The 64,791-nt window shown below is 32.6% G+C and overlaps 1 protein-coding gene and 1 pseudogene across 1 annotated transcript; both read right to left on the bottom strand.

Annotated features, from left to right (window-relative positions):
* Nucleotides 1–5,058: 5,058 nt before the first annotated feature.
* Nucleotides 5,059–13,212, bottom strand: LOC120153000 (annotated as a pseudogene).
* A 13,575-nt stretch (nt 13,213–26,787) lies between these two features.
* Nucleotides 26,788–28,820, bottom strand: LOC120152979 (uncharacterized protein At1g03900-like). The gene is made up of 3 exons (XM_039165027.1): nt 28,117–28,820; nt 27,264–27,518; nt 26,788–26,920 (listed from the first exon to the last, which is right to left on the bottom strand). The coding sequence occupies exons 1-3, from the start codon at nt 28,600–28,602 to the stop codon at nt 26,855–26,857; spliced, it is 807 nt and encodes a 268-aa protein (XP_039020958.1). The 5' UTR covers nt 28,603–28,820; the 3' UTR covers nt 26,788–26,854.
* Nucleotides 28,821–64,791: the final 35,971 nt, after the last annotated feature.

Below are 64,791 nucleotides of genomic sequence, written 5' to 3'. Positions count from 1 at the left end.
ATGGGATATCTCACTAGTTATCACCAACTTGGTTCCATCGATGACTCTGAGCTTAAGTCGCCTAGTTTTCACCTCAAACTGACATCGTGCTCAGTTAACCAATACATTCGTAAGATCAAGTCGAACTCTCTGGAGGGTAACTCCATCAAGTCCGCTGTAAAGGTCTGATACTGAATCCTTACTGGGCATCGTGTGAAAATTTAGTCCACTAGGACGTATAAACCTAGTGGGATAGAGACTCGAACACCTATCTCTAAGTTATCTGCAGTGATTTCTATTTCTTGAACTAAGTCAGAGTAGATGTAAGAATGAGTGGAATCGGGGTCTATCAATGTGGTAACTGATAAAGAAACTGTAAAGGTACCTGATATGACATTTTTCGTATTGCAATCTTTCCTGGATCACACTTTATATTGTCGGGAGGCCACTATCGGCTTCATTCCAGCCTCTGATTTAGCCACCCTACGACTCTGTTTCCCAGACGTAATACTACCTCTTCTAGCTAGCCCTTGGCCTCTCTGTATTGATAGTACCGATAGTTGAATCGCCACCGATGCTACGCCCTGAGCTCCTGGACAGTCTCTGCTAAATGGCCCATAGAGCCGCAACTATAACAACCTCTATACCTCAGCTGACATGTCCCTGGGTGCATTTTTCCACACCTCAAACATTGGGTAAATGTGAACCCTCCAGTTGACTCACTAGCAACACCTCTAGACACTAAGTTCAATGGACTCCTCCTGGGATTGAACTTGCCTCCATGACTTGAACTTTGCCTAATCTTCCGGGACTGTGCTGCAGGGGGTCTCGATGAACCCTATTATCTCTGGCCCTCTTGGCCGGGGCCTACGATGGACTCACTAACTCAATGTCTCTCTTGACCTGTCCTGCAACATCACTAGACTGCCTAGTCTACCCATCTAGGGCTTTCTCAGCTATCTTCTTCTGGTGGGATAGCTGAGTAAAGACCCTAGGAGGATTTACTACAAGGTAGATCAAAATATCACCCGAAGGCCCTATCTGAATCGATAACAACAAAGCTCCTCATCGGGAAGAGCTTCATGACATACTAAGTCGAAGAAACTCTCGCTCGTACTCCACCACTGAGTGGTCACCTTGAGTCAGGTGTATGAACTGCTCCATCAGGTCATCGGTATGAATCTGCTCGATGTACTTCTCTCTGAGCTGGGTGAGAAACTGCTCTCAAGTAGGCCTCTCTGGCTCCATCGCCAACTCTACAGTCTTCCACCACTTTATCGTGTCACCCTTAATTAGGGAGGTGATGCACTCTCTAAGTTACTCGCTAGGGGTGAGATGTAACTGTTTGAGGGTATGGTGTGTCTCTCTGAGTCATTAATCTGTTACGATAGGGTTATCATCCTCAAAACCGACGAACTCAGTGGTTTTATAATGATAGAGTTACTCTACTGGGGATTCATGGGAAATGGGAGCTGAGGGTATTGGTAGGGGAGTCTGCCTAAGTACAGAGGCGAGGTCCTTGAAGAAGGTAGCCTCATCGACCCCTGCATCTGCTGGGTCCTGACGGTCATTGGTGTCTAGGATGAATCCCTCACTGATATTGGGTGGTCGTGAAACATGACTCTCGTCTCTACCACCCTGGCTATAATATGGGTCATCTTTCATAGGGTCTATATGAAATTAGAAAAATAAGGGGTTGTTATCGTTATTCTTGTCATTTAAGTACTTTGAACTCTCTCTAGAGGCATGTACAAATACAAACACTGGCTGATTCTAACCCGCAGATCCTAGACACTACTAAACATGGACGCTTGATACCATTAAATGAAACACCCTAATCTAGTTAGACTCGAAGATCCATAGATTACAATGTTACACGAGATTACCGAAATAATGACCCAAAATTTTCTTTTAAAATTTAGTCATTCATAATGTAATATAAAACATAGTAATAATTTTGGTTTACAATTAATGGAGAACTCCCAAAATACATTTACAAAATTAATACAGAATGCTGTGTTCCGAAAAGAGTTACGAATGAAAACATAATACGGGTCCATTATAGTACATACCCTCTAAAGATGACTCAAGACGTATACTGAAAGGTCTCTGAAATCTATGCTACACTGGAATATCTTATGACGATAGCTCCCTAAAATCTGCCCCTAGGAACCAACATACAAAAACATATTCCAAGCGCTGAGCTTACATGCTCAGTGCCTCACTGAAAACTGTATTATACTATATGCATTCACGAGATAAAATGACAAGTGGTACATGTCTAAACATGCTAAATACTGTACTACTAATATGTGGATGGCATCATGGTGCAACTGAGAGATTCTGCATCTCGGAGCTCACACACCCCTTTAGCACTGCTAAGCACCATCGGGTACTCCTGGGTGAGATCTAGAATTCTGCATCTGAACATACACCATCGAATTACTCCATCGAGTCTTAGGGTATCTAGAATCCGATCAGCTGCTGTAGTGCCGTGGCACCGACTTGGATTCCTTAACTGTCATATTTCTACTAAAAGGAACTCTGGTGTCCTGATTATTTCTCGAGCATCAAACAAGGCTAGTTTTATATAAACCTAACTATTTTTGTTTTAATTGTTTTGATATTAATTATTTTTCTTGTTTGAAGTCTTATTTGAGGATATACTAAATTTTGGGGTACCTCGAGTCTAATTCTCTTAAAGACTGGCCTTTTGTCCAAATAGATTGAAAGTATCGATACTAGCCCAAGAATATCGATACTCCTACAAAAGTTTTGATACTTTCTACAAGTATCGATTCTTTTAAACATTTTGAACCGCTTAGTTTTGATACTTTATGGGAGTTTCAAAACTATGACCCAAAATATCAATACTCTTGCCCAAAAACTCATGAGTTTGCCCGAGAAGAAGAACAACTTTATATATTATCCCTAGTATCGAAACTCAACCTGCATAGAGCATAAAATAGGTGCAAAAGCTTATTCTACTATCCCAAAGGCCTTAGTTAGGTCTCTAAACATTATTAATGTTTTATGAAGATACAAGGGAGCATAAATAGGGCTTTAAACATGTTTATAACTCTAAAACATGAAAACCATCTAGTTCCTAAAACCTTTCTAAACTCGTTTCTTCCAACTATGGTGAAATGGGTGTCTGGAGAGCTTGATACAAAGATTAAGATACAAGGATCATGATTCTTACCTTTAGGTTACTGAACTAAGGTTGCAAGAATACTGAGTTTCTACCTTTACTTGTTTCTTATAGAGGAAGAAAGAGCTATGAAGATGAAGATTTGAAGAGAAAGAAGAGACAAAGAAGAGTTGAGAAAAAAGGTGTATCAGATATGATATCACCAAGCAATTAAGGATTTTAACCTTATTTTTGAACAATGGTATAATTGCTTCCTTGTCTTCCAATTTTAACTGCAGATTAAAAATACCCTTTTTATTCACTAGTGGGCTTACCTCAAGCACAAATCATCTTTAATTTGGGTCAAGGATTCCTACAAGCTAGATATTTAAACCAAGGCCCATCTTGGGTTAGCCCAATACTTCTAACTCAAGATTCAGGGTGTTACAGTATTAGTACCCTAGCTTGGAAGTATCGATACTAGACAATAAAGTATCAATACTATCATCTTCAAAGCATGTAATAATAGGGTAGAGTATCGATACCTAAGGCAAAATATCGATACTTAGATATCAGTACCGATACTAAAAGGCTAGTATCGATACTAGCGTACATATTAAGTTGAGGAGTTTTAGGGATTGTAATGAGGAAATAAGGTTCCCAAGAACTCTATAATTACTCTCAAATAATGTTACAAGTGAAAACAATAATAATGCCAAATCAAATGTAGAAATGAGAAAATAGGGATAAATAAGACTTGTTTGATGCTCAGGAAATGAATCGGACACCCGAGTTCCTTTAGTTTAGGGTGTCGAAGTATATAATCATTCTATATATTTAAAGAGTACTTAAGGCACTTTAAACTAACTAGCTCAGGAGCAAGGTCCGACACTTGCAACGGGTGGGCTAGTCGGGGGTGTGGTGTTCGATGTAGAAATTTCAAGGGGGCACATCCTCGGTAGACTAGAAGGGTGTGTGAGCTCCAAGATGTAGAGATCCCTCAACCGCACCATGATGTCTACCATAGAGTAGAGAGTGAGTATCACAAGGATACTCGCTAATGATTGAGATTAAATAGATTCATTATACATTTTTATCAGATGTATGAGCATGTTATAAATGAACCCCTGTTAGTATGATTTAGTTGTTAAGGTGTCACTAGGCTAGTTAGCTTAGTGTTTGGAATTTGTTTCCTTACATATATTCTTAGGTGGAGCACTTGAAGAACTTTTGTATTAGTAGATCCATACCCAATTTTGGAGCAGAATATGTCTCGATTTCTTTTTAGAGGGCATATATATTTGTAACCCTTATTTTATATAATCGAGTCATAACTTGTTTTAAATTCAAGGTTTGTACATTTGATTTTGTATCCATGGGAGCTCCTGACTGTAAACTGTTTTGTATAAAAGTTATTGTCTATTTTATCATAAATAATTATTAATGAATGTTTTTCCATTGAATATGATAAAGAAAATTTTGGTTAGCCACTCCAGTGGTTCCGTGTGGTACTCTCATTGGACGATTGTGTATTGTACTGGTGTAGGGTGATACAAGTAGGTTATTGACCAACGATGAAAGATACAGAAGAGGCATCTCAGACTCGACCTGCTGCTAGTTTTGCTCGACTACGATTGAATCGACTCTTCATGCCTTTAGGGACTGCCCAAACACCTATTCTCTTTGGAATCAAATTGTTCCTCCTAATATGCTTAGCTCTTTCTTCTCTTTGAATTTTTATTCTTGGATTCATACGAATATTATTGCTAATTCTATTCACCCTATATGGGGTATTCCTTAGAAGTTTATTTTTGTAGCTCTCTCTTGGTCCTTTTGGAAAAGAAGAAACACTTTCATTTTCAATCCTAAGGCTCCATCGAATTCAAAAATCATGCGTTTTAGCATTATTTGGGCAAAGTATTTTAATGGTAACTTAACTAATTGTCCTTCTAATTCTGGTTTGCAACAGGGTCGCAAGAATTGGAAAGCTCTAAACTTGGGCTACTGCTTTCTCTCAACCTAGAAGCGAAGGCTTAATCGGTTGTCTCATTCGCGAAAATGATGGAAACTGGATTGTTGCCTTTCATAAGGCCGTGGGCATCCTTGAAGCTCTCCATTTGAGCTATGGGCTATCCACGACGGGTTATATTTCGCCTAACAGTAAGGCTTTGAAATCATCTAAGTTCAATATGACTACCAACAAGCAGTCCACCTGATCAACGATCCCAATGCTTCTTCTTCTCCGCTGTCCTTGATGTGGACTATTGATAAACTTCAAAGCAAAGCATGGAACGCAAAAATTAGGTGGATTCCTATAGAAGGGAACTACCCCGCAAACTTTATCGCCAAACTTCCTAATGCTCAGGTATATGTTTTAACTACCTTTGAAGACCCCCAGCTGTTATTCAGCTCTTGCTAGATCGTGACCGCATAGGTCCTTAGTCTTGCAAGCTTTTATTCCCTAGGCTTCTACTCTCTCTATTAAAAAAAAGAATGTTGAGTTGTCTTTGCTCAGAGTGTTGAGATACCTCATCCATTCACCGGAGGAGACTGGATGCTTTCAAATACAAGAAGTCTTCACCCGTTAATTACAGAAATGTTGAGATGCATCCGTATCCAAACAACGGTGAGTTACCCTCAAAGGGTATTGAATTGACTTTATACAGATTTATGACCACTGATCTGCTTGAGGGATTGAGATATCTCTGTTTTGGTGTCAAAATACATTTTTTTACCCTAGTAAGGATGTCTCAATTTCACCTGCAGTTTATAGTACACGTAGAGATGTCTCTATACCCATCGTAGTTTATTAGCACATACTGGAAAGTCTTCTTTACCTTACTGAATATCACTTTCTTAGCACATATTAAATCTGATTAGTAGAAATAGATACCATTTGGAAATATATGTATTTGTACTAAGTGAATATGTGTAATTTGATGTTGTTGGATGAATGGTATACATAAAGATGTTTCGGTACCATCGTAGTTTATTACCACAGAATGAAAAGTCCTTTTTACCTAATTGAATAGTACTAAATATGTGTATTATGTGCTAATATTTCTTAGCATATATAAAATCTTCTTGGTAAAAATAGATATCGTTTGAAAATATATGTATATGTGCTAAATGAGCATGTGAAATTTGATGTTGTTGGATCGTAATTTATGATATATATATATAAATATGTCGCTATACCTATCGTAGTTTGTTACCACATATTAAAGAGTCTTATTTATGTGACCGAATAGCATTAAATATATGTATTATGTGCTAAGATTTCTTAGTACATATAAAATTTGCTTAGTAAAAATAGATACCTCTTGAAAATATATGTATATGTGCGAAGTGAGTATGCGTAATTTGATGTTGTTGGATCATAGTTTATGGTGAAGACATGCTTGATGGCTAACTAAAAATATCTTTTAAAAATTTTATTGAGTGACTTCAGCGGTAACAAAAAATGTTAATCTTCCTAAAAGTTCTAAATTTGAGTAACGACATTTGCATGGTGTTTAACAGAGCTACAATATTTGCATGGTGTTTAAAAGAATTAGAGCAGTTTACTAAACATATCTCTTCACCATCAATCTTTCTTTATTCGTAAGAAATAAAAAAAGTATTTTTTTTAAAAAAAAATTGCTTGATAAAAATATGTGACTTCCTAAAAAAATATACTTGATAGACACATGTTAAAGAATCACAAACAAAACAATAAATGGATTCACATCCTAAAGCTCCATCCAGTATATTCGATATAAATGAAAGTAAATTGTTGAATATATAACATTTATAAAATAAGTATCTGATCAATATGGGGTACAAGTTACTTCTATGTATAACAATATTAGACAAGCATAGCCCTTATAAAAAAAATTGGGGCCTTTAATTTGATTCGACGTCCAAAAGAGTGTTACATGAGAAACTCACAGTAGATACCTCCTAGACCCCGATGATTGCATACAACACAACACACCAACACTGTCTTGTTATGTTGAATGCAAGATGCTTCATATACTGCACACACAACAACTCTTCTTTAGGTGCTTCAACAAAAATATGAGCGTATAAATACATTATATAAACTTACCACAATAGTAGAATCGCTAGTTAAGCTAGTAATGACAATGACAATTGGAGACTCATAATATTAGTTAAAGACTCATAATATTAAAATTGTATTATTCATTATGAGGGTCACGAAGAAAAAAAATATCCAGCATAGCCCCAACATTTATCTATAAATATAAATTGCTTAAAGAAGATTAAAATCACAGTTATTCAATAAACCATGGCTCTTATATTCAGTTTTACTCCTCAAAATTTCCTTTCTCGTTATGCTTCCGTTGTAAAACTCAACCAAAACAAGCAAGCGTATGCAACGCTCTGTACTCAATAATCAAGGCCAAAAGTGTTCACGTGGCTGCACCTAATTTAGGTTGCAAAGTTGAAAAAAGAAGAAAAATTCATATTCAACAACTTCGAAGTGAGGAGAGCTATTCCCGATGAAGAGTTTTGGATAAGTACTACATTTTATCTTACTTTCCATCTGTTTTTCTTTTCTTGATTACTTGTTAACCTTATTTGGTATTGTAGACCGCTGTATATATCAAACAAGAATCTTTCTTAGAGCAAGAACCAAGAAGAAAACACGTTCATATCTTAAAAAGAATTAAAAGATTTGTTGATGAGATGAGCACCTTCATCCAACAATGATTCTTCATATTAAATACATATATTAACATGGATTCTATCTTAATAAGTGAGAAAAATCATGATGACATAGCATTAGGATGGAGAAAGCATATGCCTGGTCGCAGTTAGGAAGAAAGCTAGCAACAGAGCTTACCACGTAGGCAAAAAAATTGTGGGGACATTGAGCTATCAAGACTGTCTGATGGGTGAAAACTCCAAGAAGAATATCTACAACAGCAACATTGTTGTCATTAAATCCATGCGTTAACAGAAGGTTGGGTCATATCTAGTGAAGTTCATAACAAGAGTTAAAAAATTATTGTATCTTCGTTTGGATTAAAAAAACATTCTCGGAGTGAAAATGTTTTAAAAATTAGGTTTCAAGGAAGGAGATGATGAAGAACATGAAATCAGTAGCGAATCTAGAAATATTTTTCAGGCTGGGCACACGCATATATTAATCACATGAAATTTTGATAAAAGGTGAACACAACTAAAATTTTAGGGTAGACAAAACTATTAAAATATATAATTATCCGAAGAGAATTCGAATTTCTAAGTATACACATGCTCACCCTATATCCTTAATGGATTCACCACCGGGTAGAATTGATCATATAATTAAATTAACACAATAGAAGTAATAACAAATTAAGGTTTAATCGGAAAACTTATAATTACAAGAGAATGTAACACTTTTATTAATACACAATACAATTGCAATATAACACACTTACCCCATTATTTTTTTTCTTCTCTAACCATAAGTTCTCTTACACTAACACACTTTTTACACTCTTTACTACTCTAGTAACAATGGTAAATCTCATATTATAGTTATAGATTTTAGTTTTCATTGGATTGTTAATACATGTCAACATTTTAGCTATTGACCTTATAAATATTGAGAATCTTTTATAGATAATTCTAGATATAATATCAAATATCTAGATTATATTATGAATATTATATATATATATATATATTATTTTTATATTATTTTAGAATATTCTCAAGATATATCTCGTAAATGATAATTATATATTTATATAGTGACTTTCCAACATTGACATTTTTAATGATTAAAAGAGAAATTCTTTTATTTTAAAATAAATAAATAAAAAATTAGTTAATTTATACAAATTACTTTTAATTTGATACTATTAATTCTTTTCCACCGTTGCCTGCAACTGCACGTCGATAAATCTTTTGTTTTCTTATTCATTAGATATCTGATATGACTTGACATTATATCTTGGTGCAGTCCCTCTATCTTAGCTTGAGTTTCTTGTCTTGCTTTCCCAATCGGATGAGGCAACAATGTCGACCTTGTAATGTATTCATAACTGGTTGGAGATACCTTATATAAAACAAGTTGTCTATAACGAGAAGTTCTGCTGTGAGACGCCTAAAATAAGGTCAATAATAAGGTGTAATTGGTGAAAAATGTAATAGGTTAAAAGCGGAGCATAAAATGTTATAGACCAGAATAAAAAAAGTTATTATTCGGAGTAACATAACAAGTTGCACTAAAATGTTATACAGGTTAAGAAAATGAGTTATAATCGATAAATGTTATGGATACTATTAACATTTTAGGTTTTGCCCAAAAAATTACCATAATTTAAGCTGATAGAGCCTTAGACATTCTCACAATAATAAAATAAGTTAAAAGCTAAAAATGTTAGGAATATATGGGTTCATTTGTTTCACTTAAATATTTTCCGAAAAATGTTTTCTGTAAAATGAAATATATTTTTGAATAAAATTTTCTGGAAAATATTTTACGGTGTTTGGAAGAATTTGTGTAAACCATTTTCCACTAGTTGTTGAATATTTTAGAAATTATTTATTACAAATATTAAATATAATAAATAATATTATTTATCATAAAATCTTAATATTATTATTTTTGAAATATTAGAATGATTTTTTATTATTAAAATATTTCTATAATTTTATTAATAAAAATATTAAGATTTAAACATTCTATTGAAATAAAAATATTTATTAATTATTTATCAAATTAAAAGCATTATATTATATTTTAAAAATATTAATTGATATATTTTTAATATTTTTAATAAAATATTATTAAATTATTATATTAATATTAAATACATAAATAATATTATTCATTAATAATAATTTAATAATACTATTTCTATGAAATTAATAAATAATATAATTTTTATTAATAATTTATTACATATTATTAAAATAAAATTATATTATTATAATATAATTGAGTATATTAATAGGTTGTGCCAAGCATGTCATGGTTCACTAACAAATACGTTGCAATATGTAATATTAACATTTTCATTAATTATTTAAAAATATTTATAGATTTTAATCCTTTGATTGATTCACACATATTATTTTAATTTTTGAAAATGTATTTATTAATTAAAGTTATGAAATATAGATTTAATTTAGTAATTTGATTATATGTTGATTTAGTTTTTGTAAATTTTAATTCTTTGATTTAGTATGCATAAAAAAATTTCTTCGATTTCATATATATGTGTATTACATATATTATTTTGATATTATGTTTGATATTTATAAATTTATGTTTGGTATATATTAGTTAATTTAAAAAATATTTTTTGATTTTTGGAAAGTTGCTCTGTTGTTTGATCTATGTGGTCTCAGAGAATCTTTGGCCACTCGTCCTCGTGAAGTTGCTCACCGTACGAATTCACGATCGGAGATATTTGCCGTCACTGGAAAATCTCAATAAAAGTTTGACATTTTCTTTAAACTTGCTCTATTTATTTTAGTTTCTTCTGTTAGTTTTTCTCTATTTCCCCCACTAAGTTTGTAAACTATTTTTTTTGTAGATTTTTAGGTTATGTTACAATTGTTTATTGTTTTTACAGGTTATAGTCTTATCATGTTATTGGAGTTTTCTAGATTAACCCGATGAAATATGGGAATTGGTAATGATTTTGTTGTTTTTTGGTATTGGGTGCAAAGTGAATTTGGAGAGGTTGGGGGTTGGGTTGATTGGTTATTAATTGCTATCGAGGTTAAGGGTATTGGATCTGAATTGTATATTAAATTTGAGTTGTCTATTGGGTTTGAGTTTTTACAAGATATATTTTTGGTTTTATTTTGATTCGGGCTTGATAAATGGATTTTTAAACCCAAACAAAAATAATGTTTATAATAGACATTTTTATTTATCTTTTGGGCATAAATAAATCCAGGATGGGCAGAAAAAATTTAGGGTGGTCATAAATTAATTTTAGGATTGGCACATATATAAATTGAATACTTAATACATTAATTTTAAATTCCACGATGGGCACGTGCCCACCCTGAAAAGCATATAGCTCCGTAACTGCATGGAATGCTATACAATTTGTAATTAAAAAAATCAGTGTATGCTTCGTTAAAGAAATCTTTTAATGTTTGATTGTTTTCTCAAATCAATTGGTACCATTTTTTTCTGTTTGCGCTAAAGAAAGTTTGTTTCCAAGTTGGTTTGTCCGGTTATAGTTTTCATGTGAAGATGTATTTTTTCTTCTTCTATGGCGTTGTCTTGTTGTCTCGTGCCTTCCTCAAGGTATATGAAAGATGTTTATTTGCGTCGTTTTAAACATGTTGACCAGTTTAGGTTTTGTATAGGTATTGGTTGTGGTGCTATAAATATGTATTCATCAGGTTGTTGTCTCCAAAGAAGGGTTGTCTTTATTTTAAGGTGAACAGGGCAATCTTGTTAGGAATGGGGGTGTGCTCATTTCCTGTCTATCTTGTTTGGCAAATTTAGAGTCTATTTGTTTGGTTTTTCGTACCTGCCAAAGCTTTAATTTAGGGTTTTCAAGGTCCAATTGGAATATGAATATAATCAAGATTGTAGTAGAATGATTGGTAGTTGGGGTTGTAATGTTGAGGGGAGCGGAGGCTTCTAGTTTTGACAAATTGTTTGCAAGATAAGGTTGTGCCACTAGAATTGATGTGCTGGCAAAGTTAGCACTGAGAGCAATGTGGATGTTGATGAAGGTGTCATGCAGATCAGCTATCACTTTTGCTTGTTCTTTGCCCTTGTGAGATCGGGTGTTGGTTTTGTTCTCAGCTTATGTTTTGGTTTTGGGTTAGGAGTAATTCTGTTGTCTTCATCTTTCCATAACCTATGGAACAGAGTGTTTTTTATGTTCTTTTTGTTTTCAAGGTTCGAGGGGTTCGTTAGAGTTTTTAGGAGCTTTGGTTTGTTATTTGAATGTGTTCGATGTGCTTTTTCGTTCGTTTTGAGGTTTTATTATTAATCTTTTGGTGTGTGAAAAAAGAAGAAAATATGGCAAAACATCAATGGGTTCCAAATCTACAGTCGGCAGGTCATTCTCAAGAAAACATACTATAAGTCTATAGCTTGAATAATGGTCGATGATTCAAAGAACACCCATTGCTTCCATTGGCATTGAGAACAACAATATTTCCATTGGAGTTTACATCCATGAGAACTAAATCATCCTCCTTGGTTTCCCTAGTAGCAAGCATCTTCTCAATGATGTAGTCTTTGACAACTGTCGTAATGGCTCCTTTCAATGGCCTTGCTCCATAGCTCGGGTCATATCCTTCATCCGCCACTCTATCCCGAAACCTTTGAGTGACATAAACTTGATTTTTTTTTGCTTTGAACTTGTCAAGCACCTCCTTAAGAATTATATCAGCACTCTCCTTCACCTCTAACTTGGTGAGCTGCCTAAAAACAATCACCTCATCCACTATATTCAACAACTCATGCCTAAATTTTTGTTTTAGTTCTTCCATTACTAGGCTCTTTATTATATTGTAATTGTAGTCCTTATCAAGATCAAATCGTCCACCCTTACTAATTACATTGCTTCCAGCATTAGATGTCATTATTAAAAGGACATTATACAATCCACAGCTCTTCCATCACCGACTGTCAATCGTCCATATTCAAGTATATGAAGCATCATGTTTAAGACATCAGGATGGGCCTTCTCAATCCCATTGAAAAGCACTACAGTGTATGGTCGTCTCTGAACAGCCTCAGTTAGCTGGCCCTGTATGTACCAAGGTGAACCAAAGAGCTTGGATATTGTGCGACTTTCCAGGAACTCACTCATATCAAGTTGGATTACAGCTTCTTCAGGACCAAAAATATTAGTAGCTAGTGCCTTAGCTAATTTCAACTTTTCTACACCACTTGGACCGAAAAAGATAAAGCCATATGGCTGACGGCAGCCCTCAATACCCAAAAGGTTACGACCAATGGCTATCACAGGGACACGACTGATGGCTTTCATAACTTTATCCTAACCTATGACTCGCTCATAAAGAGTCTCTTCTACCTTGAGGGAGATACTTTCATTTATTATTAAACTCTCAACAGGAATACCAGTCCATGAAGAGATTATATCTTCAATGTCCATAGTTTTCATAGTCTTCTCGTGCTTGCTTATCTCATAGAACATAAAGATCTGAAACCTGAGCTCCAATTCTCGATTATATACTTCCTTGTCCTTTAATAAAAGTATTATGATATGAACAAGAATAACATCCTAAACGTGAATGTGCCTAAAGTGCCACATTGGGCTACCGAGACAACCCCTGATTTTCAAAACATGTTCGTTTTCTTTTCAAACACACTGAATGATATCATAAATAAAACATTAATAATTGATATGAAAACATTTTATAAAATGGGAGCTCCGTGACACATAATTTAAAATCAAATAATACATCTCAATGTTTGATAAAACAAATACATAAGTAAGGTTCTTTGAATACACATGCCCACTAAAGCTACAATACAATACTCTAAAGGAGATGCTAGAAGTCCTACTGCGATGGTGCTTCATGAACGACCCAAGCTAGAAACCTGCCAATGAAAAACATCTGAAGGTTGAGCTTACAAAGCCCAACAGTATAATCACTAATATAGAGCAACATTAAGAGTTTCATAAACACAAGCATGCTAAAGACATGGTACTAAGCAGTAGGTACATGCATGACCTAGATCAAGTGCTACCTACTTGAGATTTAATGTTCTATCACTTAAGTAGGGGTCTTGTGTATCCCTTAATCCTCTACTGAGGGCTTCGACATGAGTACACCTCTAAAGGGTCTCTAACCATAATGATTGTAACTGCTACACATTCTATAAATGTGACACTGATACTCCGTGCATTATCTAAATGCAAACCTGACTGTACTGTGCATTATCTGAATGCAAATCTGATTGTTCTGTGCATTATTTGAATGCACCCTAACTAGTATATGGTCTTACAAAGCCATCAAACACTAGTTAATTGAGAGAACTCTGTGTCACATAGCATCGGTGTAATTCCCACTAAATTGTTGGATAATCTCCTTGTCCTCACATAGTTATCAAGTAGATCATGGAAGGGGAACCTGATATCACATAACATTGGTACAATTCCCCGCTCAACTGAAGCATTGGCTCGATCTCACATAGCCTTAAAGCCAAGCTTTAAGATATTTGTTGTACTAGACTGATGCAACTATATATACATGTCTAAGGCTCGAAGGCCACACAAAACTGACATCACTAACTCATTCCTCACGAGTGTTCGGGCCTCATGCCCTAGTTAGCCCCTGAAGTGCCTCGCGCACTGACAATGACCCATTAGGGAAACCAAGGTAACCTGGCTATACCCTAGCATAGCTGGACTCACTAAAGTGAGATCATCCTCTCACTAGCTGTTATCTCACTCATTCTCTCATTTAGAACATTATACGGAGGCTTATTAGTCTGTTACTGCTGTTATTTATTAAGTTGCTCTATCTTGGTCGTTCGTTACTTAATGGCATTTTAGTCATTCTCTACCTCTAGAGTAGTCTCTATGCGTTTCGAGATTCTGTGACGATTACTATGTTTGTTATCACTGACTGTATTAATTACTAACCTGATACCTGACTCGGGTTCATTACTGGTTAGTGATACTCTATTCGCTCTTACCACGTTTTCCCTCAATTCACCCTCGAATTTGAGGGACAACTGTACGTCCACTATTCTTTATCATTCTTACATTACATGATGCATCTATTTCATAATTTGATTATTTCGTCATACCGCTTGTCGGTACACTCGTTGCAACGATCCTTCATTTTTAGATATTCAATACAAGGCTTATAAGGGTAGTTTGGTAATTTTGGCTCCCAAGGGCATTTTAGTAACCTCTCGCACCCATGCTAGATGCTCGATCTCAATCGATATTAAAATTCTCACTTTTGAGTCTATTTGACATCTTGAAGTCACTCAAACACTTTAGGTATTAATATCAAGCCTTCGGTATGGAGACAATCCTTCGGTATAGAGACTAGCAGTCTCAAGATCGAGCATCTAGTCTCTATACCGAGCATCCGATATCAATACTATAACCCTCAGTATCGATACTCCCTGCCTAAAATCCCTAATTTTTGCCCCAATTCATCCAGTATCGATACTCGAACCCAAAAATATTTTATTTAAGCTCGGGAAACACCCAAAAATCATCCTAAATGACTTGGTTTGGTTCCTAATCTTGTACTTAAGCTTTAGAGAGTTAATTAGGGTCTTAAGGTGTCATAAAAACACTTTCGACACCTAAATTTGATTTGGTCATGAATTTAAGTTCGGGAAACACCCAAAAATATTAGTAATTTCTTTAAATTTATAAAAGCTTAACACTCCAATGGATTAGAAATATACTATCTTGATGTTTGAATCCCGAAATAAACCTTCTTTAGTTAGCAAACACTCTCTTTTTTAACTTGGTTTTCCACCCTTTTTCCTCTAACCAACAAAGATGCATGGATTCATCAACAAAAAAATGTTGTAGGGAGTATTAAAGACGGATTTTGAAGCTTAAGGAAGTAAGGAAGAAACCTCAACACATACCTTGGGCTAGGCAGTTGCTATGAAGAAGGAATATAAAAAAGGAAGGAAAGAAAGAAGAAGAGAAAACCAAGTGGGAGAACCCCAAGCCCAAACTTGGTATAAAAAACCAAAAATCAGCTTGTTTTCCTTCAACAATCTAATTGCACTTTTAGTCATTTGCATTTTGTCTAATATTTAAAAATCCCTTATTTATGAATAATTGAGCCCCAAATCCAACCCAAATTAAGCTCAACAACTTTAAATATGAAATTCATGGGTCCAGTTACCTCTCGGGTAAACCCAAAAATACTAACTCATAATTTGAGATGTTACAACAAGCTTAAATCAAATGTTGTCAAACAATGGTTGACATTTAATAGCCGACCATCAAACAATCTAACACCAAAAAGCTAGGACCTAGTGAAGGAGCATTATAAATATTCCAATCCATCTTCGATGGAAATCATCATAAAAATGGTCCATGAACCTCGTAAACCTTGGTACCTTATCAGAGTCCAGTCTGAGACCTGCATCCAGTGACTTTTTGATTTGCCTCAATTATGTTCAAAGCTCTTTAGCTACCTCAAGGAGCTGCAACAACAATGCCATGAAATCAACTCGTGAAAGAAAGACAAACAAGAGTAAGCTTAGATTAGATTGCAATAATAGCACACATGTGCATGACAGGAGGAAACACGAACTCCAGCTTCTTCCATCAAATCAATCACTCTATCAGGCAAAAAATGGTTGTCCCTTTTTTCCATATATATGGGATAAGGGGGAGGTAAGATAGTAGGCTACCCCCAACACCAGGTTGAGAGCAGCTTCCGTAAGAGACCTCCGAATTATGAAATACCCTCCGTGGGACTCTATCAGGCAAAAAACGATCACTAAAACATGCCGAAATCAAGGTGAGGAACAAAAGGGCAGAGAGTTCCATTTTGAGTGACTAACCAAATTATAACGATGCTTGAATAAAAATTGGGTAAATTACGCCAATAGTCACTAATATTTGGGTAAGTGTTCGTTTTTACCAATGATGTTTGAAAAGTCACAAATCGATCACTAACGTCCACGTTAACATGTGTTACTGTGTGTGATGAAAAGCTAATGTGGCATGTTAACTACTGTTTTTTTGTTATTATTTGATCATATTAGACCATTTTGATCGGCCCTTCTTCTTCTTCTTCAATCAAACCATCTTTGGCTGATTTTGCTCTTCTGCAATTGATGAGATGAAAGATGTTGTGAGTCGTGACTTTGAAGAGTGCGAACAAAATATAAGTTGGCAAAGAAATAAGTGAAACCTTCTTCCTAGCAGGTTCTAATGAATCATTTGAAACTCCGGTAGTAGAGCTCTCATTTTCCAAACTGGATCTTATTTGAAATGCAACTGACCTTGAGCTTGCTGTCATTTAAAACATTTGTATTGTTAAAGAAAGTAAGAAACTCCATAAATACAAAAACACATACATGCTTTGATAGCAAAAGGGGCAACAACACTTCAAACTCAAAGCTAACTGGAAAATCAACATGAATATAGATAAGCTTAATATTATGAAATTAAGTGAACTTCTAATCCAACTTTCTGTTACAAAAATAGAGCCATCTTTTATATCCACACTCAAAGCACTGAAAAAAGACCATCTGTACAACGAACTTTCCATAAATCCTTTTGAGAAAACTAACATAAAGGGACAAGAAATCTTCATGGAACAGACCTAGAATAACTACCAAAAAAATTCAGAATTAGTGTAAAATGGTTTTGTATGAATGTAGAAAACAAAACTACCCATGAATTTAAAATTATATGTGAAACTACCATCATACGTGAGATAAAGAAGGATTACAAAGGCCTAAAAGTTGAAATCCCATTTGAAAGATAAGCAATGCAGAGGTCTAAAAGTAATCCATAACTCCAATTCTTTACACATATACACAACTAAATATATAAAGACAATGAAAGAAAGGACTTACAGTGTGATAATGGAGAAAGAATTTTAAAGTGAAGGATGGAAGATGTGGAATTGAAGAGTAAGCCATAACTTAAACTCTTTCTTTTACCTGTGAACATTTAACCACCGAAAAGAATATTATCCATATCCAAAAATGCCCATTTCTCTCCAACCGAGAGCCCTTTTAAAAAAAAGAATAACGATTTTTTTAAGGTAATAAAAGAGGTTTACGATTTCACTTTCTGTAACACTATTAACCTGTATACGTACCCGAACACGTCAAAGATGTCACATAGCTTTACATACATTCTAAGGTTGAAAATTCAGTAAAATTTTAAACTTTTAAAAATATATCCAATTTAATCCTTTCAATAAATAATATAATTACGTAAAATTATATTATAGTATTCAAGCCTCCAAATCAGTATCAGTTTTAGGCAACAACGAGATAGCTTTATACTGTTCCATATCATAAGATAAACTGTCTAATTTAAAATATTTCTTTATTCTATCAAAATATAATTTTTATCTAAAACACAAAACTTAAATTCATATTGTATCTATAATAACATATCTTAAACCTTTCTTATTCGTATACATGTCATCTAGAAAATTTAAAATAGTAGGATGTCATTACTGATACCTGTAACTTTTTCTTTAATGATTGATGCCCACTAAGCTCCTTACGTCACTTGTTCTTCTTTACTTATGCGTGAAAATCATCACACGTTAAGTATACATTTATTAATGTATTATAAACAAACTAAAGTGATATAGTATCAAACAACTTAATAACATCTAAACAACATATTCACTTATATAAAACTTAATGATATCATAACAAATTTTAAAAATTAACTTAATTCCAATAAAATCAATAATATCCAAACCAATTTATTCAAGTTATTTTTCCTTATCAAGGACCTGAAAATCATCATCTCATATTTTATCAAAACCATGATAAACAATATCATACATAATAGTCATATCATATTCTTTTTCATTCATATACAATACAAAACTTTCATATCTCATCTTTCATCTTTCAATTTCATATTCATTTTCATATTTCATTTTCATAATCCGTATTTTCACATTTCAGAACTCATTCTCAAATTTATAACTTATTTATGGACTCATAACTTATTCAAGATTGATAAATTAATTTCAGATTCATAACTTATTTTCAAGTTCATAGCCCAATGCATATTTATGAGAATGTAAGATACGTGAGTCATACATAATGTGCGCACTAGGCACTTCATGGTGCCAATCATCATCATAAGATGCACTCCAAGTGCAAAACATATCATAAGCACCAGCGGTGCCTTACATAATGTACACGAATGTACCATAACTTGACTTATCTTGAACTTTACTCAACTTCCCGGCATGCCAATTGTACCTACGACTCTCAATGCAACATACAATGGGCTTTTCCATTAATTATTATACGTTATTGAATATCAAAGATATCAACATAAATGTAACACCCACAGACCAATGCAGGTGACTCGACCCGATCCGGGATGTCACATAAGGGCTACCAGAGCGACCCACCGTAAAAATCTATGAAAAATTAAAATTTTTGTTAAAATATGTAAAATCATAAAACAATTTATAATTAAAATACAAGTTCGAAAAACCATTCATATATTACAGACAGAATTAAAATCATACATGTTCATACTCAGTATAAAAAACCAAATGTGACCTATATGCCCCCTAGTTACACTTGTACCATACTCTGAAAGAAAAGTCGAATGAAACTCTCAATACCGAATATTTTAGTTTCACTAGATTAATTCTTTTAACTTGAAAAGAAAAGTAAATGAGTGAGCTTTAGGAAGCTTAGTAAACAAAACTACCAAATGATGCTGAAGGACATGCAGATAAAAGGAACATCATAAAGTTTCCTTACTGACTCACCCTTCTACAGGTTTTCATAATGAGCTAAAGTTCTACTGATATTTCATTGAGTAAAAGCCATGAAGATTACAGTTCATAGGAAACATTCAGAGTACCAAGTTTTCAGGAGATCTGAATAGAATGTCTAGTGTGTTCCAATAAAAACCAGTGAAAAGTTACAGATCTTTTAAAACAATAACAGTTTAAAACTTATTTTTAAAACCATAGTAGAACCCTTCAACCGATCACCTTTATGTAGTTCCCCCAGAACTGCATTCATAAAGACTTACCCTAAGCACACAACAAAGAAGCCACCCTAAGGGAATGCCTTGGGGCCTATGGGCCTACCTAAGGGTCTCATTAGGCCTGTAAGGATTTATCAGCTTGATCAGAGATGAATCTCCATACTCCAGAATACTGCCCATACAATATCAAGTAGAAATCAAATTTAACAGTAAACAATAATATATGGATTTTAATATAGTACAATCTCATAAGTGTGCCAATAAAATAAACCATATAACTTTCTTTCACCCGTACACCATATACAATCCCATGATTTACCCAAGGGAATGCCTTGGGGCCTGAGAGCCTACCCAAGAAAGTTTCTCGGGGCCTCGGAGCCTACCCAAGGGCCACCTTAGGTCTGTAAGGATTTACCATCTTGATTAGAGCTGAATCCCATACTTCAGCTACCCAGATAATGTCCCAATAAGACAGTTCAAGTAGTAACCAGTAAATTCCGTGATTCATAAATAAGGAATGATCATATTTTTCAATGAAAACAGGTAACCAGATAACACATTTCAGGTAACCATAGTTCATAAACTAGTAGATTTCATGATCCTTAAATCATGAATTATTATATTTTCCAGTGAAAACAGGTAATCAGAGAACATATACCATGTAGCCATAATTCATAAACCAATAAATTAGTGTTTTCGAAAAATCACATTTAAAACAAGTAAATCATTTACATGTCACATAAGGAACACACTAGAGGATCCATATATTTTTTGGAGGTACTTGGTATTTATCATGTAGGAGACTATGAAACTTTTGTAATTTAATAGGATTTCAAATTTAAGGTCCCTATAAAAAGGGTTTGATAGCTAACATAGTCATTAGTTATTCATGGAATGATTTATCAAGATCATATAGTATTGGGTATTTTTCAGAGACACTAAGTAATCGGGAAGGTACTAAAAATCTTTTGCATCAAGAGTTATTTGATATTTCAGGTATGACATGAGTAATTCCATTATTAAGGAAATCATGAGCATTTTGGGCACTTTGTTCTTGGAGAATTCTTAGCAATTTAATCTAAAATGAGTGAGACGATGATTCATGATAACTAAGATTCATATCGATTTATCAGGATACCGAGTTAACTCGAACTGAACAAATCCCAACACTAATAGATTTCAACTGGTCAAATTGATGCACCACAATGGTATTCACACTTTAATACTAACAACTCTTGTCAAACTGATCATCTTTAGAATCATCGTTGAATGGATCTTAGAGAGACGAACATGTATTCCAATGGTATTTATTTCATTTATGTAATGCAATGATAACAAGAAATGTCAACGTGCTTGATTCTTGGTTCAATACCCTTATAGACAGGACAATATATAGGTTCATAAGTGTTTCCAGACTTATCTAAGTCATTCCCTTAATTTTAGGTCTTTGAGGGTACTTAGGTCATTTATTAGTTAAGTCTATCCCAGTCACTTTGGAGTTTCCAGAGTAATTCGGTCATTTCCGTAAATTCGAATACATATAGTACTTCCATTCAGTTCAACTTGGTCGATTTATTCATTTCAGTGCTGAGGGTATTTAGTTATTCCAGAGCTTGGATGTACTTCAAATCATTTCACACTTCAGGGGCATTCCAAATAGATCAGGAATTTAATCGGTGATTCCAATATTCAAGTGGATCAAAATATAAGTTCTCATATTGTCTCCATTATCATAGTCATCCATAGTCCTTTTTACACTTTAAGGGTATTATTGTCATTTCATTCAATTCTGTAAGTGGCATTACTTTGATAACTTTGGCTTCAAGTGTTTATTCAAGAATCAAAGTTTAGAGGCCTTGTGCTTTCTCTGAGGTTTAAAACTGATTAAAATATATTTTCCAAATAAATTAGGAGTTAACAGGTGCGTCATAAATTTTATCGGGTCAAAATACAGATTCTCGGGGTAATTCCACTATCAGGATCAATATATACCATTTTTACAACTTAAGGGTATTTTGGCCATTTGAATATTTGAGGTTATTTCGTAGCTCGAGGACATTACGGTAATTCTTTTCAATCCAAACAATATGCATTTTTTCTGATAATTGATCAAGTATGTCATTTCTAGGTTATTCTTCACCATCAGGGAAAGTCTTGATCATTTACAATGAAATGACATTTTCGTAATTTTACCCCATAGGGATATTTTTGGTAATTTCTTATCCAAATATTCTCGGTATTTAACCTTTAAAGAAATTAATCAAAATTTACGAATTTTGAAGTCAATTCATTTATTAATGAGTTAATGAACTTATAATTATTTCTAATCGATCTTCCAATTTCTTATGCGAGCCATCTGAGTCTTATACAATTTTCTATCTTTTTACCGAAATTCTGTTCGAGTCCAAAAATAATTAATTTTACCCAATGGACTAATCATTTCATCAATGCATTTACCAATTATCAACAAGTTCCGAAAAAACATACAAAATGTAGTAAAGCATTACTTTAATTTTTGTGTTCCACCGATCGAACATTAAAACTCCATTCGATCACCCTCGAACTTTAATTCCACGTCCCATAATATCTCGGATATATAGCAAACGAATTTACATCAGAAACTGAACTTAATCGAAAAAACCAAATTGAATCCGAAGATAAAACACTGAAAAATGACTTACCGAGTGCGAATTTGGAAAAACGGACTTCGGATTCGGACTCAAGACATCGAAAAATATAAAATATGACTTTTCAGAAAATTTGACCTTTTCGGTTAAAGTCAACGGGTTGACTTGGACAAGTTGACTCAGTTTGGGTTAACTCAGTTTAGTCAAACCGATTCCAGCTGGTTCGGTCTGAATGGACCGATTCCAAAAACTTCCTGGACCGGTGGGGGAGCCTCATGCACACTGCTGGTGCGTGCGACGACGATGGGGCCTTTTTGAACGGTCGATTCTTCCCTGATCATCCACATACTCGAATTAATCAATATCAACCTAAAAATCACAATAAAATTATCCAAAATCACCGAAAACTTAAATACGAGCTTACCCACGCTGAAGAAAGAGGATTCGATGGCAACAAGAGACTGGAGGGGTCAAGTTCTGGTCGAAACTGAGTGGGAGAACTCAGTGACGATGGTGGTGAAGCACGACGGTGGCGAAATCGGCATAAAATTGTGATAAAGTTTACTGCGGCGATGGTTTTATTGAAGCATTTGAAGGTCTATTTATGATAACCAGGGGCTTTTACGATAGACGGTTTGAGGGGTTTTGGTTGCGGGTGGACGTCGGTCACAATGGTATCGGCGGTGCACGATACGATGGTCGGAGGATGATGGTTTGAGGCAGAGGCGACAACAACATGGGAGATATAATTTTGGGGATTTTGGTTCGATCCGAGGGGAATTTATTTTTTACTAACCAAGAAATGGTATAATTCCAAGTTTAGCCCCTGAACTCACTAAAAGTTTAAATCTATACTGCAAGGTTTCGAACCTTTCAATTTAGTCCCTAATTTCATTAAATGTGGGGTATTACAATAAATGACTTTTCATATCATAACATAATGGGGAGTTCATACCCAAAACATTTCATTTTCACATAACATTTATATATCATAATCATCATCAATTACTTTTCTTAAACATAAACACATCATATTCGTCATGAAATAAATAATCTTAACTATCATGCCAAATATTGACTCATTTCAAACATTTATAATAGCATATACCATAGGAGTAACATTAAAACATAATTTATGACAAATTTCATATGTTGGTAGTTTGCACTACCTTTAAAGAAATATTATTCTATATTAATCTACACACTTAAAAATCATTATGTTTATACCACTGGAAACTAGACTTAAATAAAAATCTCACCATATAAGGCACTTCTTCTAGTTCATCTTGTACAATTTATAGTGAATTTTCAAAGTTGATTTACAGAAGTTGTTTTGAGCTTAATTTGCTGCCATGTTTTCTGACCTATCATCGATTAAAAATTCATATCTTTATTTTTATAATTCTTTAAATCAATATCCATTTGATTTAAAAAAACTACAATGATATAAGAATCCAACGACATAAAAATAATTCCCTAATCATTTTTATAGAATTTATGATGATTTTCTAAACTTATTGTTCAGAACACAAATCTGTGTAGATTTCACTAACTTATATTTTCATATCAAAGATATCAATATATCAACATAAATGACTTTTCATATCATAACATAATGGGCAGTTCATACCCTTAACATTTCATTTATACATAACATTTAGATATCATAATCATTATCAATTACCTTTCTTGAACATAAACACATCATGAAATAAATAATATTAACTATCATGCCAAATGTAATAAAGTTGACTCATTTCTAACATTTATAATAGCATATAATATAGGAGTAACATGAAATATTTTATGACAAGTTTCATATGTTGGTTTTTCACTACCTTTAAAGAAATATTATTTTGTATTAATATACACACTTAAAAATTATTCCATTTATACCACTGGAAACAAGACTCGAATATAAATCTAACCATATAAAGTACTCCTTCTAGTTCATCTTGTACAATTTATAGTGAATTTTCAAAGTTGACTTACAGAAGTTGTTTTGAGCATAATCTACTGTCATGTTTTCTGACCTATCATCGATTAAAAATTCATATATTTTTGTATACTTCTTGAAATCATTAGCCGTCTATTCTCAACAAAACTATATTGATATAAGAATCCAATAACATAAAAATCATTACCTAATCATTTTATAGAATTTATGGTGATTTTCTAAACTTATTGTTCAGAATAAAAATCTTGGCAGATTTCACTAACTTATATTTTCAGCTTATTCATTAATTCTAGTAGCATACCAAATGAACATATATGCATGAATAACAAAATTTCATAACATTTAGGAGTCACTTCTTACCATAGCAACTCCGTCATTGGCTCATCGCAAGCCAATGTTTACACGATATCATAAATACAAATTAAATATGTCACTCGCTTGCAACTTTCCTTAGAAATTCACATTTCATCCTTAAGCACTCCTTAGCTTTAACATTTCTTGATCTTTCACACAATCTAAATGAACATCATTTACAAAACATGTGCATTTCAAACCACATGTTAAAATCTCACTAACATAAGCACACAATAGAAAATAAATTCCTAAAAATCTTTCGATGCTCATTCGATACTAATTCCATGTCACAACATAAATATTGACTTTAACAATTCAAGTTGATCATTCTGGTCCCTTTTTATCCAAATTAACCCAAACTTCACATGACCTTTTTCAACTTTCCATTTTAACTACTAATTATGAATTCTTTTAGAATTCATCTCAACTTTTCCATTTTATTCTAAATAGTCCTTTGCGATTCTGAATTTGTGTTTTCAAAGTTTGAAATGAAGGTTTAGGGGTTCATGTGGGTTTAGGGGTTGAAATGAAGGTTTTCAAAATTTTGGGTTTATTTCAAAATTTATGTTTTTTAATATATATATATATATAATTTTAATTTTTTAAAAATTTTAAATATTTTTTTAAATTACTAGGTTGTGACATGTGTCACTTAACGGAGGAATTAATATCGTTGACGGCCCGGGCACCTAAATGGTTAACGTTTGTAATGTTAAGCACTGGGATGAGTCAAAAAATAGTTTAGCCACCTATTTGGGAAAAGAGGTGTAGTTTGAGCAGTTATTTTGGTATTAAACCTTCATACTATAAAAAAATATTGCAATTAACACTTACTTACACTGGTGTAAGCATGTACATCTCCTAATATTTTGGTACTAGGGGTGTATAAATCTGGGTACCCACATTTTCGGGTTTTAGGTCAAAAAATCCGACCCGTAAGAGACAGGTACCTATAAGTTAGGTACGCGTAAAACTAGGGTACCCATATTTTCGAGTAACAAGTACCCGATTAATATTTATTTTATTTTATTTTTTCAATTTATATTATTTAAAAAAATATAATAATTTATAATATATACCATAAACATAAAATTTATAAATTCAAATCATATAATATAGAAATAAATAAAATAAAATAATAAAATTACAACTAAATTTAAAATAAGTTAAGATTAAAAGAAATAATTTAAATGTTAAAGTAAAATAATTTGAAGAAATAGATATTTAGAATGTTAGGGTAAAATAATTTTAAAATTAGAAAAGAAAAAATATAATTTAAAATACAAATAATAAAAAAATAAAAAAGAAGAATCAGGTCGACGAGTACGGATTAAGGGTAATTTTGTGATCCAGGTCCGATCCAAAAACCCGTCAAAAATAACGGGTCGAATACCCGAACCATAAAATTGGATATTTACCTCTAAAATACCCACTGATATTATATCGGGTTGAGTAGTTCAGGTCAGGTATTTTTGAACACCCCTACTTGATACCTACCAATAAACACATAACATAGTGTAAATATGTTTATGTATTTTCTAAGAAATAAAAAATTAAAATTCATGACCGTAACCTTAATTGTTACCATAGTGTATAACGGTTCGATTAATTAAAACCATTTAACATTAATAGTTCGATTAATTAACCTGTTAAATGTAACAATTATAACGGTTAACGTAATTTTTTTAACACCCCTAGCTTTTGGTATCCTTCAGATAGTTCTACTTCCTGGGAATTGGGTGCTAGTAGGGCCGAATGCATACCCAAAACGCACAATTGTTGTGAAACTTCACCAGATACTGCTGACAGACGGTCGTTGAAGGCATATGCAGATGTAAGAACACACTTCTTACATCCTTTGTCCTCAATAGAACAATTACTTAAGTGCATGCCGCATGTCAATTAACATGAAATTCAACAGAAAATTAATAGTTCTCTATTATATTCAAATTATATAATAAAAACACATAAGTTCATGTCAGACAAAGGAGGAAAACATGATCTTAGAAGAATTATTTTTTCGAAACATAAAAGTATATGATACCTTGTCCCTTTTTCTTTTTCTTCTTTCTCGTTTCATTTTTCAAATATCAAAAACATCACACAGTAGAGCTTTTACATATTCGAGAACAAATGGTCTCGCAATTCAGAAAGCTGCCCATCCTGATGCAGTGGTCTTCGAAGATCCTGATCCGGTAGCAGGAACATTCCTCTGTAAATGAAATGTCACCAATGTCGTCATTAAACGAAGAACCAAAAGCATCACCACTTGGGAACAAAAGGAATTGATTTAGCACAAAGCAATCACCAAAGTAAAATACGAAAGGAAGTTATAGCGGAAAAATATATACAATGTATAAAAACAATTAACACGTAGAATCATAAAGATGTAAGCACGATATTGCCTGCCGGGAGTATAACTTCTATCCGACGAGAAATTAGGCATGTGGAGTATATATAATGGTAGCCAATTCCCTAGCAATGCTATATTCAAAACTTTAAGCTATATAGAGCACATGAAACGTATATCCAATTGAGGGATCATAAAGCCATACCCCTAGTTGAGGAAAACATGTTGAAGGGTTGGTTTGTTTCATGTTTTCTATGGGTCCTTGACTAGAAGAGGTACGCCGAGCAGCAACAGGGTCATTGGGAGGAGGTGGAAGAGGAGACCTTATTTTTCCAGAGCCACTGGGAGGTGGAGCAAGGCTCAAAGGCTTAGGCTTTCCCCCGGACAATCCAGCGGCCGAAAGCATACCAGTTCCACTAGATGGCTTGTGCTTCACGTTAATCCGAATAGTCTCACCTTCCTGCAACCCAAAACACCATAAGATCAAAATCCACCTCAAACATAAACAAATGCCATATTTAAAACTCATCAATAATAAAATATGACTGCATTGTATTCTTTAGAGCAAAAAACTTAAACAACCAAGTGCAGATCACAACTGATGAATCCAATTGAAACCCTTAACTTATTCATCATAACAACAAAATCTGCAAAAAAAAAAAAACTTACATATAATTTATTCAGACACATTGACAAAAGGAACTTGCACAATCTCTCCACAACATGTAGATTCTTTTTATCGCATCACAAAAAACCAAAACCACGACAGATTCGTTACTTATCAAACCCAAAAACATACAGACTAAATTATACGTAGAACAATTGGATCAACAGGATTTCTTCCTTTGCTCACGGTCATAGAAAAAAAGGCGTCTTTCAAAATATTAAATCGATAAATTCACTAATCTTAAAGCCCAACATTCTCAAATCAATCAAAGTGTAGCACTGTAGCTTAAGAAAGCTAACTCAAAAATATGAAAATCAAGCAACATTGTAAAATCAGTAAAAATTTGAAGTATGGAACTACAAAAAAAGTATAAGACTTCAAAAGCTTCTACCTTCAATCTATGATTGACGGCGGGATGAATATCGATGTGAGAATCATTCTCACTCGTCTCACCAGTCTCTTTCTCGTTCTCCCATCTAACATGCTTCTCGTGATCGGACAACGCCACGTTGAAATCAAACGCCTCGTTCCGTTCATTGAACCCGAGCCCGATAAACGCGTGTTTACCATTCCCGTCCTCGATCTTGAGCACGAAGTATCGAGAGGAATCGAGAGCCGGCTCGACGGAACTCTCGCGCTGACCTGGGTGGATGAAGCAAGCGGCGAAGAGGTCACCCGAGTTGGGATCCTCTAACCGGATCTCGCAACGGTCCTTGCAGGAAACGACCCGGAGACGACCCGACCAGATCTTGTCAGATTGGAGCCACTCGCCGCATTTGTAACCGCCGGAGGTGGAGCGGGGCGGGATCTTGTAGACGGAGACTTCGCGAACTACGAGTAAGGTGTGTTCGATAGTGTCTTCTTCGTCGAACGACATTTCGGGAGAATGCGGCGGAGGCGATTGGGATTAGGGTTTCTGTTTGAAACAAAAAACCAAAAATTTTGAGGGGAAATTTGGGGGAGAAAGAGAGTACAAAGGTGGGAGGGAGTGATCGGATGTTGAGAGGGGTGGGTGCCAGAGACTTGGATTCTAAGAGACTGAATGAAATGTCAACTGCCTCCTGGGAAAGAGGTCAATATCCTAACTACTCTTTTACCCTTTCTATTTTCCAAAATATCAATTTGACTCTATTTTATCTATTGGATTTGATTTTCACATTTTTGGGTTTTTTCTCGGACCCAAATCTCCCTTTCTTTCTTCTTCCTCTTCTTTCATATCCATATTGGATTCGGATTATATGGAGTTGGATCAAATCTTAATTAAAATTTGATTTAAATTATATTACACTTTTAAATATAAATAAATTGTTTTAAAAATAATGGATAAATTATGCATGTAGTACCTAAACTATCGGTTTTGGTCCATTTTAGTACCTAAACTTTTAATTTTTTTAAAACCATACCTAAACTTTAGTTTTTATTTTATTTTAGTACCCTTCCGTTAAAATCTTTAGTTTTTGCTTCATTTTAGTACCTCATTCAAAATTTAATGCTAAGTTTTGAAAAGATTGAAATTTTAGGTACTAAAACATACCAAAACTAATAGTTTAGGTACTAAATGAATTGAGTTTTTAACGGTGGGGTACTAAAATAAAATGAAAGATAAATATTAGGTATGATTTTAAAAAAATTAAAAGTTTAAGTATTAAAACGAATCAAAATTGATAATTTAAGTATTAAATGTGTAGTTTATCTAAATATTTTTTATCTTTGAAATTTTATTTTAAACTTTTGACTTCATAGTCAACCTAATCATAAATGTTAGTGCCTTGTTTTCATTATATAAAATATTTGATATGATTTTATTAAAAAATAATAATAAATATTAATATAATTTTTTAATTGAAGGGACCATGGACGGATACACTAAGCCGGGCCAAGTGCATCCTATTATTTAAGAAAAAATGTAAAATTTAGTTTAATATGTTAAGAAAAATTGGGAAAAATTAAAAATTTTGCATACTCATTAGTTTAAAGAAAATATATTAAAATTTTAGCTTTTATTCTTAAATTTTTGGATCCACCGCCGAATGAGATTGAATTTATTGAACAAAGAATTATACATTGATTTCATTTCCGGAGATTGCTTTTGCTTATCCTTATATTGTTGAAGTTTCAGCCATTACCACGAGTCTTCTACTAATTGTTGATCTATTATCTTCACGAGTCATTCTTAAAAGTGATTCGATTAATCTTGTAAGTTAACTGTTGTTGCGTTATCTGAATTATTTATATTTATTTTTTATCTCGTTGAAATTACGTGACTCCTTCATGCGCATCCATATATCACGGTACATAATCCAGTAAATTGGGTTTTGTTGAAGATCAATCATTTTTTATTTTATTTGGATGAATCCGATTGCATTAAGGATGTCGTAATCTCTGATGTCATTAGTTTTTAGTGAATCAAATATTTTATCTTAAAAAAATACATCTATGTGCGTTTTGTTTGCGGTAGGATTTTTGTAAATCTATCAATCAACCAAAAATGTGTTAAGAAGGGGTGAATTGACCAATTGAAAATTTTAGATTTGTAGATAAAGGATAGCAAAATTTGCGCAAATATGTAAAATGGTTCAACTTCTTCAAATGAAGTCTACATCTGCTAGCTTAGTTTCACACTAAGAATTTTTTACAAATTCACTAATTTGTTCTTTCTTTTTCTAGGCTCAAGAGTAACATTTTACAAATCCCTAGTTTTAATGGCTAAATTAGAATCACTCCCCTTTTTACAAAAGGATAAAGATGTAAACAAGAAAACCTCACAAGGTAGGTGTTTACAAAGATTTAAGCTCACAAGAATAAATCCTAACGATATACAATTAAGCTCAAACACACTATGTACAAGAAAAAAAATACGAGAGTGAAAAGCTCTTCTCTTGATGATGAATGCTTGGATAGGTGTTGTGTAACCTTCTTCAAGTGTCCTTCACTTGTTTTTATATGTTGAAATGTGTTTGTGACTGTTTCTAGCCGTTGGAGTCAATTATAGTCTTTACCTACAATCAAAAACAATATTTAAGACACAAGGGATCTATCATTTTGTGAAAGAGATCGCTCATTTTTCAAATAATTCGACCGTTACAAGATAATGATTGATCCTCTAAAGGAAGGGATCGATCCTACTTATGAAGGGATCGTTCTTTTCCTCGAGTGATCGATCCTGTAATATCCCAAACTTTTGGGTAGTGACTAAAATGTAAGTTTTAAAAGTTCAGTGACCAAAGTATAAAATTTGAAAAGTTTAGGGATTAAAAATACAATTTTTAAAATACATATATATATATTGGCCTGTAAATTAATAGTTTGTCCTAAAACAAGAATTTTTGTGGGAATCAGAATTTCGGTACGTGATTTGTATTAAAAGCTATAAAACAATAAAGTTCAATATAGAATCGGATAATCAGATCAAGACGAAATTTCACGAAAACTTGAAGGATGATATAAAAAGATTGAAAATATTATGTCCATATTTTAGAATGGTGAATTTTTGACACAGATTAATGTAATTAAGGTCGATTTTGCTTGTTAAGCCGGAATTGTAAAAAATGGTGACTATTTAGTGATTTTTGAAAATTTCAAGGTTAAAGTTGAAAAGTGAATTATATGAGTTCATGGATGATGTAAAGAAGATGGGGTAATCAAGATGAGATCATGGATGATGTCATTTTAATGGCAAAGTTGAAATTATCATGTTTTAGTAATGGTAACATGGTAATTTCTCATTAAATGAATTTTTAATTCATTTAATTAATTAAAGGCGAAGTGTTTTATGATAAGATGATAATAAAAATATTCATCATCTTCAAGCTCTCCAAGCCGTGACCTCCATAGTAGGTAAGGAATAATTTTCTTTTTTTCTTTTTTAAGCTTACATAAATGATTTTTGGACTAAGTTGTGAAATAGAGAATTGATCTACATCAAATTCTCTATCATTTGGTATAAGTAGTTCTTGTTAAACATTCTTGGATGAGTGATTTCATGATTAGGGTTTATGAAGGGGAAGTTGAAAGAAGATGAATTAAAGGTTGATTTTTATGTTACTAATGTTGTAGATTAATTCTAAAGCATGTGTGATGATTAAAATTAAGTATACAACTATGTTTGAGGTTTGGCCATGACCTAGAATTTTGAGAAGTTTGTGATTTGATTAAATTATGTTAGAGGTTTAATTGTAGAAGCTTTGAAATATTGATTAGAAGTGAAATTCATGATTGAATCAAGTGAAAATCAACATACCTTAACTCTATAGGATTCGACCCTAAGTAAAAAATTGGAGGGGAAATTATGAAAATTTTACCTAGATTTGAAAAGATTGTTTGGAATATCCTACAAGCTTTAGAAAGATATTTGGAAAAATTTGTAATTTTGTGAAAGTTAGGAGACCTATTTGGTAATTATGAAAATTATGGAGTTGAGGTGTACTTGTTCAATGGTTGTTGTACTATACTAGAATTTAATGTTAGAGTGTTGAACTTGATGTTAGAATGTGAAACTAGATCATTTTGGAAAGTTGGCAAAGTTTGAGGACCAAATTTTAATTATGGGAAAAGTTAGCGACTTAAGTTGAAATTGTGTAATTTGAGTCCAATGTTGAATTTTAGCTAAGGAATAATGGATTTTAAGTTAGATTAATGATTTAGGACCAAAGTGCAAATTTAGAGAAATTTGGTAATGGAATTTCAATAGTCTCAATAGTTGGGACTTAATTGTGAGTTTTCAAATGTGATGGTATTATTTTAGTATGACACTACAATATTGTAAATTATATTAGTATGTTGATTTTTAAGTTTTATTATAGTTTTGGGATCGAATTGCAAGCTTGCTAAAGTTGATGGTTGAATTAGAAAAAACTAGGAAATTTTGGGATGAAATTGCAAGTTTTCAATTATTTGAGTATTGGATTGGGTGTATTATTTGTTTTATGTTTTAGTAATTAATTTAAAGTGATTAAAATGGTGAAGGACCATTATGAGTTAAATGGAAAATTTATATGAATTCTAAAAAGAATTCATAGTTAGTGATTTGAATGCAAAATTTGAAAAGTTGAAGAGTTGATGATGGAAGTGAATATTTATGGAATTGAATGGTTCTTTTGGAAAATTTTGAAGTTATGATGGAAGTATAATTTAGTTTTATATCGATTATGTTTTATAGAATTTATTTTATCGGAATTAGATTATGTTAGTGTGATACTAACAAATGTATTGGATATTGTATTATTTTATGATGATGTTCAGACCACGAAAAACCTAGCGATCTGAGTGATCCAAAAGGGAAGGAAAAAGTACGATATTGAAAATAGTATCGTAGAAAAGGTTAAGTAGTGAGACAAATGTGAGTGTAATTTACTTTTTAATTGTTTTGATCGATGAAACTTGCGATAAGTCAATCTCATATTATTTTTAAGTATGATTTTATTTTTAATTAAAGAATATTTCAATAATTTCATATAAAGTATTTATGACTATTTTGGGCATGAAATTACCCAATACATTGAAATGATATTTTCTGATAGTATATTTGAATAAATTTTCTAAAGTGATTTTAAAGTATGGTTTGAATTCTTAATGATGAAATATTTCTTTAATGATTTCAGAAATGTTAATTGAATTATTTTAGGGTATGAACTGCCCAAGTTTTTATTTTGTGACAATGATTAGAAAATGATTTTGAGTTATACTATTGATTTATAAATGAATATGGTATGATCTGAAACCCTTTGTATGTTGCATTGAGAGTCGTAGCTACACTTGACATGCCATTGTGTTGAGTAATTCTGATTTTGATCTGGTACATTCGTGTACATTATGACTGGCATTGGTGCAAATGATATGATTGCACTGGTGCATATTCTGATTTAAAATATTTCTTTACCTTGTCAAAATATAATTTTTAACTAAAACACAAAACTTAAATTCATATTTATATCCAAAATATCACATCTTAGACTTTTCTTATTCCTATTTATGTCATCTAGAAAATTTAAAATAGTAGGATTTCATTATTGATACCTGTAACTTTTTCTTTATTGATTGATGCCCACTCAACTCCTTACTTCACTTGCTCTTCTTTACCTACGCTTGAAAATCATCACACGCTAAGTATACACTTAGTGAGACATTATAAACAATATCACACATAATAGTCATATCATCTATAATAGTATACACTAATATCCATAATTTATTCAAGTCATTTTTCCTCATCAAGGACCAGAAAATTATCATCTCATGATTTTATCAAGACCATTAAGGGTGTTCATTCGGTTAAAACCGAACTGAAATACCCTTAACCGAATTAATCAAATTTTTTTATTTAACCGTTAATCGAACCAAACTTTTTTATGAAAGTATTAACTTAACCGAATAAATTTCGGTTAATTTTCGAATTAATCAAAATTTTTAATAATTTTTGAATTTAATATTTTTTAAATAAAAAAATAGTTTATAATATTAAACATGCAAAATACTTCATCTGCCATCTTCAAACCCCATTATTCTATGCAGAAAAGCATGTTAAAAACTCAAGGTTGAATATTGTCTCACCAGTAGCTTTATATACATATAAAATTTTACTTTAAAAAGTAATTTCAACATTTTGATCGACAAAGCGTGCATGACATGCACCATAAACTAAAAAGTTGCAGCAAAAAGACATAGAAGAACCCACCTGCCAGGCTGCCAACGAAGTTGATAAAAGCAAAGCTGAAACCAAGAACAAGAGAAATGATAATAATTTACACTAGCAGTGTTGCCTCACCCATGCTATGCCTATGTGTGAAACAATATTTAAGGGAAAGAAAATATTAAAGTGGGGGACAGTATATTATGGGGGTGAAAAAAATATTAAAAAATATTTAAGGGTTAATTCGGTTAATTAACCGATTTCAAACCGAATTAACTGTTAACCGAATATCTAAAAAAACATTAACCGTTAACCCGACCGAATTAATTAGGTAGTCGACCGAATTAACCGAACTAATTTGATTCGGTCGGTTAACCGAATTAATCGAACTAATTCGATTCGGTCGGTTAACCGAATTAGTTCGAAAATTTGAACACCCCTAAAACCCATGAAAAATCATATCATCTATAATAGTCATATCAAAGCCATGATAAACAATATCCTACATAATAGTCATATCATATTCTTTTTCATTCATATACAATACAAAACTTTCATATCTCATTTTCATCTTTCACTTTTATATTCACTTTCACATTTCATTTTCATAATACATACTTTCACATTTCAGAACTCATTCTCAGATTCAGAACTTGTTTTCGGACTCAAAACTTATTTCAGATTCATAACATATTTTCAAGTTCATAACCCAATGTATTTTTATGAGAATTCAAGGTATGCGAGTCATACATAATGTTCACACTAGGCACTTCACGGTGCCAATCATCATCATAAGATGCACTCCAAGTGCAAAACATATCATATGCACTAGAGGTGCCATACGTAATGTACATGAATGTACCATAACTTGACTTGAATGCTACTCAACTTTCTGGCATGCCAAGTGTACATACGACTCTCAATGCAACATACCACAAAAATTCTATATATATTGGCCTGTAAATTAATTGTTTGTCCTAAAACAAGAATTTTTGTGGGAATCAGAATTTTGGTACTGGATTTGTATTAAAAGCTATAAAACAATAAAGTTCAATATAGAATCGGGTAATCGGATCAAGCCAGAATTTCACGAAAATTTGAAAGATGATATAAAAAGATTGGAAATATAATGTCCAAATTTTAGAATGGTGAATTTTTTAAACAAATTAGTATAATTAAGGTCGATTTTGCTTGTTAAGCCGAAATTGTGAAAATGGTGACTATTTAGTGATTTTTGAAAATTTCAAGGTTAAAGTTAAAAAGTGAATTATATGAGTTCATGGATGATGTAAAGAAGATGATTTAATCAAGATGAGATCATGGATGATGTCACATTAATGGCAAAGTTGAAATTATCATGTTTTAGTAATGGTAACATGGTAATTTCTCATTAAATAAATTTTTAATTCATTTAATTAATTAAAGGCGAAGTGTTTTATGATAAGATGATAATAAAAACATTCATCATCTTCAAGCTCTCCAAGCCGTGACCTCCGTAGTAGGTAAGGAAGAATTTTATTTTATTTTTCATTTTTAAGCTTACATAATTAATTTTTGGACTAAGTTATGAAATAGATAATTGATCTACATTAAATTCTCTATCATTTGGTATAAGTAGTTCTTGTTAAACATTCTTGGATGAGTGATTTCATGATTAGGGTTTATGAAGGAAAGTTGAAAGAAGATGAATTAAAGGTTGATTTTTATGTTACTAATGTTGTAGATTAATTCTAAAGCATGTGTGATGATTAAAATTAAGTATACAACTATGTATAAGGTTTGAACATGACCTAGGATTTTGAGAAGTTTGTGATTTGATTAAATTATGTTAGGGGTTTAATTATAGAAGCTTTGAAAAGTTTATTAGAAGTGAAATTCAAGCTTGAATCAAGTGAAAATCAACATACCCTAACTCTATAGCATTCGACCCTAAGTAAATAATTGGGGGGGAATTATGAAAAATTTCTCTAGATTTGAAAAGGATGTTTGGAATATCCTACAAGCTCTAGAAAGATATTTGGACCAATTTGTAATTTTGTGAAATTTTGTGAAAGTTAGGGGACCTATTTGGTAATTATGAAAAATTTTGGAGTTGAGGTGTACTTGTTCAATAGTTATTATACTATGCTGGAATTTAATGTTAGAGTGTTGAACTTGATGTTAGAATGTGAAACTGGATCATTTTGGAAAGTCGGTAAAGTTTGAGGACCAAATTTCAATTATGGGAAAAGTTAGCGACTTAAGTTGAAATTTTGTAATTTGAGTGTCCAATGTTGAATTTTAGTTAAGGAATAATGGATTTTAAGTTAGATTAATGATTTAGGACCAAAGTGTAAATTTAGAGAAATTTGGTAATGTAATTTGAATAGTCTCAATAGTTGGGACTTAATTGTGAGTTTTCAAATGTTATGGTATTATTTTAGTATGATACTACAATACTGGAAATTATATTAGTATGCTGATATTTAAGTTTTATTATAGTTTTGGGATCGAATTGCAAGCTTGCTAAAGTTGATGGTTGAATTCAAAAAAACTAGGAAATTTTGGGATGAAATTGCAAGTTTTCAAATATTTGAGTATTGGATTGGGTGTATTATTTGTTTTCTGGATGTTTTAGTAATTAATTTAAAGTGATCAAAATGGTGAAGGACCATTATGAGTTAAATGGAAAAATTTATATGAATTATAAAAAGAATTCATAATTAGTGATTTGAATGCAAAATTTGAAAAGTTGATGATGGAAGTGAATATTTATGGAATTGAATGGTTCTTTTGGAAAATTTTGAAGTTATGATGGAAGTATAATTTAGTTTTATATCAATTATGTTTTATAGAATTTATTTTATCGGTATTAGATTATGTTACTGTGATACTAACAACTGTATTGGATATTGCATTATTTTATGATGATGTTCAGACCACGAAAACCTAGCGATCTGAGTGATCCAGAAGGGAAGGAAAAAGTACGGGATTAAAATAGTATCGTAGAAAAGGTTTAGTAGTGAGGCAAAGGTGAGTGTAATTTACTTTTTTAATTGTTTTAATTGATGAAGACTTGCTATAAGTCAATCTCATATTATTTTTAAAGTATGATTTTAATTTTAAATAAAGAATATTTCAATAATTTCATATAAAGGATTTATGACTATTTTGGGTATGAAATTACCCATTACGTTGAAATGATATTTTCTGATAGTATATTTGAATAAATTTTCTAAAGTGATTTTAAAGTATGGTCTGGATTCTTAATGATGAAATATTTCTTTAATGATTTCAGAAATGTTAATTGAATTATTTTAGGGTATGAACTGCCCAAGTTTTTATTTTGTGATAATTATTGGAAAATGATTCTGAGTTATACTATTGATTTATAAATGAATATGGTATGATCTGAACCCTTTGTATGTTGCATTAAGAGTCGTAGCTACACTTGACATGCCATTGTGTTGAGTAATTATGATTTTGATCTGGTATATTTGTGTATATTATGACTGGAATTGGTGCAAATGATATGATTGCACTAGTGCATATTCTAATTTAAAATATTTCTTTACCTTGTCAAAATATAATTTTTAACTAAAACACAAAACTTAAATTCATATTTATATCCATAATATCATATCTTAGACTTTTCTTATTCCTATACATGTCATCTAGAAAATTTAAAATAATAGGATTTCATTATTGATACCTGTAACTTTTTCTTTATTGATTGAGTCCCACTCAACTCCTTACTTCACTTGAAAATCATCACATGCTAAGTATACACTTAGTGAGACATTATAGACAATATCATACATAATAGTCATATCATATATAATAGTATACACTAATATCCAAAATTTATTCAAGTCATTTTTCCTCATCAAGGACCAGAAAATTAACATCTCATGATTTTATCAAAACCATGAAAAATCATATCATATACAATAGTCATATCAAAGCCATGATAAACAATATCATACATAATAGTCATATCATATTCTTTTTCATTCATATACAATACAAAACTTTCATATCTTATTTTCATCTTTCACTTTTATATTTATTTTCACATTTCATTTTTATAATACTTTCACATTTCAGAACTCATTCTCAGATTCAGAACTTGTTTTCGGACTCAAAACTTATTTCAGATTCATAACTTATTTTCAAGTTCATAACCCAATGTATTTTTATGAGAATGCAAGGTACGCTAGTCATACATAATGTTCACACTAGGCACTTCACGGTTCCAATCATCATCATAAGATGCGCTCCAAGTGCAAAACATATCATATGCGCTAGAGGTGCCATACATAATGTACAAGAATGTACCATAACTTGACTTGAATGTTACTCAAATTACTGGCATGCAAAGTGTACCTACGACTCTCAATGCAATATACAATGAGCTTTTCCACTAATTATTATACGTTATTGAATATCAAAGATATCAATATATCGACATAAATGACTTTTTATATCTTAACATAATGGGCAGTTCATACCCTAAACATTTCTTTTCTGCATAACATTTACATATCATAATCATTATCAATTACCTTTCTTGAACATAAAAACATCATATTTGTCATGAAATAAATAATCTGAACATGCCAAATTTAATAAAGTTGACTCATTTCTAATATTTATAATAGCATATAACATAGGAGTAACATGAAATAATTTATGACAAGTTTCATATGTTGGTAGTTTGCACTACCTTTAAAGAAATATTATTTTGTATTAATATACAAACGTAAAAATTAGTCTATTTATACTAATAGAAACTAGACTTAAATACAAATAACCAAGTATCTAGTTCATACCACTGAGCATTTTCTAGTTCATTTTGTATACTTCTTGAAATCAATATCCGTTTGTTATAAAAAAAACTAGATTGATATAAGAATCTAACGACATAAAAATCATTCCTTAATCATTTCTATAGAATTTATGGTGATTTTCTAAACTTATTGTTCATAACACAAATCTGGGCATATTTCATTAACTTATATTTTTAACTTGTTCATTAATTCTAGTAGCATACCAAATGAACATATATGCATGAATCACAAAATTTCATAATATTTAGGAGTCACTTCTTACCATAGAAACTTCATCACTGACTCATCGCAAGTCAATGTTTGCACGATATCATAAATACAAATTAAATATGCACTCACCTGGACTCCTTAGCCTGCAATTTTCTTTAGAAATTCACATTTCATCCTTAAGCTCTCCTTAGCTTTAATATTGTTTGATCTTGCACACAATTTAAATGAACATCATTTACAAAAAAAAATATGCATTTCAAACCACATGTTAAAATGTCACTAACATAGGCACACAATAAGAAAATAAATTCCTTAAAATCTTTCGATGCTCATTTGATACTAATTCCGTGTCACAACATAAATATTGACTTTAACACTTCAAGTTGATCATTCAAGTCCATTTTTATCCAAATTCACCCAAACTTCACATAACCCTTTTCAACTTTCCATTTTAACTACTAATTATGAATTCTTTTAGAATTCATCTCAACTTTTCCATTTTATTCTAAATAGTCCTTTGCCTTTTTACTTCATTTCAAGTCTCAAACAACTTAAGTCACTAACTTTGACAGCTTCCTAAAATAGTAAAATTTCACATTATAACACCAAATTCATCACTCTAACATTAATTTCCAGTATAATACTTCATGTATTGAATAATTACACATCAGACCCATAAATTATCAAAGTTTTCAAATAGGTTCCTAAACTTTCTCAAAATAAAAAATTGGTCCAAATAACTTTCTAAAGCTTGTAGGATCCTTATTAAATCATTTCTAAACTTTGTATATTTTTCCATAATTTTTCTCACTTCCAAAAGCTTAGGCCGAATGTTAAGGTGGAGGGTTTAATGATTTCACTCGATTTCAATTTGGTTCGAGCTTGAAATCAATCTCTATTCAAAATTTTAAACCCCTACAATCAAACCCCCTAACTCATTTTCATCAAACCATAAACTTCCCCTAATATAGGGTATAGGCCGAAAATCAATATAGCATTTCTAGGTGGGTTTGATCATCAAACAAGCTTAGAAATGATTCTATAGCCTCAACAACCTCAAAATCCATCATCAATTCATAAAACCCTAACATGAACATAAACCATAAAATTTGGTAACTTAAAATTCAAGCAAGATTAGCACGCAATAATGGTACCAAATGATAGAGCTCTTCGAGTAGAACAATTTTTTGTTTCACGGTTCGATCCAAAATCCAAAGAAAATTGTTCAAAAATGAAAAATAAAATTTCTCTTACCTAGGTCATGAGGAGCACGAAATAAAGGTTGAATAAGACCTTATTTTCATGAAATTTTTAGTTAATTTCATATTAATTTGTTATTTATTAAGCTTAAATGAATTTAAAATTCATTTAATTAGGAAATGACAATTTTACCATTAATGAAACTTGATAATTACACTCATACCAAGTCGCATGTTGGTTATCAACTTCCAAAGTCAAAGATGAACAAAATATTATACCCTTGACAAATTTATACATGCAACTTTTCGAGAATTTCAATCTTGTCATTTTAATCTAACGATCCAAATTGAACATGAAAATAAATTCTCAAATCCAATGGTCCATATTATTTTCCATCATTTTAAATTGTGGAAATAATATTTATAAGCTTAATTTAATATCCTTCAAATTTTCTCAAAATTTTTGTTCGATGCGATTATCGAATTTTACCGAACTTTAACACTTTACAACTTTTAACATAAATTTCGAATCAAAAATCTGATTCTCACCAAAAAGTCATTCTTGAGGGTGAAATATTCATTTATGGGGCCAAGAACCTAAATTTTAAAAATTACACTTTTTGGTCCTTAAACTTTTGAAAATTACCTTTTTTGTCCTTAAACGTTTTCAAATTTTATACTTTAGCTAGTAAACTTCAAAATTTTACATTTTGGTGTCTAACCAAAATTTTGGGGGTTACAATTCTCCCCCCTTAAGAAAATTCATCCTTGAATTTTCAATGCGCACATGATGTAAATAGATGAGGATATTGCTCTTTCATATCTTGTTCTTTGTTCCAAATTGTTTTTCCAACTTTTGATTTCTCTAACGAACTTTAATAAGTACTAATTTCATAAATCAAATTCTAACTAAATTTAATATCCTCCTGTGTGATAACATGAGAAAGATCTGATCAATACTTTAAGAACACTTATCACCAGATTAATAGAATATCTCTTTTATTTTCAAATCTGAATATGTCTTTTATAGATCGGCAGCTATCTTGAGATTATCTTAAATAATATTTACCCATTACAAAGTTTATTATAACTCATTCATATTCCCATTAAAGGTTGGAAAAAGGTTACATTAATTCAGAAGGTACTTAATGCTTTACTTTAACTTATTGACATATCAGGCATTTAGAAACAAAGTGAGTGATGATTCTTTCCATGTCTGCCACGATTATTGACTATTTCCTCGATAATACAAACATCCATCAAACTCAACTTCAAGGTCTTTGGTTTTATCTTTTTCTACTTGTTCAATATTTGACAAGCACTATTCATCATTTCTTTAAAGATCCTTTACTCGATCGAGCAACATAGGCTTTAACTTTAATTCTACAATCAAAATATTATCTTTCTTTAAAGACAATTATGTATTTGAAACTCCCATAACATAATTGTTTTTCGATATTATTTTATCAACCACCACATTAGCCTTTCTTAAGTGTAATCTATAAGCACATCATCATTCTTTAAGGAATTTAATCAATTTCCTTTATTTTTCATTTTTTCAAGTTAACACATGCTTTTGGTCTTTGCAATCGATGTAAATATAGCATTGCTCACCATATAGATAGTGGTGTAATGTTTATGATGTGAACAAATCTCTTACTAACTCATGATCATGAGTTAGATAATTTCCTTCACGAGTCTTAATTGATATAAAGCATAAGTTATAACTTTTCCTCTTACATGAGTACGCATTCCCAAACCATTATAAGACACATCACTATAAATTACACAATCCTTTCCAGATTGGATTGCATTGACACTAGACGTCTGTCAGTATTCTCTTTAATGTCTCGAAATTCCTTTTCACTTATCAGTTTAAATAAATGAAACATCTTTTCTCAATAGCTTAATCAGAGGGGAGACAATTATTGAAAAGTTCTTTATGAACCTTCAATTCAATAGTAACCAACAAGTCTCAAGAAACTTCGAATCTCGAAAACACTCTTTAAAATTTATCATTCAACTATAGCTTGTACTTTCTTGAGGCCTATTCTTATCCCCTCTTCTAAAACCACTTGGTCAATGAATGCAATTTCACACAATCAAAATTTACACTTTGTCAACTTAGCATAAAACTTTTTCTCTCGAGAAGTTAAGAGAATTAATGCAAAAAAATGCATTGTATTATTTATTAGTCTTAAAATAGACCAACTTATCATAAATACTACCTCCAAGTAATCCAAGTATAACTGAAATACTTAGTTTATCAAATCCTTAAATTTCACAGGAAAATTCGTTAAACCAACCGACATTACCTTAAACTCGTAGTGTCTATACTGAATTATGAAAACTATCTTAGGAAGATCTTCTTCTTGAATCTTTAACTGATAATATCCAAATCAGAAATGAATCTTACAAAACATCAATACACCTTTTAACTGATCAAAAGATCACCAATCCTCAAAAAAAAGATATTTATTCCTTACTTTTCTTTATTTTGACTGATAATAATCCATATGTAATTACATAGACTCATCTTTCTTTTTCACAAATAAACACTAGTGCGTCCCATATGACACACTTGGTCATATAAATACTGGATCTTAACAATCCTAATAACTATGCCTTTAATTCTCTAGGTTCAATTAGACCCACTCAATACAAGGCTATAGAAATAAATACAATACATGGTAAGATATCTTTTTTTATATCTTACTTCTCAATCTAGAGGTAATCGAGATAATTCTTCTAGAAACATATCTAATACTCTCAATTAGTTAGAATATCTTCCAACCTAATGTTGAAATTCTACATATCATTCAAATTGATTAAGAATACTTAACAATGTTGTAACAATAACTTCTCGGCAATTACTGCTAAAATCACATCAATTAACGGATTTATTTACCGCTATAATCTCATAATCTTTCAAGTTCTTTAAATCAATCTCTTTAAGTGATAAATTGATTATGGCATGATGGGAAGCAACCAATCCATACAAAAAATTACATTCAAAAGGTAATTATATCAAGTCCGACAAGACTCAACACTTTGAACCTTTAACAGACAGTTATTGTCTATAAATAAGACTTACCATCGCACTCAAGACTAAAGGGTTAGCCGTACACATATCACTTAGGGTATATTCTATTAGATTATCCCTTTCTTTAATTAATGTGATACTTGTAGATGAACAAGAGTTTCTTAATCTTACACGGGCATTTCCTATTGTGTCGGTGTGCATTATCTTAATTAGATTAATCAAGAGGATTATGATTAATTATATTATTATCATCATTTTCTAATTCTCAAACCTTTTATTCAATCATTTACCTTAAACCTTCTATTTCAAACATTTTTTACATGTACTATACTTATCCACTTTCGTTAGTAATGAGTGGTATTAATCAAATCACAAAAATCATATCAGTAATAATGATATCCTAGTGGCATGCATACACTTTTCGAATTAAAACAGGCTCAGTTTAGGCCTAAAATCAGCTAAATCTGCATCTCTGATACCAATAAATGTAATACCCTTAGCCCGTATACGTACTTGAATACGAGTCAAAGATGTCACATAACTTTACATAATTTCTAAGGTTGAAAATCCAGTAAAATTTTGAACTTTTAAAATTTATCCAATTTAATCCTTTCATAAATAATGTAATCACGTGAAATCAAATTATAGTATTTAAGTCTCCAAATCAATATCAGTTTCAGGAAAAAACTAGACAATTCTTCATTGTTCTATATCATAAGATAAATTGTCTAATTACTATCTAATTTAAAATATTTCTTTACTTTGTCAAAATATAATTTATCTACATTATTCAATATCATAAGATAAATTGTCTAATTATGTCTAATTTAAAATATTTCTTTACTTTGTCAAAATACAATTTTTATCTAAAACACAAAACCTAAATTCGTATTTATATCCATAATACCATATCTTAGACTTTTCTTATTCTTATACATGCCATCTAGAAAATTTAAAATAACAGGATGTCATTATTGATACTTGTAACTTTTCTTTATTGATTGATTCCCACTCAGCTCCTTACTTCACTTGCTTGTAACATCCCAAAAATCGGGTTAGTGACCAAATTGTAAGATTTTAATATTTCATGATCAAATTAGATAAATTGAAAAGTTCAGGGAGTTAATTTGAAATTATTGGTTTAGGTTAATTAGCAAAGATGGAAAGATGAAAGGGCAAAAAGGTCTTTTAGCAAGAAAATGAATTAAAAATTCATTAGTGTTTTATATTACACGTGGAGTTGGGAAGGAAATAAAGAAATATCATAGAAGTCTAGAATCCATTTCCATCATTTCTTCCTTCTCCTACTGTGAGTTCCATAGCTAAGGTAAGAATGTTTACAGTTGATTATTTCTTGTAAGTTATGAGTAGTTTTGATTCTTAGAGTGTTAGGAAAGCTTAAGAAAGCTTAAAGAGAAATAGAAACTAAGATAATTACAAGTTATGGGGATTGAACATAAAGGGTTTTAAAGTGAATTGTTGAGAAAGAGTTAGTAAATGAATTTTGAAGTGAAATTTGACTTTTCATAAGCTGGAATAAGAAATCTAATGTGTTAGAAATGGATTTAGAGCATGTTGAAAGTTTGGTAAGATTCTTAGTCCCAAGTGATATTATGGGAATTTGGATAATTAAGTGTATTAGAGTAATATAAGTTGGTTGTTATAAGTGTAGTTAAGTTTGAAGGCTTGAAAAAAGTTATAATGGAAGGTTTAAGGGAGTTTTGGTCAAATTTCGAGTTGAAATGAATAAGTTCTGGGCAGGGGGTATAGGTACTGGATGAACAGTACCGATACTTCAAATTAAAATAGGTGATAATTGGGTCTGGGTATCGATACTGGATTAACAATATCGATACCATAAGTCAAAGTTGAGGAATTTTTTAAAGTGTATCGATACCGAAGTAGTAGTATTGGTACCAAAGGTATCATTACCAGGATATAAGTATCGGTACCATTTTTAGAGATGAAATTCCAGAACCGAGAATGGGTATCGATATTGAAGTATAGTATCGATACTATAAGTAAAGAAGTATCGGTATTGTACCTTAGGCACCGATACTATTCATATGGAATTTGTGAAATTAAGTGTTTTGTTTAGCTTATGTTAGTAAGAATTGATTATAGTGATTTGAATTCCGATATTTATATCAATCATAATTTGTGTAGATATAGAACGCAAGCAAGTATTGGACGAGTCAACGAGATAAGATTGAGCAAGAGAGAGATAAGAAAGATATAAGCGTTGATTGAACTAAGTGAGGCTAAGGTGAGTGCATGCTGCTAGGAAGAATGATCATATGGAAATAAGACTTTCTTTGAGTCTATTTCCAATGTGTGATTTCATGATTTCTATGTGTACATGAATACATGCATAAGTTTATGTGTCCACGTTTTGTGAGTACTAAATATGGATGCGAAATTATGTGCAAGTATACACAATCGAACAAGTAATACATTGATGAGTGAGTATCGTATCCACAGGGATTGGAGAGATCTTGAGTAAAGTTTATGCACTATTCTAAAGTAACTAAGTATAGCTAATGGTATTCAAAAATGAGAATGCTATGGCAAAATGGAATGGATGTTAGTGAGAATGGGATGATGGTAATATGGGAGTAAATGGAGATGTCGTGGCAAATTATAGTGTCTCAGTGCAAAAAAATGAAAATGAGCCAAAATAAAATGTAAATAATGGATTTAATTACTAGGACTTTAAATTCTCACATGACAAGCTACTACGTGAATGAGTGATAGGAGTCACTAAGGAAAATCTAAGTCTACTTCTCAGAACGGTTTTACTTCTATGCCTTATCTGCCTGACAGAGTCTACTAGGGTTCCCTATGCTATCTCTAGTAAGGGACTCGATAGAGTGAAGATGCCCTGGCAAAACCAATTGGTGTGAACCCCTGTAGTGATCCTATTGGTCCAGATATAAGGATATGTCTCGGCAATACCTTTTTGCGGCAGTATTAACATCTAACCTATCGCTCATGCACAACTCCTTTTAGTCGAATGAAATCCTAGCCTTATCTCTAAGGTGGATTAGGCCTAGTTACTATCTATAACCCCTTGCTTATGTGGTTCCTCCCTAGTTTCTCTCGAACACTAAAGATGTGCTACCTAGACATTGTCTAGAACACTAAGTAATCTCCTAAGGAATGACTACTCTCATAGCTCCTACAACCTTAAGGCACTAATATCCATAAACAAAATAGATAATAACATAGAAAATAACCATTCATTAAATCAAAACTTAAATATCCAAAATAAACTCCCACCAAATAGGATTGGTTCATGGTAGAGTTCGAAATAAGCAAGCACAAAGCAAGTTAATCTGCTCCTTATAACCCAAAAGATAAAATATAAAAGAAAGAGCAAAAGGGAAGGAGGTAAATCCTTTGACGTGCACTGTCAGAGCTTTCCTCAACCACCACGTACTATCCCAGCGAACTAGCCCATCTCGGACGCCTAGAACGCCACTCCCTCTAGCTTGTCAACGGAAGAATGCCGCAGCAAAAATAATTGACGAAAAAAATAGAGATATTTTTCTCCAAATTTTTAGGCTATTGGCGGCTGTCTAAAAGTTTCCAAAGTCTCCTTTTTCATTGTGGCTTTATCTTCTATTTATAGGGAGAGAATGAACCTAGGGGTTTGTGTTAAAATTATCCTAGTACCATAAAGTTTATTCATTTTATGTGAAAGATGGTGTATAGGTGGTAATGGGCCCCTCCTATATGGCTGATTACAGAAATCACATATAGTCAATGACAGGTGGCTCTTACTAAAAATATCTTCTTTGACTTTTTTCTGCCCAGAAATGTCGTCCGAGTTGTCGCAGCAATCACATTTTGCTCACTAGTCTCATCATGTCATGACAATTCCCTTTTGCTTATCCTTGCTCCCAAATCCTGCACATCATCAAACAAAACACCTTCCCCAAAAAGCAGTACCGATTACAAAAATAAAATGCCTCGGCAAACAGAATTCCACCACATCTAACTATATGCTCCTAAATGCATCTATATGATCCTATATGAGCTCTTAGACAATCAATAACTTAAGTGAAAAGGTCCCAAATATGACCTTTTACGGAGTTATCACACCTCCAAGCTTAAGCTATTGCTTGTCCTCAAGCAATGGATAATATTAAGCAAAATAAAAATACCATGGTAAGTTTAGAAGTAGAATAGTTATATGGGATAGAATTTCAGCCCTCAGAACATTTGGCTTCAACATGCTAGACTAGTTTGGGAAATTAAGTACCTTCCCCTAGGGAAAGATTCTTTGTGTGGGTGTGTGCGTGTTTGTATACAGTCTATGCTTAACAAACCTAAAAATTTTCTAAGCAAGTTTTCTTTTTCCCGACATTTACAATTTTTACTCCCACATTGTTTTATTTTCTTTTTTTTCATTAACTCTGCTACGAGGGGAGTCAGCATATAACCTACCATCCTATACTCTAGGTGAAAGGAAAACACCTTCCACCCCCGAGCTAGTCAGGTAGAGTCATCACGTGACTACTTTCATTCACTCATATGCCATAGCTGCCATTTATTTAAATGCAGTTTCCAGGCAATGCCACGACATGGCGAAGTGTCCCTCTACAGATATGTCGAAGCATTTATTCATAATTTCATTCTTTTTTCTTTTTTTTCATTGTGGTGTTTTCATCATTCTTTGACAAAGTTTTATGCCACGACATTCAAGAATTCTCTTATAAAAAATTTCTAAGTTCCTCAAGCATGAAAAAATACAATCGCGTATTCAAAGGTTTCAAAAAAGCAAGTCCTAGAGTTGGTTCTATCATCCTCAACAGTCATTTACATTCAATCTTAGCCATCAAGAATTCATCATCATCGGGCATCCTTAATTTATTCCAGAAAACTAATTCTACACTTACTAATTTCATGGTATATTCATTATACTAATACTATCATGCAATGATTTGAGAACCCTACCCCCCCAAACTTGAGAGAAGCATTGTCCTTAATGCTAAATAAAAACTAAAAACTAGACTAATTTTTATATGGGTGGTGGTGTGGCGCTCGTGCGACGTGTGCGCTTACGCAGTTGTGTGGGACTGGAATGTTCAAAGCCTTATGTTGGCTCAGCAGGAGGAGTATTGGGGACTTCTAGGACTGTGAAAAGCTGAGGCTCCTTATGCCTATACACTTTTTCGGTGGTGTTGTCAGGGATGTTCAAACCTTTGACAGAAAAATAAATAATGAATAAAATACTTGCAAATAAAATGAAATATTAATAATATATATAAATACTATAAAAATAATATGTATATATAAAAGAATTATAAATTAAATATATGAAATTTTTTTATAATTAATAGAGACATTTATAATTGATTTTTAAAAGTCTGACGGTCCCCAGCGGAGTCGCCAAGCGTCGTAACGGTTTTCGTCCGGGCACGAATTTTTACTGACAGGAAAATTGATGTGAATAAATGGTTTTGAAAATAATTGGGAGTCGCCATCGGCCTTTTGGGTCAGGTAGGTCGATATACCTAAAAATTATCTTTTACAGAGTTTTAAGAAAACATCAGTTAAAAGATGAACTGATCTGCGTTTATAACCAAAAATTCTTCTTTTTAATAATAAAAAGGGATTCGTGGTCGGTTACGTTAGGGAAGGATTAGCACCCCTACAACGCCCAAAATTAGTACTTTTTATAAATTGTCTCTATTATTAGAAATTTAAAAATTCAAAATATATTTAATTATATCCTATTATTTCAAAATTATAATTATGAAAAAAAAAAAAATAATTTATATATATTTATAAATAAAATATTTATTTTTTATTTAGAAATATCAAAAAAGGACTTCTAGGTGCCTTAAGACAGCTCTTTTCTTCGATATTAAAAAATATTAATTTAATAATTAAATAAAATTATAATTTTTTATAATATTTAATTTAAAATACCAGAATAGGACATCCAGTTGTATAAGACTGCCTTTCTTCGATATTGAAAAATAAATATTAAAATAATTATGGAAAAATAAATTATTATTTATTTATATATTTATATGACTACATAATAATAATAAAAATATTATTTAAATATATAACAAGTAAAATTAAAACAATAAAAATACAATTAGAACTATATTTAAAAAGTAGTAAAATAAAGAAATATTTAAAATTAGTGACTAAATTATATTAAAATTAAATACCTCATAATTATTTAAATTATAGGGATTAAACATACCATTTTCCTTATTTATTAATTTAGTGACTAAAATAAAATTATAAAATCGAATATCATCAGATTAAAAATATAAACTCAGGATTAAAATATGATTTATTAAAACTAAAGGACTAAATACGTTTTTATCCTAAATATTATTTAATAGAAAGGACTAAAATAAAAGAAATTAAAGAACCAAATTAAAAGGATTATAAATTGATTAGTGAAATGTAAAGATTACAAGTTAGATGGCTACGGAAAGGGTTTAACCTTTAGTTAATTACAAACAGATCCCTCCCCCAAAATGGCGTCGTTTGGGGAGGGCTATTTAAGCCCTTCATAGCTGGCCGAAGGGCCAGCAGCTCATTCTTCTCATTTCTTCCTCTCTCTCACAAATGAGAGAAGAAGAAGCTCTCTCGGCTCTCTCTAGCTTCCCTCATCGAGGGAAGCCGGTCACCGGGCGGCAGCCGTCTGCCGCCGTGACCCCTGCCGCCGGCCACCCTCCGGTGGTCGGAAATTCCCAAATTTACCCAAATATAGATCTAAACGCTCTAAGACCGAATCTGGTTTTTGTTTCCCTAAAAACCCTTAGGTTCTTATAGATCTAAATGTTTTTACCTCCGAACTTTGATTCCACGGTGGTTCGGCTTCGATGGTGAGTTTCTTCTCCGTTTCTCTCCTTCTTTCTTTCGTGTTCTTTGGATATGTTTGCTCTCGTCGTTACTGTGTTGTGTCTTGCTGGGTATTTTTTTTGTTCTGTTTTGCTGTCGATCTCCGGTTCTTCCTCCCCTCCTCCTCCTCCTGTGCAGGTGTGGTCGATGGCTTTTATAGCCATCGATGGTGTAGCTCTCGGACGGTCAAAGGAATGGAGTTCGGTGAGTCACCGAGCTATGTGGTGACTCACCATAGAGCTCGACATGTGGGGGGCAGGGCAGTTGGCTTTCAGGGGCTGGCGACGACTTCGTCGTGGCGTGGCACTGGCAGCTGGAACGTCTGGAAGAAGCAGGCGGCTGAATGATAACCTAGGGTTATGAAACCCTAGGGCTTCACGCTGGTATCCTGGACCATTGGATCTTTCAGATCCAACGGTTGATAGAAGCGACGGCTGGGTGAATGGATTTTCAGAAAACCCTAAAAGGGTTATAGTTTCTCTCGGTCTGGGCCTGGGTTTTGTAATTGGGCCGGTCCAGTCTGATTGGGCCTGTATTATAATAATAAAATAATAATAATAATAATTATAATAATATAAATAATATTTAAATGAAAAAATGAGTATCTTCACATACATAAACTCTTCATCGTCTTGGTGAAACATGCTATAGCATTTCTAAGATGGTTGTTCATATTGGGTTGATTATGTCGTAGCAAAAAAATTTACACAAGTCAGCCCAAGACCTTATTGAGCCATGCCCTGGCCTGATCTTTCAAAGAATATGGAAATAACTTCAATTTCAGCATATCTTCATGCACACCTTATTGTCGAAAGGAGTCACATACCTCCAAAAAGCCTGAACTGTTGTCTTGTATCCTCATGAGAAGCACCACCAAATTATCCAATCAAGTCCAACATATCAAACATAACCTGTTCGAGCTCGAATTGGGTTGACTGAATCTTGGGATCTATAATAGCAGTTTTAGGTCATCCAAGGTGGGAGCTAAGTGATCTCTAATAGTTCATGGTCGAGCAGCTTCCTTGCATTTGGAATTATCGTGGCATTTAGAACTGTAGGATCCTTCACCTGATTTTGAACAACATGAGCCTCAGGTTCAATATGAAATAATGGTTCTTTGGGTTTTTTACGGATCATGCGACAACGTAACACCTGAGAAAGGTAAATACAAAAACAAGTAATTAGTACAAAGAAAATAAATAAAACGGTGCAACAACTAAACTCAACATCATCAATTACAAATACCCAGCAACGACGCCAAAAACTTGTCCGCGTTTTGTGAGTACTAAATATGGATGCAGAATTATGTGCAAGTATACACAATTGAACACGTAATACAGTGATGATGAGTCATATCCACAGGGATTGGAGAGATCTTGAGTAAAGTTTATGTACTATTCTAAAGTAACTAAGTATAGCTAATGCTGTTCACAAATGAGAATGCTATGGCAAATAAAATGGATGTTGGTGAGAGAATGGGATGATGGTAATATGGGAGCAAATGGAGTGTCGTGGCAATTATAGTGTCTCAGTGCAACAAATGAAAATATAAAGGCAAATAAAATGTAAATACTGGATTAAATTACTAGGACTTTAACTTCCTCACACGACAAGCTACTATGGAATGAGTGATAGGAGTCACTAAGGAAAATCTAAGTCCACTTCTTATAATGGTTTTACTTATATACCTTATCTTCCCGACAGAGTCTACTAGGGTGCCCTATGCTATCTTTAGTAAGGGACTCGACAGAGTGAAGATGCCTTGGCAAAACCGGTTGGCGTGAACCCCTGCAGTGATCCTATTGGTCCAGATAACAGGATATGTCTCGACAATACCTTTTGCGGCAGCATTAACATCTAACCTATCACTCATGCACAACTCTTTTAGTCTAAAATCCTATCCTATCTCTAAGGTGGATTAGGCCTAGTTACTATCTAGAACCCCTTGCTTATGTGGTTCCTCCCTAGTTTCTCTCGAACACTAAGGATATGCTACCTAGACATTCTCTCAAACACTAAGTAATCTACTAAGGAATGGTTATTCTCATAGCTCCTACAACCTTAAGGCATTAAGATCCTAAACAAAACAGATATAACATAGAAAAAAACCATTCACTAAAACAAACTTAAATATCTAACATAAACTCCCACCAAATAGGATTAGTTCATGGTGGGGTTCGAAATAAGCAAGCACAAAGAAAGTTAATACGTTCCTTACAACCCAAAAGATAAAATATGAAAGCAAGAGCAAAGGGAATAAGGTAAAGCCTTTAACGTGCACTGCCGGAGCTTCCCTCGCCACCACGTACTGTCCCATCGAACTAGCCCCTCTCAGATGCCTAGAACGCCATTCCGTCTAGCTTGTCAACGGAGGAATGCCGCTGCAAAAACGATTGACGGAAAAAAGAGAGATATTTTTCTCCAATATTTAGGCTCTGGCGGTTGTCTAAAAGTTTCTAAAGTCTCCTTTTTCATTGTGGCTTCATCTTCTATTTATAGGGAGAGAATGAACCTAGGGTTTTATGTTAAAATTACCCTAGTACCCTAAAGTTCATTCTTTTTATGTGAACGATGGTGCATAGGTGGTAATGGGCCTCTCCTATATGGCTGATTACAGAAATCACATATAGTCAATGACAGCTGGCTCTTACTAAAAATATCTTCTTTGACTTTTTTCTGCCCAGAAATGTTGTCCGAGTTGTCGCGGCAATCACATTTTGCTCAGTAGTCTCATCATGTCATGGAAATTCCCTTTTGCTTATCCTTGCTCCCAAATCCTGCACATCATTAAACAAAACACATTCCCCATAAAGCAGCACCGATTACAAATAAAATACCTCGGCAAACATAATTCCACCACATCCAACTATATGCTCCTAAATGCATCTATATGATCCTATATGAGCTCTTAGACAGTCAATAACTTAAGTGAAAATGTCCCAAATATGACCTTTTACGGAGTTATCAATATGTTATATGCACTGTCATACATGAGCTATGTGTTATATGATCTATGTGAATATATGAGAACAAGATATAAGCTATGAGATATGATCTACGTGTTTATATGAACATATCATATAATCCATGTGACATGACCTACGTGATTACTTGTCTATGTGAAATAAGATATAATAAATGATATAAATGGTAAGCCCATAGTATGTGATATGAGAGCTTATGGTATAATTGGCATGCCAAGAGTCGAGGGTTCTACATGGTCCTTTGGGTCAATGAACTCACATACCTTAAGTTCTCAGTAATGTACCATTGGCTGCTAAAAGAGATAACATGAATTAACATTGCATAATGAGATATGTTATTATTGGTTAAATACATGATGATGTATGTTCTTGTTGATTATATATGATTTATGTAGATTATGAAAGTATGTGATTACATGTTTCATTAATTCATTATTGTATTATATGCCTCACTAAGTCCGTGACTTAGCGTGTGAGTGTTTCACACGTAGGTTCAAAGAAACAAGAAGATCCAAGCTAGGACAAGTCAGTAAGACAATATATATCAACCGAAGACCATATCATAATTGATTTAAGTTGTATGTACTTTTGTATATGTTATTCTGTTGGTATGTAAATGAAAATTTTAAATCAAATATGTTCTGATCGGTTTTGTAAATATTATTTATTATATTTATGTAATTATTCAGTTTTATTTTAATGAAAGTTTGAATTTTCAACTATCTTGTAAAATTAAATGATTTGAAAAGTTAATGTGACACTCATATTGTATCTGGGTCAGATACATGTCAGGGGTGTTATATTTTATGGTATCAGAGCTAAGGTTTAGCCGATTCTAGGCTTAAACCGAAGTTAAATGTGTTTTAAAAAGTATACATGCCAACAAGAAGTAAAATTTTTTGATATGATAAGTAATGATTATGTTGTCTTACTAATAGAATTAATTGGTTATATTTTATTAGATGTCTGACCACGAGAGCTCCTAAAGTGACGCGGTTGCGATAGACATGAAGGGAGTAGCAATTCACTTGCCCTTGCTAGGCAGGGTGAAGAACAATCACCTCAGGAAGTGCCTGTACAACATCAGAGAACATTTTTCAGGATGTTGGACGTTATTCTGACATGTTTCCATCCTCTTGGTCCCTCAACTCCTAAAATGAATATCGCGAAAGAGTTGAAAGGAGTGGGAGCTCCTGAATTCAAAGGTGAAGCAGAGGAATATCCTGTTACTGTGGACTTTTGGTTAAATGATGTGAAGATAATGTCGGAAGGTCTCCACTGTTCTGAAGTGGTGAAGTTCGATGGAGTGGTTTCATTACTACGTTGACAAGCTAGAGTATGGTGGACGAATGTCACCATGAGACTGATCAGTGACCAAGTGACATGGTCATTGTTCTTAGAAGAGTTTAAACGCAAGTATATTAGAGATCAGTTTGTAAGGTAAATGAAGCAATAATTTATGAGCCTGAAATATGAGAGTCGTACCATAAATATGAGTGTGAGTTCAATAAGTTGAGTTGATTTGCTTCCGAGCTTGTTTCGATTAAGAATGATGCATGTGATTGGTTTGTTGAAGGGTTGCATCCAGATTAAAAGAAATGTTGATAGTTTTAAATTTGTCTTCATTCCAGGAAGTGGTTAATTGTGCTAAAGCTCTAGAGATAGCTCATAATGAGGTTTGGAAAACAAAAAGCTCAAATGCTCAAGAGATCGGGTGCTTTGTCAAGTTCTTCGCCATCAAAGAGGCACAGAGACTATGGTTTTAGATCTAAGGCAAGATCTGAGTCAGTTTCATCCTCTGCCAGAGGATCAAATCTGATGAGAGCCAGACAGACTCAATCTGTAAGGTCTGGAACTGGGAGATCTAATCAGGGTCAAGTAAAATAGTGTCAGCATTATGGAAAGAATCATACTAGAGTATGTCGTGTAGTATTCGGAGCTTTTTTCTGATGTGGGGACGCCGAACATTTTATCCAGGATTTTCCAATGATGGCTGGAGAGCCTGCACAGTCTGAACTATCTGCTTCAGCATCACAGAGAGGAAGAGGAAGAAATAAATCTGAGTCCTCCAACAGGAAGTACGCTCAACTTCTCGGGTTTATAACATAAAAACCAATGAATATCGCGATGATCAGAGATCATTACAGGTATTTTCCAGTTATTTGATAATTTTTTTAATATGATTGATCCGGGTTCCACTTATTCATATATTAGTAACAAGTTGGTGAAAGAGTTAAGAATACATCCAGAAGCAATAAGTAATGAAGTAGTAGTGACTAACCCATTAGGGCATAGTGCTTACATAAATTGGATGTGTCGAGGGTGTCCCATGAGGATTCAAGGAATTGAATTCCCTGTTAATCTGATGGAATACCCTTTGACGAATTTGAAATAATTTTGGGAATAGACTGGTTGTATCATTATCATGCAAATTTTGATTGTAGACTGAAGAGAGCAATTTTGATTAGTCCTGACGGATTTGAAGTGATTATGATTAGTGATAGATTTAATCTATTAGCAAATGTTATATCATTGATGTCGGTAAAAAAGTTATTACTACAAGGATGTCAAGGTTTCATTGCTAATGTGATTGATACTCGGGTTAAGGAAAGTGGAATAGAGGATATTCCAGCGGTTAGAGAGTTTCCAGATGTCTTTCCTGATGAGTTGTCAGGATTACCTCTAGACAGGGAGGTTGAGTTCCAAATTGAAATAATGCCGAGAACATCACCTATTGCTATGGCTCCTTACCGAATGACTCTGAAAGAGTTAAGTGAGTTAAATATTCAGTTGCAAGAATTCTTGGATAAGTGTTATTTGTAAAGAAGAATGACAGTTCAATGTGCATGCATTGATTATAGATAGCTCAACAAGGTGACTATAAAAAATAAGTATCCCCTCCCAAGAATCGATGATTTATTTGATCAGTTAAAGGGAGCTTTAATCTTCTCTAAGATCGATTTACGATATGGGTATCATCAATTGGAGATTCAAGAAAGAGACATTCCAAAGACGGCTTTCAAGATAAGATATGGTCATTACGAGTTCATTGTTATGTCCTTTGGGTTGACTAATTCATCTGCTGCGTTTATGGATCTAATGAATAGAGTATTTAACCATATCTTGATAAGTTCATGGTTGTCTTCATTGACGACATTATTGTATATTCAAAGTTCAATGAGGAGCATGATGCACATCTTAGAATAGTTATGCAAATTCTACAATATAAGAAGTTATATGCCAAGCTATTTAAATGTGAGTTTTGGTTAAATGAGGTGGCATTTATGGGGCATGTGATTTTTGCAGAGGGGATTCGAGTAGATCCTCAGAAGATAAAAGTCATATTAGAATGGGAAATTCCAAAGAATATGTTAGAAGTTTGGAGTTTCCTAGGACTTGCAGGTTATTATCGAAGGTTCGTTAAGAACTTTTCGATGATAGCTTTGCCTTTGACAAGGTTACTGAGGAAAAATGTATTCTTTACTTGGACCTCTGCATGTCAAGAAAGCTTTAAAGTGTTAAAGAGAATTTGACAGAAGCTCTAGTATTGGTCCAACATGAATTGGGAAATAACTTGTGGTTTATAGTAACACATCCCATAATGGCTTGGGACGTGTATGATGCAAAAAGGGAAAGTTGTTGAAAGTTGTGGTATATGAATCTAGACAATTGAAACCGTATAAGAAGAACTATCCGACACATGATTTGGAGTTGGCTGCAGTAGTGTTCGCTCTCAATATATGGCGTCACTACTTATATGGTGAACGTTGTTATCTCTATACGGATCATAAGAGCTTGAAGTATCCGATGACCCAGAAAGAATTAAATATGAGACAACAAAGGTGGATCGAGCTTCTCAAAGATTATGATGTAATAATTGACTTTTATCATAGGAAAGAAATGTAGTAGCTGATGCTTTGAGTCATAAAACGTTTGCAACTTTACGAGCTTTAGATGTGAGATTGTCAATGAGTATAGATGGTTCATTACTTGCAGAATTAAAGCTTAAGTCAACGTTGTTGGATGAATTAAAGACTTGCAAAACAAATATGAGATGTGTTTGAAAATGATGAAGCAAGTAGATACTGAAAGGAATAAGGATTTCAAAATTAAGTTAGATGGCCATATGTATTATAGAGGCTGGTTATTCCAGATGATGAGGAATTGAAGAAGGATCTATTGACAGAAGCACATTGTATTACGTTGACTATGCACCCAGGTGGAAACAAGATGTATATGGATCTTAAGAGTCGGTATTGGTGGCCAGAAATGAAAAGAAGTATCATGGAATTTATGTCTAAGTATTTGACATGTTAGCAAGTCAAAGCTGAGCATCAAGTTTCTTCAGGATTGTTGCAACCAATCTGAATGAGAGAACGTGATAATGGACTTTGTGACAGGGTTACCTATGACTCCAAATAAAAGAGATTCTATATAGGTGATAGTTGACTGATTAACCAAGTCAGCACATTTCATTCCTGTTCAAATTGATATCTCTATGGATAAGTATGTTGAGTTGTACATTAGAGAGATTGTTTGATTGCATGGTGTGCCTGTGTTTCAATAGTTTCTAACTGATATCCTCGATTCACATCTAGATTTTGGAAAGCTTTACATGAGCGTTAGGAACTCGATTGAACTTTAGTACATCCTTTCACCCTCAGAAAGATGGATAATCCGAGCGGACTATCCAAATCTTGGAAGACATGCTAAGAGCATGTGTTATTGAGTTTAAGGAATCATGGGAGAAATATTTTCCACTTGCTTAATTTGCTTATAACAATAGCTACCAGTCAAGCATTAAGATGGCTCCCTATGAGGATTTATATGAGAGAAAATGTCATACGCCATTGAACCGGTATGAACTCAAAGACCAGAGTGTTCTTGGTCCTGATTTGATTAAAGATGTAGAAGAGAAAGTTCGGGAGATTCAACACAATCTCAAAGTGGTATCTGATAGACAGAAGTTGCATGTTGATCTAAAGAGAAAAGAGATTGAATTCCAAGTTAGAGATAAAGTATTCCTGAAAGTTTCTCCTTAGAAGCAAGTGCTACATTTTGGTCGAAAAGAAAAACTTAGTCCTAAGTTTATTGGCCCATATGAGGTTGTTAAAAGATTGGGACCAGTGGCATATCAATTAGCTTTCCCACTGAAATTAGAAATGATTCTTAATGTTTTCCATATTTCCATGCTTCGAAGATATCGATCCTTCCTTCTATTATTGCAATAGAAGAGATAGAAGTTCAACTGAAACTGACCTATGAGGAAGAACCAGTGCAAATCTTGGCACATGAGGTGAAATAGTTAAGAAATAAAACAATTCTGTTGGTCAAGGTTTATGGAGAAATCATAAAATAGAGGAAGCAACATGGGAAAGTGAAGAGGATATGCATAGACAATTTCCCCATCTCTTTGTGCAGTGAAATTTGAGGATGAATTCTCTTAAGGGGGAGATTTGTAACATCCCAAAAATCGGGTTAGTGACCAAATTATAAGATTTTAATATTTCGTGATCAAATTAGATAAATTGAAAAGTTCAAGGAGTTAATTTAAATTATTGGTATAGGTTAATTATCAAAGATAGAAATATGGAAGGGAAAAAAGGTCTTTAAGCAATAAAATGAATTAAAAATTCATTAGGGGGTTTTATATTACACTTGGAGTTGTGAAGGAAAAAAATATCAGAGAAGTCTGGAATCCATTTTCATCATTTCTTCCTTTTCCCACTGTGAGTTCCATAGCTAAGGTAAGAATGTTTTCAGTTGGTTATTTCTTGTAAGTTATGAGTAGTTTTGATTCTTAGAGTATTAATAAAGCTTAATAAAGCTTAAAGAGATAAAAACTAAGAGAATTACAAGTAATGGGGGATTGAACATAAAGGGGTTTTAAGTGAATTATTGAGAAAGAGTTAGTAAATGAATTTTAAAGTGAAATTTGACTTGTCATAAGCAGAAATAAGAAATCTAAAGTGTTAGAAATGGATTTAGAGCATGTTCAAAGTTTGGAAAAATTCTTAGTTCCAAGTGATATTATGGGAATTTGTTTAATTAAGTGTGTTAGAGTAATATAAGTTGGTTGCTATAAGTGTAGTTAGTTTGAAGGCTTGAAATAAAGTTATAATGGAAGGTTTAAGGGAGTTTTGGTCAAATTTCGTGTTGAAACGAATACGTTATGGGCAGGGGGTATCAGTATTGGATGAACAATACCGATACTTCAAATTAAAAATAGGTGATAATTGGGTATGGGTATCGATACTGGATGAACAATATCGATACCATAAGTCAAAAGCTGAGGAATTATTCAAAAGTATCGATACCAAAGTAGTAGTATCGATACCAAAGGTATCGATACCAGGATATAAGTATCAGTACCAATTTTAGAGATGAAATTCCAAAACCAAGAATGGGTATCGATACTGAAGTATTGTATCGATACTATAAGTAAAGAAATATCGGTATTGTACCTTAGGTACTGATACTATTCATATGGAATTTGTGAAATTAAGTGTTTTGTTTAGTTTATGTTAGTAAGAATTGATTATAGTGATATGAATTCCGATATTTATGGCAATCGTATATTTGTGTGGATATAGAATACAAGCAAGTATTGGACGAGTCAACGAGATAGGATTGAGCAAGAGAGAGATAAAGAGTTATAAGCGTTAATTGGACTAAGTGAGGCTAAGGTGAGTGCATGCTACTAGGAAAAACGATCATATGGAAATAAGACTTGCGATGAGTCTATTTCCAATGTGTGATTGCATGATTTCTATGTGTACATGAATACATGCATAAGTTTATATGTTCTATGCACTGTTATACATGAGCTATGTGTTATATGTTATTCTATGTGTTATATGATCTATGTGAATATATGAGAACAAGATATAAACTATGTTATATGATCTATATGTTTACATGAACATATGATATAAGCCATGTGACATGACCTACGTGATTACTTGTCTATGTGAAATAAGATATAATAAATGATATAAATGGTAAAGCCCGTAGTATATGATATGAGAGCTGAGGGTATAATTGGCATGCCAAGAGTCAAGGGTTCTACGTGGTCCTTCGGGACATTTCTACGTGGTCCTTCGGGATAATACTATATGGTCCTTCGGGACATTTCCATGTGGCACTTCGGTGTAATTTTTACGCGGAACTTCAGTGCAATTCATATTCTTTTTCATTCATATACAATATAAAACTTTCATATCTCGTTTTCATCTTTCACTTTCATATTCACTTTTACATTTCATTTTCATAATCCATACTTTCATATTTCAAAACTCATTCTCGGATTCATAACTTGTTTCCGAACTCAAAACTTATTTGAGATTCATAACTTAATTTCATATCCATTGCTTATTTTCAAGTTCATAGCCCAATGCATTTTTATGAGAATGCAAGGTACGTAAGTCATAATTAATGTGTGCACTAGGCACTTCACGGTGCCAATCATCATCATAAGATGCACTCCAAGTGAAAAACATATCATATGAACTAGCGGTGTCATACATAATGTACACGAATGTACCATAACTTGACTTGACTTGAACTTTACTCAACTTCCTGACATGCCAAGTGTACATGTGACTCTCAATGCAACATACAATGGGATTTTCCATTAATTATTATACGTCACTGAATATCAAAGATATCAATATATCGACATAAATGACTTTTCATATCATAACATAATGGGCAGTTCATACCCTAAACATTTCATTTTCGCATAACATTACATATCATAATCATTATTAATTACCTTTCTTGAACATAAACACATATTCGTCATGAAATAAATAATCTTAACTACCATGCCAAATGTAATAAAGTTGACTCATTTCTAACATTTATAATAGCATATAACGTAGGAGTAACATGAAATAATTTATGACAAGTTTCATATGTTGGCAGTTTGCACTACCTTTAAAGAAATATTATTTTGTATTAGTATACACACTTAAAAATTATTCAGTTTATACCACTATGTGGGACCATCGGCGCACCCCATGGCGCATCGGAAACAAAACTCGACGGTCTCACCAGCGATCCAAGTACAAAAACTAAAATCGGGATGAAGAGATGTGAATACTTACAGCGGGTTCCTTGAAAAACAGCAAGGAAAGCAGTGAATTCTGATGGTGTAGATCGGTTCGAATCGTAAGCCTCCACGAAATCATGTCTCGGCCTCTACTCAGTTCACCCGATTGAGAGAAATTTTGTTTTCCCCCAAAATAGTTTTTGAGAGAAAGTGGCTGAAGGTTTTGTGTGTGTTCTCACAAAAACGGCTGCTAGAACTAACACACCCTTTTATAGCCAAGTTACCCTAATCATATTAGGGTTTTTATTATTTCCAATTAATTAAATCTATATTTAATTAATTGGAATTTAATAATCCTTTTATATCCAAGTTACCCTAATCATATCAGGGATTTTATTATTTCAAATTAATTAAATCTATATTTAATTAATTGAAATTAAATATCCGGGATTATTAAAATATACTTAATTAACTCTATATATATTTTAGTAACGTACAACAAATTGTACATCTTTGCTCGTTTCAATCTTAGGGTGTGACCCTGTAGGTTCTTGTAACATTATAAGTAATTATTAGAACAATTCTAATATCACATACAATGAGTGACATCTAGCAATATATCATTGTCACCTAAGTTACAAGAAAATATGATTCGACATATCATCTTGGTGATTAACTCTTTTATGTATTATATCCTTATGTCCTTTATATCTAGAATAGGCACAAGTCTTGGAATATTCACACTTGTATAGCCCATTTATTGTTTATTGATTTCTAGAGTAGACTTTAATTAACGAATAGTTTATGATATCTCATATCAACTTATTCGAGCATGGCCATGCGTTTCTAGTGTTACTCAATCAAGTGGCCTGTGATATATTTCCTATTATGTAGGAAGGACATATCCTATCTTAATCATATGCATCCACTACATATATTGAGATATATTCAATAACAGTCTTTATAGAGCAACCAGTTACGGAGCTTGTTTAGCTGCATCAAAATATACAACAATATATGTTGGGATAGTATTGATCTCAAGTCTGAGGATCATACATATAGTCATCACCATGAGCAATGTTATGAATGTCACATAATAATCCAAGACATGTGCTCATGGTGGGTCAATCCAATACATTATTCTCTAACAATATAATCATGTATCAATTTTGACATCTCTATGTCAATGACAACTCGTTGTCATCAATCAATAACATGTTAGTCTTAAGCGTATTATTATTGTCCATGCCCATAATAATACTTGACTAGGGATCTTTTAATAATAACAATTATGTCATTATATGGACTTTATTATCTTCCAGTTTATGTTAAACACATATATATAACTGAAAATAATAGCGGCAATGCCTTTATTCAATAAAATCGATAAATAAAAGTATTATTACAATCATCATATGATTGGTCTTTGGGCATACTCTAACACTATGAACTAGACTCAAATAAAAATCTAACCATATAAGGCACTCTTTCTAGTTCATCTTGTATAATTTATAGTGAATTTTCAAATTTGACTTATAGAAGTTATTTTGAGTGGAATCTACTGCCATGTTTTTTGACCTATCCTCGTTTAAAAAATTCATATCTTTTTGTATACTTCTTGAAATCAAAATCCATTTTTTCTATAAAAAATATACTGATATAAGAATCCAATGGCATAGAAATCATTCCCTAATCATTTCAATAGAATTTATGGTGATTTTCTAAACTTATTGTTCAGAACACATATTTGGGCAGATTTCACAAACTTATATTTTCAACTTATTCACTAATTCTAGTAGCATACCAAATGAGCATATATGCATGAATTAAAAAATTTATAACATTTAGGACTCACTTCTTACGATAGCAACTTCATCACTGGCTCATCGCAAGCCAATGTTTGCACAATATCATAATACAAATTGAATATGCACTCACCTGGAGTCCTTAGCTTGCAATTTTCCTTAGAAATTCATTTCATCCTTAAGCTCTCCTTAGATTTAACATTTCTTGATCTTGCACACAATCTAAATGAACATCATTTACAAAACATGTGCATTTCAAACCACATGTTAAAATCTCACTAACATATGCACACAATAGAAAATAAATTTTTAAAAATCTTTTGATGCTCATTCGATACTAATTCCATGTCACAACATAAATATTGACTTAAGTTGACCATTCAAGTCCCTTTTTACCCAAATTCACCCAAACTTCACATAATATTTTTCAACTTTCCATTTAACTACTAATTATGAATTATTTTAGAATTCATCTCAACTTTTTCATTTATTCTAAATAGTCCTTTACCTTTTTACTTCAATTCAAGTCTCAAAAAACTTAATTAAATTTCCAGCCCAATACCTCAAAGATTACTTTATTACCACTTAAATCACTAACTTTCTCAATATTTGCCATTTATTACTCAAACTTTGACAACTTCCCAAAATAGTCAAATTTCACATTATAACACCAAATTTATCACTCTAACATTAATTTCCAGTATAGTACTTCATGTATTGAATAATTACACATCAACCCCATAACTTTTCAATTTTTTGAATAGGTCCCCAACTTCTCAAAATTATAAATTGGTCCAAATAACTTTCTATAGCTTGTAGGATATTTCTTACATCATTTCTAACCCTTGTATATTTTTCCATAATTTTTCTCACTTCCAAAAGCTTAGGCCAAATGTTAAGGGGGTAGGGTTTCATGATTTCACTTGATTTCAATTTGATTCGAGCATAAAATCAACCTCTATTCAACATTTTAAAACCTTTACAATCAAACTCCTAACTCAATTTCATTAAATCACAAACTTCCCCTAATTTAGGGTTTAGGCCGAAAATTAATATAGCATTTCTAGGTGGTTTTGATCATCAAACGAGCTTGGAAATGATTCTTCAGCCTCAACAACCTCAAACTCCATCATTATTCATAAAACCCTAACATGAACCTAAACCTTAAAATTTAGGAACTTAATATTCAAGAAAGATGAGCACTCAATAATGGTACCAAAGATATAGATCTTCGAATAGAACAATTTTCTATTTCACGGTTCGATCCAAAATCCAAAGAAAATTGCTCAAAAATAAAAATAAAAAAATTATCTTACCTAGGATATGAGGAGCACGAAATGGAGGTTGAAGAAGGCATTATTTTCATGAAATTTCTAGTTAATTTCATGTTAATTTGTCATTTATTAAGCTTAAATGAATTTAATTTTAGGAAATGACATTTT

The sequence above is a fragment of the Hibiscus syriacus genome, unplaced genomic scaffold (genome assembly GCF_006381635.1).
Source record: "Hibiscus syriacus cultivar Baekdansim isolate YM2019G1 unplaced genomic scaffold, ASM638163v2 tig00111097_pilon, whole genome shotgun sequence".
Classification (NCBI taxonomy): Eukaryota; Viridiplantae; Streptophyta; class Magnoliopsida; order Malvales; family Malvaceae; genus Hibiscus; species Hibiscus syriacus.
Note: the sequence above shows the minus strand (reverse complement) of the source record. Positions and strands in the feature narration are given on the sequence as shown.

Coding starts and splice junctions, on each gene's coding strand:
- LOC120152979 (XM_039165027.1), bottom strand. CDS start 28,602: ATGTCGTTCGACGAAGAAGACACTATCGAACACACCTTACTCGTAGTT. Junction 27,519..28,116: donor CCGTCAATCATAGATTGAAG/GTAGAAGCTTTT, acceptor TTTGGGTTGCAG/GAAGGTGAGACTATTCGGAT. Junction 26,921..27,263: donor CATGTTTTCCTCAACTAGGG/GTATGGCTTTAT, acceptor TTTCATTTACAG/AGGAATGTTCCTGCTACCGG.